A 72,089-nucleotide genomic window follows, 5' to 3' on the forward strand; every position below is an offset into this window, starting at 1 on the left:
TATAACTAAAAAGTCAACAACAAGTCTTTTTAACAAAAGTTCGGTTAGGTTCGGTTTCCATCTCACAGTGAGTTCATAGATGGTCTCCACATATCCAAGACTTGTATATGTGACTAACAAACTAAAATGAGCAGAAGTTAAGCATGGTTAGTAAGCAATAATAAAGTTAGATAAGTATATATATATATGTATATATATATATATATCAAGAACACGAAGTTTTCCATGAAGCCTTGCCTTACGAGGTCCGAAACCTCACTGACCGGAGCCAGAGAAGTAACTACCAAAGGTAACAAGGGGTATTATATTATATATATGTTGTGCCACCATAAACAAGTATTAATAAGGTTAGATAAACAAATTAGAATGAAAGATTTAACTCAGTTTGACTTTTAGAAGTCAAACACTCAAGAACAACTAATAAACAACCTTTGAATCTTTGATGTTTCGAGAGATAAATGAGAGATGTAGCAGGTAATTATGGATGAGAATAATGGTGTATATATAGGGGAAGGAGTTGGGTCAAATATGGGTGTTTATATCCAGTATTTGCATGAAAAATGGATCAAAACAAAGCATAAAACAACAAAATACGCAGTTGTGCAGACCTCCCTTAGTGCGGCGCTAAGGTCTCTGCCCCTTGATCTTAGCACGGTGCTAAGGTCACAAAGGGAAAAATCTGAACTTTCAAAATTGGCAGTTTTGGCCATTTTAGGGACCGAAAAGGGTGTTTTCAAGACCCAACAAATGTAAACAATATTGTAACATAAAATCCATCATTTTTATTATATCATAATCTGCGGTTTACAAAACGGGTCGGTTTACATAATAAAAGTTTACAAAAAGAATAAGAATCGAGACCCGAAATTGACAAATGTCACACTAGGGAAGTGGAGCTGAGCAAGGAAACGGTTTAGGCTTCGAGTAAGGATCATGCCAAGGCGAAGGAAGAAGACGGGGGCGAGGTGCAGGTGGAAGCTGTTAAGGATCCCGAGGTGGGGCGATGAAGGATGATAAAGACAAGGCCTGAGCCCCCTTGTTTTGTGTTTGTGTTTTTCGGTATGGTTGTAAAACAATTTACTTTTTAGTCTTTTGTGGTGATGTTTAAAACAATTTGCTATTTAGAACAATAGATAATCAAGGTGGAGGGATCATGAGTTTCAGGACGAAGCCTTTGATTATCAGTTTAAAAAAACTTTAAATATTCCTGATGGATGGATCCTGAGTTTCAAGACGAAGTCAAGGATATTATTTTGTTTAATATAATGATAATCATTTGCCTTATCTATGTCTATTTCATTTTATGCCAAAAATATTAATAAAAACTTTACTAGATTTTTAATTGGATAAAATCATAAGTTTGAAATTGATTTATCAGCCTAATACATCACAAAACACATCTAAATTAGTGGCTTAAATTTACTTTATTCATTTTAATGAGCTCTTTTTATTTTCATATATATATGAAACATAAACGAACGAAAATACATCAACGTAAATAATCGAACATAACCGGATGCTCACAAATATAAATGAATAAACAAAATGCATGTTCATGTTTGTTCGTTTTTTAAATAAATGAAGATGAACTTTCAGCCAAACAGTTCGTTAATGTTCGGTTCTTTTATAGGCTTAAATTAGCATGTTAGCTGATTGGAAATACATGTAGAAGTTATAATAAAATGGCATATATTTTTAGAGTAGTAACTATAGATATATTTATATAAACACTTTTAGAAAACTTTCTACATTTACAAGCTTTAACTAACAATACTTGAAAAAGAATAAAACATAATCCTAAAAGGGTCAAATGGGTCACACGGGTTAAAAGTCGTCTGAAATTTATTACATTGTGTTTTTGTAATCATGCTAACGGGTTCGCGTAGTCCGACCTAACCTTAACAGAATATTATGAATACATTGACAGAAGATGAATGATATTTTAGCTCTATTGTATCCTTAAAATATAATTCTTCTGATAAAGAAGATACAACATGTATACACAGTTTCTTTGTGATCATGCTTTGTAATGTACAGTTTATTAATGAGTCATAATATCAACTTCATATTTGGCAGGATGAGTCATCAAGGTTAAAGCTTGTATTATCATTTGCTTGATTGAAGTAACATGTGAACTCTAGAAGTTAAGTGACAGGATTTATATTAATAGTTTATCTTCTTTTTAAACATGTTGGCTTGACTTCAAAAGTCAAAATTCACACAATAAAACATATATAAAATATTTTAATACTTTTAGGAAACCGGTGGTGGTGGCGGTCGTGGTGGTGGCGGTCGTGGTGGTGGTGACTGCCATGGTGGTGGTGGCAGTGCAATATGTAACATAAGCATGTCACATATATGCCAAACAAGAATGTCACATCATGAAAACTAACGACGTTGGGATTTAGTTAGTCAGGGTTCATTGGTAGAAAAAAATGATAAAAGGTGGGACTATCATTAGTCATTTCGTTAGTTATGATCGGCAGTGGTCAAAAGGTGATAGTTGAGATTATTTAAAACCAATATATTATTTTAAAAGTGGTTGTAAATTGTTATTGACATAATTTTTTATTAAATAAACTAAGAACAAACACAAATCCATTCAACAACCTACAAAACTTCCACTTAACAACAAAATCCGTCCTAATTAAGGGGAATATTAACTTTGGGTTTATAATTGTTAGATGAAACGAAGGATTTGATAAAGAAAGCGAGAAAATAGTTATCAAGACGGTTTATTATCATTATAGCGTCACTTTCAAATGACGGCTTTCAATTTTTACCCATTTTAAAATATAAAAAAGAAATAAATCTACAAAAATTCATAATATAAAAATTTGTTTATAAAATATTAAAAATGTATACATTATTAATAAAAAAAATTAAAAACTTACTTTTTACATATGATCATAAAAATTTTCATTAATATAATTCATAAACTAATATCACTTCTGTTATATTTGATAAAAATAAAAAATAATTAACAAATTAAATGTTATTTTAATACACAATAATAACTAATCTGCAAAATCTATAAATGCAACAAATACATAAAAATAATAAGAAAATCACAAACTAAACATCATACTAGAAAAAATTGTAATAAATTATTAATTCACCCAAAAATGAAATGATAACACATGACGTACCCATTTCAGATAGACGTGAAACTAAAATTGGCATACAGAAATTCAAATACATCAATTTATTAAAAACTCAATTCACTATCAAGCATAAAATACATATTTTAAACAACAAAAAACAAAAATGTTGGGCTACATTAATTGACAGACACATGAGAGCACATTTTTTGTGATCCATTAAACAACATATACATTCTACATCACCAACGAACCGTAACAACTCAATACAAATAAAAATAAAATAAACCAAATAAATTTCTCTATGCATTCATGTATATTAAGACGAAAATTCACATCTTAAATAACAAAATGTTAGGTCACGTTAACAACTAGACCAATGAGATCCATTTGAGATATAAACAAAAACAAAACAAACTATACTTTAACTACAACTAATAAATATAACATATTTTATAAGTACATGTAACATTTAAATTTAATGCCTAAACACATCCTACTTGTAAAATATACATAAACGGTAATTAAAAAAAACTATATATAGGGAAATAATCAAGAGAGAACTTTTCCTTAGATAGAAAACTAGAGAACTAATAATGAAATATTTTTAATTTAATTAAAAAAATATTTATAAATTTTTTTTCTTTCATCCTTTTTATATGTTGTTAATATTCAACACAAAATAATATAAAAAAACTCGCTGTAATGCATGTATATAATACAACGACTTTTTATATTACATATGTGCAGTGTGCATTTTGATATTTGAAATAGTGTGAAATAGCGTATGTACAGTTGTTTGTATTGTATATTTGCAATAGTGTTATATTATATACAAAAAAAAAATCGATATAGTGCATTAGTGTTGTATTACATATATGCGATAGTGTGTTTTGCACACAATTATTAGTGTTGTATTTTCATATATTCAATAGTGTGTATTATAATAATGCATTTGTGTTGTATTATATGCAGTAAAACACTATATTATATATGCAATACACATTAATGCACATATCCATTACAATGACAGTTTTTTAGGAAAAATATCATCTTATTAGACGGAGAAAAGAAAAAAAATCGCAAATATTATTTTTTATAAAAGTTAAAAATAGTTCTTTAGTAGCTCTCTAATTCTCTCTTTAAAATGAGTTTTTTTCTAGATTTTACCCATATATATATATAGGGTTTTGATCAAATACAAATGAAATTAACGTGCTAAACGTGAGAATCAAGTAGAGTAATTATATATATAAGTAGAGTAATTATGTAATTACTCTATAATGTAATTACATAATTACTCTACTTGGTTCTCACGTTTAGCACGTTAATTTCATTTGTACGCTAACCTTCACCAATATATATATATATATATATATATATATATATATATATATATATATATAGAGAGAGAGAGAGAGAGAGAAAAGTTCAAATAAAAAGAAGTAGTTTCCTAAAAATGGTAAGAATCAATTAGATTTTGTCATTTGACATTAAAACTTATGGTGAAAGAATAATTCTAGGAAACTATGTCGGTTATAATGATTAAAGAGTAATTCTAGGAAACTATGATAGTTTTTGATAATTTTAAATCTCAACCATTGATTGATATGATCAAATGGCTATGATTTATTCTTAGTCTTCCTAGGAAACTACTTGTTTTTAGGATAACTCTTTCTCTCTCTCTCTTTCTCTCTCTCTCTCTTTATATATATATATATATATATATATAATATATAAACGAAAACATAATAATCCTATGTGTCGCGATGTGGTCGCTCCCCCCTTTTTTTTGAGTCACCGGATTTGCTTGATTTTTAAATGGAGGCTTCTCATGTATTTGACCCGAATTCATGGGTATGAGTCTCATCAAACCCAGATATTTCTTAAATGGGTTATAACATCTCATTAAATTAAAAACCAATCTCACCAATATATTTTATATAAAAATCCTATAAAGTTGGGATATACTAAAAATCAATATCTGATTTATTTAAAAAAGATATATATATATATATATATATATTATTAATAATTAAAAAACCAATTTTATAATAAAAAATAAACGGGTCTTGGGTCTCATCAAACCCATATAGCTTTTAAACCGGATTATAACATCTCATTTATATGTGAAACAATTTATCATCAAACCATAAGTATATTATTAACTTTTATACAATAAAAAATAAATACATTATGGAAACAAATAATATAAAACAACCCCCGTAATACGGGGGATAAAAACTAGTATATATATATATGTAGGGTAAGGATCTTAAGAGAACCCTTTGCAAATTGAGAACTTTGAGAACCATTTTGGACCACTAAAAGCACATTTGAAAAAAACTATTTAAAAAAATCATAAAACAAAAAATAACAAAAATTTTAAAAAAGTAAAAAAACCAAAATTCTTATATTTCATTCCGGTTTCATTAAAAAAATTAAAAAAAACAAAAAAAAAACGTCGTATTATACACATATGTATAATTTTATTTAATCTTTAGTTACGTAATATACACATATGTACAGTGTCATTTATCTTAAATTATACACATGTGTATAAAAAAACCATGCAAATGTACATATACGTATATATTATACATATGTGTGTATATAATTTGGCTAAACCGAGTTTTTTTTATGAAACCGGGATGTTAAAATAAGAATTTTGGTTTTTTTACTTTTTTCATTTTTGTGTTTTTTTATTTTTGAGTTTGTTGTGGTCTAAAATGGTCTCATGGTTCTCAATTTCAAAAAAATTCTCTCATAATGCTGATCCTATATATGTATATTAAAAGTTCAAAAGAATTCACTGAGAAATTTTGCTACTATTAAATATTTTTTTATTCAATTCAATTGTAAGATGACATTCCTTTTATATATTATATATTATATAAAATTTAAATATGAATATATTTGGTTTGAGAAATAATATATTTGGTAATTTTGGCTTTTATTAACCATGAAGCTAGTAAACCTAGACTAAAGCTTGATTTTTCTTTGTTAGGTTAACCAAATTTTAAAAATAATTAATAGAATGGTCCAGCGGGCCTAATTATCAACACGTGGTACTTTTAGAGTTTTAAAATTTATAAGCACATCTATGTATGGATATCATACTTTGAAAGTACGACATACACACTAAGTTAGACTGCTCGCTATGAGGTGTGGAGGGATGAAGTGGCAATGGGCGACGGGCGGGGAACACCGCCGTGGGGCGCGGTGGAAGGGAGGGCGCGGTGCATTTCGCCGTTCAAACGGCCGGCGCGGATGGAAAGGCTTTGGTGGGTCCCCCAACGTTCATTTGAACGGCTAGTTTTTTTTTTTAAAAAAAAAAAAACTAATTATTTTATTTATAAATACTAACTAATTTTATCATTCTATACACAAACAAATATCAAATACTACCAAATTTCAAAACAAAAACCTCTCAACTCTCTATCATGAATCCTTTCTCAAATTTCACCGGCTCGAGCTCAAACCCGAACCCAAACCAGAACACGAGCTCGAGCTCAAACCCTAACCAAAACCCGAACACCAACACAAACCCGTGGGATCCGTCTCAAAGGTGTTGGGCTAGTTTACTCGCAAACAATGACCATATTAACCCTTACTTTGCCAACCAGAATGTACCCGCAATGCCTCCACACGATATGTTTTATCGAATGCCAATCCCGATTTTCAATTTGATGAACCGGATGAGTTGCCACGTCCGATAGGAAGAGAAAGGGCCAAGGCGGCGGCTAGAGGTGGGGGGTCTTCGTCTAGAATGACATCCTCGATGAGTTCCGACGTGAGCGCGCGGTTTGACAACTTGGAGCTTGCACTTAAAGAGTTTCACGAGGAAAAAAACACTCGAAAGAGGAACTCAAGATAATACACGAAGAAAGAAAAGCGATGCATGCGGAATACAAAGCCATACATGAAGAAAGAAAGAAGGCTAAATCGGAACGACAACGAGAGAATGACTTCAAGCTCCTCGCAAAGGATCTCTCGCATCTAGATTCGGCCACGCGGGCGTTTTGGAGAAAAAGAAAGAGAGGATAATGGCAAAATACGCAAACGAGGACTCGGAGGCCGAAAATTAGTTGTATTTGTTTTTCTATTTGTACGTTTTTTTATGTATTTAAGTTTAATTAAGTTTGATTTTTATTATTTAGTTTATTATATTAAGTTTGTTAGTTTTATTAAATTAAAAAAGAAAAATAAATTAAGGGGCTTCGAAGCCCCGTCATCATTGAGGGGCATCTTTGGGGTGGGGCTTTGAAGCCCCCAGTGCACACGTGGCGCTGACGTGGCACTGGGGAGGGGCTTCGAAGCCCCTCACCATAGTGAGCAGTCATAGGAGTTAAGGCCTTAAGGGTGCCCATGTGATTTGTATAAGAAACTCTTCCACTAAAGTTATGTATGAAAACTAACATAATTAACACCACCTCCATTGTAATATCCTGGACGCTTATGAGGTTTTTTCCGCTTATGTGAACAAATGGCACCATTTGATGTAATTTGTGGATAATCGGGCCCTTCGCACAATCAACATTTTTAATGTATATTAGTTTAATACTTTCTAAAAGATGTTATAAAATTAAAGTGAACATAATATTGAGGAGGCTAACTGGTTTGAATTATCGGACCTGGAATCATATATATACATCATAAGATGTTTACAACTATCGAACTTTATGGAGTTTATGAATTTAAAGTTCTTGAACAGCTTATGCACCACTAATTCTATTCTTAAATCTATCATTATTAATAAATTCTCTAATCGGCTAGAAGTTCAACAAAAAATCTCTATAGTTCGGCGGATAGTTGCAAAGTTGTACTTAATTTTACAGCATGGGAAATCAGAATAACTCGTATGCTTGGAAAAAAACGATCACTTATATTACACTCTTTAATGCAATAAAACTTGGTTTCTTACTAAAAGTCCAATGCTATATGTTCATTGAAACCAAATAAATTGTTTACATCGGTTTTCTTTTAAATGTGAGTTATATCTCAAAGAATATATGTGTAATTCCATAGCTAAAATTGTGAACCAAAATACCAAATATTTATGATAAATATTATTGTAAATTCACTAAAACGTTAGACACCACATATTACTTGTTCATTTAATTTCGCAACAATATCAAACCTACATGGCCCACTTGCTGCCTCCAATCACAATCATCTCGTTTGCAGCTAACTTTCACCACAAGTTTTCAAGACCTCATACTATATGTTGGCTAATACGTTCATTGGCAAATGCAAGGTACTTGGTGATCACAACCCTTTATATAACACCTTCTCCTACAACACACTTTGCTCGATCTATACAAATACAACAAAACATGTCTCATTCTCCTGATGTTCAAAATCAAGAACCTTTGATCGATGAAACATCGAACGGTCAAAAAGAATACTCGAGCTTTCCGTCACAAACACCAAGCTCGAGTACTGATTTCATCCAGAAGATGGGAAAAGATGAAGTTGATGACATTGAAGATGATGAGAGTGAGTTCAAGATGGGAAGGTTGATTAGGCAAGCATCTCTCAACTCTTCACATATGTCTACTCCTCAACAAACCACTAAGGTAATATATAAGTACATATATATATATATATATATATATATATATATATATCATCTTGAAATATTTCCTATCTTTCTTGTAGTGTTATTCAAGTCAGTCTGATAAGTATATATTAGATTGGTGTGCATATATATACTCTACAAAAGTAGGATGTAATGTTGGAATCTTGTTCAAAATAATTCTTTCTAGAAACATAATAAAATAGAGATAATACAAGAAGATAATGTTACCAAATTCCCAACGATAAATAAAAACTTATATCACGTACAAACTCTATAATATATCATCAATTTATATCTAGAGATATATCGCTAATACGATCACTCAAGCTAAAGTTAAAATTTAAAGAAATTTGTTGCTTTGTTTTTAAAATTCTACAGTTGATGCGTAATATATATTCTGATGCTGTGTTAATTATAATATATGAAAAGATAATTAATACAAGAAGATAAATGCTAACAAACACGTACTCCATAGATGTTATAATCTTTATATGATAAACTCTTTTATAAATAAACTCCATAATATACGATCTTGATTAAAATTATTTCTTATGCAGATTATGAGAGGAAGCTCGTGTTTACCGCGATACTTGACGGAAGAAGCTGAAACAAATCAAGAAAATATTATGAACATGAGGAAAGTGGAAAGCATGAGCAAGAGGAACAGAAACAAAAGCTCCATGAAGATAGGAAAGAACATTAATGATGGCTCACCAACAATTCCAGGAGGATGGGCTGACAAGGGTTCATCAGAAGACATGAAGGCACAAATCAAGTTCTGGGCTAGAACAGTGGCTTTCAATCTTCATCAAGAGTGTTAATTAAAAATCAAAAGGCAGATAATAAACCAACATTAGGGCTGTCAAAACAAGTCTTATCGTGTTAAACAGGTTAGAGGCGATGCGCTTAACACATGTATCAAACATGAATACTACTTGTATAACTATTTTATATCTCATGTTTATAATATAATATAGTTTTAAGGTTAGTGTATCAATAAGGAGAAATGATGGAGTCTAGCCTACCAATTTTAATTATTTAAAAAAAAACACATAGTGTACATTTTTCATTTACATGGTTTAATCGTGTTTTAAATATGTGCCCAATCACGAGCGGGCAACATGTTAATAACCATAAGGTGCGCGCTAGTTTGTATGATCCAGTTAATGCATAAATACGACACTAACTAAATCTTTTTGTCGTGAATTTTCGAATTTAAACTTTTAATAAACTAGTCTGAAGAATATTAGTGGTAATTAGTTTGTTTGAACTACGTCTGTTCTTTTTTTTATTGTTGTAAAATTATACCTTTTCGGTTTCTTTATAAACATAGTTTTAAATGGTAACAAACATAACAAATGGTGGGAGAATTAAAATATGAGGCATTTACATATATCCCCTCCGTAACTTCTCTTATTACATATTTCCTCAATGTTAAAAGTTTAATTACATATTTCCCCTCCCTAAACCACATAATTTATATATCTCTCCATTTCATTAAAATTAGCTAACTAAATGATAATTTTACCCTTAATAAACTAATTTATATAAATCTGAGTGAAATCAAAATAAAAAAACAATTGAAAATCAAAAAAAAAAAAAAAGTTGCAGCACATTTTATGAATGGATAAGGGTGTAAAATAAGATTGAGTATATACAAACATATATATAGACATAAATATCCAAATTATGCATATTATATATTATAAAATTAGTTTTGGGCTCACTCTATATATAAAGCCATAAAAGGAACGAGTATGACTGAACTTACTGAAAGCCTGAAAGGAACGATCGTTGCTGTGTTCGTCGGAGGAAGCGACAAATGCCGAAAGAAGCCCGAACGCGGGAGGAAGCGCGAACGCTGGAGGAAGCCGCCTGTTAGCCGGAGGTAGTGTGACGTTGTGAATGATGGAACCGGAACCGGCTATTGTTGACGGCGTGAATGATGGAACCGGCGTTTGAGTTTTTTTTACTTGTGTACTGTTAGTTTTAAAAGGATAGGTATTTTAAACTGTAAAGGGTAATATGGTAATTGTATACTAAAAGAGGAAATATGTAATTAAAAATTTAAGATTGGAAAAATATGTAATAAGCTAAGTTAGAAAGGAAATATATGTAAAAATCTCTTAAAATATACTTGCAACATGGGCCATGCCACAATAAAATTAACGAAATGTCGAAATACCATTCTACCTTTTGGCCGTACTCTACGTAATACTATATACTTGAATGGCGAGTCTCACTCATTTTAATCATCTTTTTATTATTTAAAACCTATATATTACTTAACATCGAACGTATTACGATTTACGAAGTATATTGTGGTTTATTGGTTTTGGCTTTATGTTTTGGTTGTGGTATTATTAATGCCGCTACTTGTACCAATTTGGAGATCGGTATCCAGGCCGATTTCAGCTTATTTGTAACTCGTATCGGTAAGATCGTTAGAGATTTTTTTTTTTTTTGGGGTGGGGAGCAAAGTGGTATAATCGGGTACAACTACAAATACATATCACCGACCACATCTCTAATGGCTAGTCTCTTGGTGTTAATCTCTCACAAGCCTGGGGTTATGAAAGAATATTTATTTGAGGATCGAGCCACCAGTTTTAACAACAAAATATATTAGGTTAAGTTGCATGAGTAAAGGTATTGCCTCCGAAAGAATTTGGAGGCCTTAGGATCAATTAGATTGAGCAACTATCTTAGCTGCCAAATGGTGGTGAAGATTCATGAAAGTTTGTCATTTATTAACTTGATTCCCGTATATTGGTGCTGAAAGTAATTTATTGACTAATCAACCATTAAAATATATTAAATAATATATGATATACTAGTTTGATCCTCTCGTGCTACGAGAGTTTATTTAAGTTTTTGTTTTTAATCGTTATGCTATTTTATGATGATTTAATTATTTTTTAACATACTTTGGTTTAATTTAATACATATATATATATATATATTAGTTTATTATTATATTTTTTTGCGTTTGGGTATTTTCAATTGAAATTTGTAGGTTTTTTAGATTTTTAATGAACAAAAATACACGAACACGAACATCTTGATTTTTTTAAATGAACAAACATGAACACAAATATTTGTCTAATGAAAAGGGGACGTTGATGTAGTTGACGATGACGGGTAGTATCGGAAGTTAATCGAGATGATAGACCAGCAATAGAGAACATGTAAAGAGATAAACTAAATTAGGGTTTGAGGATGAAAGTATTTACAGATAAATAAGATTTTATAAGCCATTTGAGAGCTATTAGGGTTTGGTAAGACCCGTGTGGAAATTATTTTTTGATGATTAAGGAGTTATTTCACAAATAAATGAGATGTTATAACCCGTTTAAGGGTTATCCGGGTTTGGTAAGACCCATGACCAGCGAAAATTATGGTTTGATTATGAAAGAGTTTAATAAAAAAATGAGATGTTATAACTCATTTAAAGACTATCTGGGTTTGGTAAGACCCATACCCGCGATTTTGGGTCAAATGTATAAGAAGCCTCTATTTAGAAATCAATCAATCTGATGACTCTAGAAAATATGAGAAACAACCTGAGAGTGACACGTAGAATTTCATGTTAGACCATCATATAGATAGTTAGATCTAACCCATACGACCTTTTGAAGTCAAGCAGTGTTTAGCATTTTGGTTATATAATATTGATTGATGACCCACTAGACAGATAATACATTCTTTTTTTTACAAGATATCAACTTAATTCTCCAACCTAGGATATAAATTTTAAAGATTTTTTTTTTTCTAAAATAAAATTCAACATCGGTTTTATGACAATTTCAACCTAGGATACATTCTTTCTCCCTCTTGAATTATGCTTGTTAGTTGTTACCACCCTTCTAGATCCATAAACTTTCATCCAGGTCCCTCAACTTCCAACATGATCATTGTAAACCTGAAAATCACTAATCATATACTAAGGACATATTCATAACTAAAATAACCATTTGCATTGTCATAACCATAATTTCAACAAACATGTCGAACCGACATAAACCTTAATATTTCACAAATATCAAACATATAACAGTTCTCAAAAACTATGCATGTCACACGAACTCAAAATCCATTTACTTATTGCTTCTCTATAACCAAATTAAATGTCTATAAACAATCTGTTTGAGGTTTAAGCCTTGAATATAGAGCTAGTCAGCGAGATACCCATTTTTATTTAACTCAAAGTTTGGATATGAATAACGTGAGAGTTTAGTTACTGCATAACTTGGCCATTTACTTAAAGTTGCATACGTTACCTTTAAACTTTCACTTTTTACAATAATGTCGTCTGTGGCGAAGCTTGGACGAAAACGAAAAGGATGTAAAAATTTTCGGACGAAAACTAGTAAACTTACTACATACAAAAATTTTCGGATAAAACGGATAAATTGATGCAACATGAAAGACTATAAAATAAGCTCTTTCGTACAATTCAATCAAGTTACATATATACATGGTTTACAATAATATATATGAACATTATCCACTAAAATTGTTAGGAAATTCAATACAGCATGAAGGATGGGTTAAACAAGAAAAAGGGAAACATAAGCATTGACATAAGAAACATAGAAGATAAAGATGGGTTAGAAATAACAAAAGATAAAAGTTCCATATCTCTATTTCCTTCCATTGTGTTCAAAACCTCCAACTACAGAATTTACATCCTGCTGAATCTTCTTCAGAACCCCATTGCCACTCTTACTTCCATACCCAATCATAGGTTCCTTATTAATATCCAGAAAATGCAAGATCATCACCAAAGCCACCGCGCCAATAAACATAGGAATCGGGCCGAAAATCCATAGTAGCAAAGTGGTTGCGAAATAGAGTGCGCCCAATCCAGCCGCCCAGAAATTGCTTCCTCGGATTACTGCCTTTTGGATGCACTCAACTGGAACATCACCGGCTGGCATGCTTATAAGGAAACCAGCATGCACAAAGTGTCTTGTAGTTTGTACAAAACAAACAAAGGCTAGCAGAAAGCAGGATATGATCATGATGTATTTAATGGAACTGGTGGATTGACTTGTGTCCCCTAATATAAATCTGTCTGTAAAAAAGTTACCAGATGAATTACTGAGGACAGCTCCAATTAGAGAACATAGAACTAAAGATATTGAACTCAAGGAAGTTGAGGCTGATAATTGACCACTAAGAACAGATAGAGCTAACCCTCTTTCTTTGGGTTCAATCTGCATCAATACAAGAAAACCGAATAAATATTAACAAGATCTATGAATGTTATTATTTAATGACTTAGTTTTGCTATCCAAAAAGGGTTGGCGGCGTAGATTTTGCCATTTGCCTTCTATTTTGATTTTGATGTAAACACTAATCTTTAATGAATGAAAACTCTACTTATAATTAAAGAAAGAAAAATCACAAACAAAATCTAGGATAGAAGAAGACAAGATAAGTGGTTGAGGATATACCAGAAGCATTTTTCGGACCCAACCGTTCTTGTTATTATTCTCATAGCCGATTGCGGTGAGTTGGGGGTGTCTAAGGTATCTATAGAGAAGGAAGAGATGATAAGTGCACATGATGGACAATCCTGATGGTACCAGGATTAAATCCAAGTGTTCTTCCTTCCATGTCCACCCCATCTTTCTATTTTGTTCTTTTTGGTTTTTTGCAAGTGTGTTTTTTTCTTGGTTATGATCTACTTATTAAAGGTTGAGTTGACTTTGTAATTAGCTAGCTTTGCTAGTAAATTACTTCAATTGGTTGCATATGCGCTCATTCACATGGAATCATATTCACAACTTGCATATGTTTATTCTTCCTGCAGGCTACATTTATGAACTTATAATAACTTAAAACTTTGAAGTTTGAACTAACAATACGTTGAGAATTGTTTGAACCTTTTTAATCATTGTATTATTAATTATATAAGTTGACTATATATATTTGTAGTGATTTTAATATGTTTGAGATTTATTTAAAAAAAAATACTAGAATGATAACATTCTCTCTATACATATAGACTACATGATATGCACACACTGTTATGTTTTTTTTTTCTTTTCAAATGTTTCAGATAAAAAACATGAGATAAAACCAAAGGAAGAGTGGCGAGAGAGAAAATCAATTTGTTTTTCTTTAGTTTTAGTATTTTTATAAAAGCGTACGTATATATAATTGTGTGGTTTTTATAGTACTCGTTCTGAAATGAAAATGCTATATACTGTTTCAATTGAATGTTGAGTAGAAATATATGTTAACATAGGTTTTCAATTGCAGCCTCGTTACACTATAAATGTTGAATGCTTCATTTAATAAGTATGAACTAAAGAAAAGTTTAATATATTTTATACAGCTTCAATTATTAAAATACAGGTGTTAATAAATATTGTTGTAATAATGGGTTTATACAATTATACAAGTGATTGTATTTTGACAAACGCCAAGTAGATCGAAGTTGATATCACATCCAAGGTAGGAAATAATGTGAGAGAAAATGACGCTTTAGGATCCCCGATATAAGTATAATATTTTAAGGTCGTTGGGTGAATGAAGAATAATGAAGAAATGGAAAATGAGATGGATTAATTTGAGATTTTCGTAACATTTTACTTTTGGATTAATCAGTAGGATCGAGTTTGTCATACAAAAGGAGATGGCGACACAGCTTATTGTTCGTTTATCCACATCTTTATTGTAATTGGATCATTTTATTTAATATATGTGTAACATTCATCAATTTTCGGACCCGAAAACCCGACTCGTTTAATTTTATTTATTTATTTATTTATTTGATTATAGTTGTAAGATTGTACAAAAACAACCCTTAGCCAACTTTGATTAACTCTTGTACCCCAACTAAAGATAAAGGACCTAATTGCAAATTAACAAAAAAAAAAAAACTTTTCCCTCCTCTTTCTCTCACACCGTCGGCAGCCATACCCCCCCCCCCACCATTTCTTAGACCTTAATTTACGAACTAATTGGCGAAATTAATGTTACCATATCACTAACATACCTTAATCGCTTCCTACAGACACGCTATACATGGTAAATAACAACGAATTGGCAGCTCATTTGAATAATAACGGACCGCGGCTATCCTAGGTCGTTTACACTATAAATACACGCATATAATGCAATTAAACCTTACCACACCATCTCTACAGCCTCACGAACCAAAGCCCTAACTCAATATTATCATACGAAGTCGTCTATATCGGATTTGATATCAAGCTTGAGCCGTAAAACCCAATTGGCCGATCACCCTCAATCCACTATTGTTTTAGGTAATTATTACATGCTTTTGGTTCGCTTTCAATCGAATAACATAAACCCTGTTTCAATTTTAACGAACATAAACCCATTAATCGAATTGGGATTCTAGGGCTTGGTTGGGAAGAAGATGAACTGATTTAAAACTGATATATATTAAATGTTTCAGAGTTGTAAATGAGGTAGGCGCTCGCCTGATGGCAAACACATGTTACCCTAAAGTCCAAACCAGCCTGAGGAGCGGGTTCAAATCCCCCAGGCTCGGTTTTGATGTTTTTTTAATTGTTATTATTATTTTTATTTACTTTTAATCAAAGATTTTGATATTAATACATGCATATATACTTAAATACACATTTTCTTCATAAAACGAACTCGGGATTTAATGTTTCCTTTTGTAATATACATATATATATATATATGTATATATATGTCGTACATATAACAAAGATAATAACAATAATTTCTTTTCTTTTTACTAATCGTTTAAATGAGACGTATTGTTATTCTATTAAAGACCAAACTAAATTATCTCGTATCTTTCCGTCAATATCTTATTGTATATAATATTTATTTTATCTATTAAAATCAACAACAACAATACTAATAATAAGAATAAGAATAATAATAATAATAATGATGATGATGACGTAAATGATAATAATCACAACAACCATAATAAATATGACACTAAGACTAAAAACCCTATCAAATCCCATATTCGTCGTACGCCTTTTTATTATTTCTTTAATCTTAATTAATGATACTAATATTAACTAGGAATATTTGTCGGTGAACCTCGAGGAGCTTGACTAATATATCAAATCCCATATTCGTCGTACGCCTTTTTATTATTTCTTTAATCTTAATTAATGATACTAATATTAACTAGGAATATTTGTCGGTAAATGAGGTAGGCGCTCGCCTGATGGCAAACACATGTTACCCTAAAGTCCAAACCAGCCTGAGGAGCGGGTTCAAATCCCCCAGGCTCGGTTTTGATGTTTTTTTAATTGTTATTATTATTTTTATTTACTTTTAATCAAAGATTTTGATATTAATACATGCATATATACTTAAATACACATTTTCTTCATAAAACGAACTCGGGATTTAATGTTTCCTTTTGTAATATACATATATATATATATATATATATATATGTATATATATGTCGTACATATAACAAAGATAATAACAATAATTTCTTTTCTTTTTACTAATCGCTTAAATGAGACGTATTGTTATTCTATTAAAGACCAAACTAAATTATCTCGTATCTTTCCGTCAATATCTTATTGTATATAATATTTATTTTATCTATTAAAATCAACAACAACAATACTAATAATAAGAATAAGAATAATAATAATAATGATGATGATGACGTAAATGATAATAATCACAACAACCATAATAAATATGACACTAAGACTAAAAACCCTATCAAATCCCATATTCGTCGTACGCCTTTTTATTATTTCTTTAATCTTAATTAATGATACTAATATTAACTAGGAATATTTGTCGGTGAACCTCGAGGAGCTTGACTGTTTTCCAACATAGCCTTTTCTTTTATTATCTCGTCCTCGTGTTTATCCTACGCTATAAGGTGAGTTTACATATCCCCCCCCCCCTTTCCATCTTTTATATTTTGGGGGTAGCATGTATACTTTATTTTACTCATTTTATTTCACATCTATTCAAAACACAATTCAATATATGTTTATGTGTGATCTTTGCATGCTCTATGATGATGTTCTATGTACTTAATTGTTTATTTTATGTTTGGTGGTTGGTATCTCATCCTCATCTATCTTCATCTAGTATGATCATACATTTATTCAAGTACGTTGATTTCGTATCAATAAGAACAGGTCCACATCTATTTATTTGTTTACATTTTCATAATAATCGCAATACTCATCATTTACATATGAATTGTGATTTATCTCTCTCTCTATATATAAAACTAAAACTTATGTATTCTCACCAATATTCGTGTTGACAAACTCTATTTTTATACATGCTACAGGTACAAGTAATTTACATTGATCAAGATTGAAGATATTAGTTTTTACCTTAGGATATTTATCCAAACAATAAATATGATGTAATTGTTTTGATTATTATTATTGTGTACTTGTTTTGATATTAATGAATTAAATAATTATTGTCACTTTAATTAGTGTCTTTTGAACTACTGTCCAATCAATACGTTACGCCCCGGCATGTTCCGCCTTTGGTCGGGGTGTGACAGATTGGTATCAGAGCCGAAGGCTATAAGATAGGTGGTTAGATATAACGGCCTAGTAGCATGCTTATGGTCCCTATACGTGATATGCCTTTACGTGTTTGCACCCTGAATTATATTATTGACTGCAGTAGCTTAAATAGTATTTGATGATTTAATATTATTCTTGTACACAAAATCACACACTTAATCCGAGGCTATGCCTCACTCTCAAATTGTTTTCAAAACTTTAGGACGATTTAAAAAAATAGGAAATTCCTTAAGAAATCCCGCCTTTTCATTCCCCTCTCCTTGAGGATGATTCGTGGGACGAATATGTAGTAACTGTAAGAGGGACACACTTGTTTACCGAACCCTTGACACCAAGGCTTGCGAGCCTAAGGAAGTGCAATGCGCATAAATCTCAATCAACCACGAGACCTGGTTGCCTTTCTGGAGTGTTCGGTAAGGGTGTTGAACTTATTAGGCCAAAACATATCACACCAAACGTACCCGAATCTGCTACCCTCATTGTATCAAACGTGGTCATGTGACGATCACACTCTTAAATCAACGATGTTTGTTTAAATTTTCTTTTTATTTCGTTAAGAATGAATTTTTTTTTCAAATTATCAATTTCATCAATACTCTAAGTTAAAGTTATTAAAAGTTTATCTTGTATTCTCATGAATTTTCACAAAACTCGAAATTTCACATAGTTATACAACTTTTTTTTTTTTTTCAAAAACATAATAAACTTTTCACGTGCCGTCATTGTAGCATGTCTTCTTCCCGCCTTATCAACCGTAACCGTCGCACCAGCAACTTGGGCTGTAGCATGTCATCCCGCATCGCCAAGGGAATCGTGGAAGCCCTCCCAACAATTATCTGTCAATTGCAAACTATGAATGCTTCTTCATCATCCACAACTCCGAACCCAATTGCTTACCCCCTCAAACAATTCAAGAGTGCCAACCTGCCTGAATACTTCGGTATCGACGGTGCTACCATTCTCCTCCAATGGTTCGAAGAAATGGATAGCATATTCCTCCACTGTGAATGTCCTGAGGACAAGAAAACCACTTACGCCTCGAGCATGCTCAAGAGGAATGCCCTTAATTGGTGGAACGGTGAGAAGCGCACGCTTGGCGCTGAGGTTGCCATGGCCTTGCCATGGGATGACCTCAAGAAACTCATGCTCAAGAAGTTTTTCCCGAAACATGTGCTTCGGAAAGAGGAGTTTTGGAATTTGAAACAAGAAAGTGGAAATGACGCCATCTACAACAATCGTTTCCATGAACTGAGCATTCTCATCCCTCACATGGTCACTCCCCTTGAACGTTCCATCGACAAGTACATCCCGGCTTTGCCTATGCAAATCCAAGATTCTGTCCTAAGTCGTGACCCTCAAACCCTCCATGATGCCATCACCTTAGCCGGTACCCTCACCGAAAACCACGTTAAGGCCGGGACCTTGACGCAGAAAAATTCCAAGAAGCCTAATGATAAGTCTGCATCTGAGCCCACCCAAGCCTGAATCACCCAAACCCGAGTCTTCTAAGCCCGAATCCTTCAAAGCACAACAACTCTCCTCATTACCGCAACAATAAAAGAAAGTCCAATTCCCAAAACTATGTATTGGCCCAATCACAAGCCCAACCCACCAAGAAACCCTACACAGGACCCCACCCATTATGTGATACGTGTAACTTTCACCATTCGCCTAACCTCAAGTGTCGACAATGCACCCATTGCAATCGATTTGGTCACCTTTTTACCACATGCCGTGAACGCAACCAACTTTTGATACAACCATTTACCTCACCTCTTACCCAACCCTTACCTTATGCTCAACCGTTTACTCAATCCCCCTCAACTATTAGAGCTTGTTACAATTGTGGAGACCCTAACCATTATCGTAATGCATGCCCAAGACTCGCACACATGAACCAAATCCAATCCTACCCAACCCAAACCACTAAATATCAAGCTTACCAAGACCAAGTAAATCAACATCAACCAATCCAAGCTCAACCCATCCAAGCAATTCAAACCCAACCCATTCAACCAATTCAATTCAACCAAATCCCAATCAACCAACCAACCACAAGTAACCAAGCTACTCAAGGACAAGTGTGTTACATCAACGGTTCCCAAGTCTAAACCTAACCCTTTATGAAGACATGCTACGCAATGGACGTTTCTTTTATTTAGTTCTTTTCATTTAAATATATTGTGCTGACTTCATTAAAATTCCAATTTTGTTATGAATGAGAATTATGGTTATTATTAATGGTGTTTCATTCACTCATTTATTCATATTTTGTCGTTTAGTGCACTATCTATTATTACACAATTTATTATCATGATTTAAGTGGTCTATGACCGGTTATTTATCGGGACTATGTGTGTGGCGATGTGTATAGTTATCTAATAGTACCGTATTTGTATCATAAACTATCTATGACCGATTTCCTACAAACGTTTTGGAAATTGGAACTATGAACATGTGTTGTACATAGTTATCTAACAGGAGTCACATGTACAAATTTTATTTCGATATTTTAATACATGGCTACCCAAACCCTCCAAACTCATCTCATTCTCGCCGTACTCTTTCCTCATTCGATTTTATAATCTTGATTTCGAGCCTCATATGTTATTATATTTCTCTAATTATGTGATTCGTTTGAAATGTGAACCTGACTATGTGAATACTTATTCGTAAACTTTGTTGTCATCCTAAGTATTTCTATTTCAAAAAAAAAATTTCCCTCTATCTAATTATTTAATTTAGTTACTATTACTTTTGACGATTAACTTAGTAATTTCGTTTAATTTTGCAAAATTTTTACTAGCTATTTATGCTACACTAATTTATTTATTTGTTAAGTACTCATTTATTTATTTATTTTTTTGCTCTTGCTCTGATAGTTCCATTTATTTATCGAGTCAAAAAGTTTTTCATTTACCTTGTTTTTCAAACCCGCACAACGGGACGAACCATGTGCATCATGCGACGATCTAAATAAATATGAGTGCACGCATAATTATCGAAATCCTCGCATGGAACTCATGGTGAAAACGGCTGTGTGTCATGACTCGGAACCCGGGGTGATTTTGGCTAACGGTACAAATATCGATGTGATAAGGGCATGGTGGATACGCCGCTGATACATCCTATTTATAAGTGTCCTAATCATGTCTTCCGTTGTAGCGTTATTTGGGTCACATGAAGATATGTGTTATTCTTTTTTAAATAAAAAAATCATTTCTTTCTTAGTCCCTCACTTTCTTTCTTTATGTTATGGTTTTTCTATAATTTCGGAAAGAAATTTTCAAAAAGTTGTAAATACTGTAACATTCGTCAATTTTCGGACCCGAAAACCCGACTCGTTTAATTTTATTTATTTATTTATTTATTTATTTGATTATAGTTGTAAGATTGTACAAAAACAACCCTTAGCCAACTTTGATTAACTCTTGTACCCCCAACTAAAGATAAAGGACCTAATTGCAAATTAACAAAAAAATATAAACTTTTCCCTCCTCTTTCTCTCCCATCGTCGGCATCCATACCCCCCCCCCCCCCTCACACACCATTTCTTGGACCTTAATTTACGGACTAATTGGTGAAATTAATGTTACCATATCACTAACATACCTTAATCATTTCCTACATACACGCTATACACGGTAAATAACAACGAATTGACAACTAATTTGAATAATAACGAACCGCGGCTATCCTATGTCGTTTACACTATAAATGCACGCATATAATGCAATTAAACCTTACCACACCATCTCTACAGCCTCACGAACCAAAGCCCTAACTCAATTTTATCATACGAAGTCGTCTATATCAGATTTAATATCAAGCTTGAGCCGTAAAACCCACTTGGCCGATCACCCTCAATCGTCTATTGTTTTAGGTAATTATTACATGTTTTTGGTTCGCTTTCAATCGAATAACATAAACCCTGTTTCAATTTTAACGAACATAAACCCATTAATTGAATTGGGATTCTAGGGCTTGGTTGGGTAGAAGATGAACTGATTTAAAACTGATATATATTAAATGTTTCAGAGTTGTAAATGAGTTAGGCGCTGGCCTGATGGCCAACGCATGTTACCCTAAAGTCCAAACCAGCCTGAGGCGCGGGTTCGAATCCCCCAGGCCCGGTTTTGATGTTTTTTTAATTGTTATTATTATTTTTATTTACTTTTAATCAAAGATTTTGATATTAATACATGCATATATACTTAAATACACATTTTCTTCATAAAACGAACTCGGGATTTAATGTTTCCTTTTGTAATATACATATATATATATATGTATATATATATATATATATGTATATATATATATATATATGTATATATATATATATATATATATATATATATATATATATATATATGTATATATATGTCGTACATATAACAAAGATATGTTTATGTGTAATATACATATATATATATATATATATATATATATATGTATATATATGTCGTACATATAACAAAGATAATAACAATAATTTCTTTTCTTTTTACTATTAACGCCCAAACTAAATTATCTCGTATCTTTCCGTCAATATCTTATTGTATATAATATTTATTTTATCTATTAAAATCAACAACAACAACAATACTAATAATAAGAATAAGAATAATAATAATAATGATAATGACGTAAATGATAATAATCACAACAACCATAATAAATATGACACTAAGACTAAAAACCCTATCAAATCCCATATTCGTCGTACGCCTTTTTATTATTTCTTTAATCTTAATTAATGATACTAATATTAACTAGGAATATTTGTCGGTGAACCACGAGGAGCTTGACTGTTTTCCAACCTAGCCTTTTCTTTTATTATCTCGTCCTCGTGTTTATCCTACGCTATAAGGTGAGTTTACATATCCCCCCCCCCCTTCCATCTTTTATATTTTGGGGGTAGCATGTATACTTTATTTTACTCATTTTATTTCACATCTATTCAAAACACAATTCAATATATGTTTATGTGTGATCTTTGCATGCTCTATGATGATGCTCTATGTGCTTAATTGTTTATTTTATGTTTGGTGGTTGGTATCTCATCCTCATCCATCCTCATCTAGTATGATCATACATTTATTCAAGTACGTTGATTTCGTATCAATAAGAACAGGTCCACATCTATTTATTTGTTTACATTTTCATAATAATCGCAATACTCATCATTTACATATGAATTGTGATTTATCTCTCTCTCTATATATAAAACTAAAACTTATGTATTCTCACCAATATTCGTGTTGACAAACTCTATTTTTATACATGCTACAGGTACAAGTAATTTACATTGATCAAGATTGAAGATATTAGTTTTTACCTTATGATATTTATCCAAACAATAAATATGATGTAATTGTTTTGATTATTATAATTGTGTACTTGTTTTGATATTAATGAATTAAATAATTATTGTCACTTTGGTTAGTGTATTTTGAGCTATTGTCCAATCAATACGTTACGGCCCGGCAAGTTCCTCCTTTGGTCGGGGTGTGACAATATGGAATTTAAATTTAAATTTAATAATAATAATAATAATAATAATAATAACAATAATAATAATATAAAAGCATTTTTTTTACTTAATTTTGTGTTATTATTTAATTATGTTAATTAATAATAATAGAGTGTGAGCTTGAAAATAAAAGATGGAATAAGTGATGATAATGGGCCTTAGTTCATTGGCTTATGGGTATTTAAACACCCTTAAGCCTCCCTAAAACCCTAAAAACCCTCATTCCATCACCAACCTCCATACACACACTCAAAAACACACACAAACACTCCTTCTTCTATTTACGGATTCTAATCTAAGCTAAAGGAGAGTAGGTTTCGATTCTTGCATCGTCGAGCAACAAGAATCATAGTCAGATTCAAGTGTTGAACCAGATCCGAAGCAAGAAACACGTTCAAATCTGCATCTAGGCTCGAACCCGAAACCAAAAGAGGTAAGTTTTAGCTTAAAGGCTGTGTATATCATATCGTTTGGCAAAACACTTTGGTAGATGAGAAATCGTACTGTAAGGTGCAAGAAAAACATAAACTTGATTTTAAACAAGGTGTTTGGAATGAATCAGGACAAACAAGTGACGTTTGGATCTTGTAAAATGAGTAGATGAAGTTGTTAAGGCCTAGAACTCGTTGTATCTGCAAAACGGCTGTAAGGGATGGAAGAAAACGATTAAAATGGAAGATATGAAAAAACAAGCTTTTGAATCTAATTTTTTAGAATTCGATCCGTTTGAAGAAAACTCGATTCGATTCGTTTGAAGAAAACTCGATTCATTTCATATGTTGATTCTAATATTTTCATAATTCGATTCAACAAGATTCGTTTCATAATTCAATTCAATTCGTTTCGTAATTCGATTCGATTCGTTTCAGGATTCGATTCGTTTAAAGAAAACTCGACTCGATTTGTTTCAGAATTCAATTTGATTCATTTAATGATGTATTTTTGTAGGTCCCCCCGGGGACGTCACCGATCGATACGAGATCCGCACGAGGTCTAGGAGTGCGGAATCCTCCTAGACTCGTTTATTGGTGTAAAGACAAAGAACACAAACACGTACACGATCAAATACACAAACAAATACTAGAACGGGATAAACAAATCTACAGATTCATATAATAATAAAACACGTTACATACCGTAACATAAACAGAAACACGACTGACCCGAGGTGAGCTCTACCTCGGGTCGTCTCACACGACTCTCACTCTCTTGCTCTCTCTTGACACTCAAACTGTAACACACACTCTCTGAATTACTGGATTCACTCTGCATAACCTAACACGACACATGTATATATAGACAATCTTCACGGGCTTGGGCTTCAGTAGGCGAAGTTGTTCATAACTTCGCCTAGGGCGAAGTTGTGATAACTTCGCCTAAGGCAGAAGTTGTTACAACTTCGCCGTTGGCGAAGTTGTTATAACTTCGCCTAGGCGAAGTTGTGCTAACTTCGCCTGTGACGATCCGCTGGTCAGAATTGCATAGCGACGGTCACAGAATGCACCAACAGTCTCCCCTTTGACCGTTGCTCTCAATTCTAACAAACACGAAAGATCATCTGTTACAAAACATGCACTAACAGACTCCCTCTTAACTGATGATCTTCTGTTTTGTTCATCAACCAGCCGTGTCTGAATCTGTCCTGTAGCTTCACAAATCTACCAATCACCCAGCGTCTTCCATATCAGATCTCCCCTTCAGTGTAAGCTTCTCCGACTATAACGATTGAGGTCTTTGAAATGCATGCATCCTCGTGCCAATAGATCATCTCAACCAATCACGTGAGTCCATCTGACTTCACCAACACATGAAGTTGGGCTTCCTCCACAACTTCACCAACTCGTCGGCATACGATAAGGTTTAATCTTCAACTACTCAACATCAGGTGATCAATTTCATCACAAAACCACCTTGACAGAATCTAACACATGACCATTAATTAATCCGAAGCATCTTCAATCACCAGGGATAACAATCAAGAACATAGACACTTTAATTCCCGGTTAAATCCAACTTGTTCCAGAATCTTCACTCGTATAAATAAGCATCACGTTTCAGGATCCAATTCTCGAACGCCTTGAAAATAACATAAATAATATGCTCTGACCGCAATCCAGTAATGACGAAAACCTTCAGTTCAATTTGACTTTCTTCGGTTGGTCAACCACGAACAACAACAATTTCATTGCCCACAAACACCCGAATATGTGTCAATATCCAGTTTCAAACAATATCCCATTCACAACCTCAACTCCAAATCCAGAGTTGACACGTATTTGTTCACACGTAAGATCAAGAGATAACAAGATCACTCGTTGACGGAACAACATCTTCGGTCTCACAATAATCGTGTACACCTGGCCATACAGACGAAAACTCCAAACAAATTTTTTTTTTTTTTTTTTTTTTTTTTTTTTTTTTTTTAACTTCACCTGGCCATAACTTCGCCTGGCTGCTAACTTCGCCTGGCCATAACTTCGCCTGGCCTGTTCATAACTTCGCCTGGCCTGTTCATAACTTCGCCTGTTCATAACTTCGCCTGTTCATAACTTCGCCTGGCCTGTTCATAACTTCGCCTGTTCATAACTTCGCCTGGCTATAACTTCGCCGAGAAGTCAACTTCGCCTAAAGTCAACTTCGCCTGTTCATAACTTCGCCAGACCTTATATCTTCGCTGAAACCCTACGAACAGTGACGGCAACTTCGCCTGATGAACAATAACTTCGCCTGAAGAACTGTTCGGCCAGAAACGCACAGAAACGTGCCAGAAACACCAAAACGCAGATCTCGAACCATAGCGTAAGAGCCTAAGGCTCTGATACCACATGTAGGTCCCCCCGGGGACGTCACCGATCGATACGAGATCCGCACGAGGTCTAGGAGTGCGGAATCCTCCTAGACTCGTTTATTGGTGTAAAGACAAAGAACACAAACACGTACACGATCAAATACACAAACAAATACTAGAACGGGATAAACAAATCTACAGATTCATATAATAATAAAACACGTTACATACCGTAACATAAACAGAAACACGACTGACCCGAGGTGAGCTCTACCTCGGGTCGTCTCACACGACTCTCACTCTCTTGCTCTCTCTTGACACTCAAACTGTAACACACACTCTCTGAATTACTGGATTCACTCTGCATAACCTAACACGACACATGTATATATAGACAATCTTCACGGGCTTGGGCTTCAGTAGGCGAAGTTGTTCATAACTTCGCCTAGGGCGAAGTTGTGATAACTTCGCCTAAGGCAGAAGTTGTTACAACTTCGCCGTTGGCGAAGTTGTTATAACTTCGCCTAGGCGAAGTTGTGCTAACTTCGCCTGTGACGATCCGCTGGTCAGAATTGCATAGCGACGGTCACAGAATGCACCAACAGTCTCCCCTTTGACCGTTGCTCTCAATTCTAACAAACACGAAAGATCATCTGTTACAAAACATGCACTAACAGACTCCCTCTTAACTGATGATCTTCTGTTTTGTTCATCAACCAGCCGTGTCTGAATCTGTCCTGTAGCTTCACAAATCTACCAATCACCCAGCGTCTTCCATATCAGATCTCCCCTTCAGTGTAAGCTTCTCCGACTATAACGATTGAGGTCTTTGAAATGCATGCATCCTCGTGCCAATAGATCATCTCAACCAATCACGTGAGTCCATCTGACTTCACCAACACATGAAGTTGGGCTTCCTCCACAACTTCACCAACTCGTCGGCATACGATAAGGTTTAATCTTCAACTACTCAACATCAGGTGATCAATTTCATCACAAAACCACCTTGACAGAATCTAACACATGACCATTAATTAATCCGAAGCATCTTCAATCACCAGGGATAACAATCAAGAACATAGACACTTTAATTCCCGGTTAAATCCAACTTGTTCCAGAATCTTCACTCGTATAAATAAGCATCACGTTTCAGGATCCAATTCTCGAACGCCTTGAAAATAACATAAATAATATGCTCTGACCGCAATCCAGTAATGACGAAAACCTTCAGTTCAATTTGACTTTCTTCGGTTGGTCAACCACGAACAACAACAATTTCATTGCCCACAAACACCCGAATATGTGTCAATATCCAGTTTCAAACAATATCCCATTCACAACCTCAACTCCAAATCCAGAGTTGACACGTATTTGTTCACACGTAAGATCAAGAGATAACAAGATCACTCGTTGACGGAACAACATCTTCGGTCTCACAATAATCGTGTACACCTGGCCATACAGACGAAAACTCCAAACAAATTTTTTTTTTTTTTTTTTTTTTTTTTTTTTTTTTTTTAACTTCACCTGGCCATAACTTCGCCTGGCTGCTAACTTCGCCTGGCCATAACTTCGCCTGGCCTGTTCATAACTTCGCCTGGCCTGTTCATAACTTCGCCTGTTCATAACTTCGCCTGTTCATAACTTCGCCTGGCCTGTTCATAACTTCGCCTGTTCATAACTTCGCCTGGCTATAACTTCGCCGAGAAGTCAACTTCGCCTAAAGTCAACTTCGCCTGTTCATAACTTCGCCAGACCTTATATCTTCGCTGAAACCCTACGAACAGTGACGGCAACTTCGCCTGATGAACAATAACTTCGCCTGAAGAACTGTTCGGCCAGAAACGCACAGAAACGTGCCAGAAACACCAAAACGCAGATCTCGAACCATAGCGTAAGAGCCTAAGGCTCTGATACCACATGTAGGTCCCCCCGGGGACGTCACCGATCGATACGAGATCCGCACGAGGTCTAGGAGTGCGGAATCCTCCTAGACTCGTTTATTGGTGTAAAGACAAAGAACACAAACACGTACACGATCAAATACACAAACAAATACTAGAACGGGATAAACAAATCTACAGATTCATATAATAATAAAACACGTTACATACCGTAACATAAACAGAAACACGACTGACCCGAGGTGAGCTCTACCTCGGGTCGTCTCACACGACTCTCACTCTCTTGCTCTCTCTTGACACTCAAACTGTAACACACACTCTCTGAATTACTGGATTCACTCTGCATAACCTAACACGACACATGTATATATAGACAATCTTCACGGGCTTGGGCTTCAGTAGGCGAAGTTGTTCATAACTTCGCCTAGGGCGAAGTTGTGATAACTTCGCCTAAGGCAGAAGTTGTTACAACTTCGCCGTTGGCGAAGTTGTTATAACTTCGCCTAGGCGAAGTTGTGCTAACTTCGCCTGTGACGATCCGCTGGTCAGAATTGCATAGCGACGGTCACAGAATGCACCAACAATAAGGGTAAGTCAAAGGCATCATCTTCAAGTGGGCGAGCAGCCCAATTAAAGAGACAGAGGATGCAGGAAGAGCAAGCATACGTGCAAGTACAAACGGTAAAACCCACGTGGAAAGGTGGGGGATTGTCAAAGTACCCATTGGAATGGCAAGCGGAGCTATTTGTTGACAAAATGGCTACGTTGAATAAACGAATTGATGGATATATGTGTGAGAAGGAGGTAAACGATCCAGGTTTTGAGTTGTTTGGGATAGTTGACAAGTTTGAAGCTTTGGGTTGGGAAGCAGTGTTAAAGTGTTATGATAACGAGATTAACACGTTGTATGATAGAGAAATTGAAGAATGGGTGTCCACATTGAGATGTCCTCCCTTCAAGAAGGGGCACGATATGAAGTTAATTGGGACGGTAGGAGGTCAAGAAGTGGTGATGTCATTTGACTCATTTAATCAGATCGCGCTTTTCGACACTAAGCCAAGCAACTCATACGTATACCCCTCTGCCAAAGATTTATTTGATTGCCCCGACAAGCACCCCCAATGGTACAACATGTTAGAAAAGGTGATTAAAACAAGATCAGGTTTTGGTGATCAGATTTTGAGGAAAGATTTGAAGATCGAGGCAAAATTATTGATGTCTATCTGCTTGCACAACGTGATGCCTCGTCGGGGGGACATTTCGGTAGTAAGGAACAGTGATATTCCTGTTTTGTATGCATTGATGTGTGGAAAGCCCCTTATTTCTTACCGATATCTTGTCATGCAAAATATTTGGATCAGCCGAGAAAGCAATAAGCGGAAGTTAATTCCGCATTTTCGACTGATCACAGCATTGTTAAAGAATCACGGTGTGATAACTGATGATTCGGTGGGAATGACCAAAGTGTTGAAAGAGTTTACGTTGTCGGATTTGCCGGGTTGTGAGTACACGCAAACTGATAGGCACCATGTTCTTGTGTGTGATAAGGTGAGATGGAGAGTAGTAAGAGAGGATATTGAAGAGGAGGAGAATGAGGAGAGAGAACAGGTGGAAGAGATAGGTGAGCCCGATTACATGGATGTGGGTGGTGGTAGTAGTTCCCAACACGGGGGTTGGGATTATTCGGAAGGTTATAATTCTTATGGTAGCAATTGGGCCCATGAGGGGTCCATGAATTTGGTGGTGGAGAAGCATAGGCCATCCACGTATAAGAATTGGTCTGATGAGTCACGTTCACTATTCAATCATCAGACTTTTATGGGGGCCTACGCTGAACAGGCCGCAAAAGAGAGGCACGGCCGGTTGGAAATGTGGAACCGTGCCAATGCATATGGGCGGGAACATGAGGTATTTGGATGATCGTAATCGGAGGATGCATGATCAGTGGCACGCAGGTGAACCGATCGTGTCGGATCCACAAATGGTAGATTACACGACTCTACCCCCGTATGATGGTTCGGTACGATATCCCGAACCACCACTTCATCATTCAATGTGGGTCAACCCGATGCAATCAATGGCACCACCACCACCACCAGAAGAAGGAAGCAGCGGCGGCGATGGGGCGTTTAACTTCGGCCAGTTCTCAGAGTTTATGACATCTATCTTCGGGCCGGCCCACCCGCCTTACAACTGATTGAGCCGCTTGATGCCAGGTGAACACTGTTCTGTATACTATTGTATAGTTGTTATTTTGTTTGTGTGTCTTTTTGTGTTTTTGGGTGGATGGGTGGCAGTTAAAATACTTTTGATTAAGTATTATGGGAATATGTTGGAATGAAGGTGGTGTTTAGCAAGTGGGTTGTTTTATTTTTCTTAAAACTGTACATTGGGGACAATGTATCCCAAGTGTGGGGATGAGGAAAAAATTTTCGTTTGTTTTGAAAAAATAAAAAAAAAATCAGAAAAAATTAAAAGAAAATCAGAAAAATAAACAAAAATTTTAAAAATGTTTTAATGAAACTGGAAAGCGGTAAGATGGCGGGGTGAAGTTTTGAGTCCCTTTTCATGGTCACAATTCCTTAAGTAACATGTGCCTAGTTGTTTAAAAAATAGGGAAAATTAAAATGGACCGTTTAGATGGGGATAACGAGTCATGGGGACGGGTACACATGTTTCATATCGGCAGCCTAATTTCTCCGGTATGTGTGTGAGATTTGCTTTATATATAATACACATATAATATATAGTATATACACATGTCATATGAGTGCCATTATAGAGAGTAACCGGTATGCACATGATATCTAGAACTTGGTTGTCTCATGCATTTCGAGATCTTAATACCACCACCTGTATGGAGAAATAGGACTTTAGAACACCCATTTTATATTGGCCTTACAAAAAAAAAATACTCCCTACCCTACATTATCCTTAGGAGCCAATTGTTGCCTATCCCATTTTTCTTTGTTCTTTTTAACCCACATTACAAGCCATGTTAGCCTTGACCTTTTGTTTTAACCCTGTGGATGAAACCTGGTATGTTAAGAGTTGTATATAAGTTGTTTGTCGAGCATAGTACACAATTTACGTATGTCTCGGGTCAGTTGTTTGTATATATTAATGTTAGTATTTGTGCAAAAATAAAAATAAAAATAAAAGTTGGAAAATCACAGAAAAGCTCAAAAAGAGTCGATGTTTAAGTAGTATCGCTTGTAAATAATTGTGAGTGAGTTGTTTGTTTTTTGAATAAATTGGGTTTCATCCACCATAAGTCACTATATAAATCCGCTTCCACACCCTAACCTAAGCCACAACAAAACCCTTAGTTCTATTCTCTATGCAACCGGTGGGTAATGGGTGGATATATTACTTGCTTCCAAGCTTATTACATTGTGTTCATACATGCTATTGAGGGCAGAGAGATAATAGCACATTTTAAGCTGGTCCAGATATTAAACCGAGAGGAGAGATGTTATATTATGAGGGGTGTGATCATGTGTGCCCTAACCGGAAACAAAGTACACTCGTTTGGGCGGTTCCATAGTTTTAAATTATAACATCAAATTATTTGGTAGGTTATCAACTTTGAACTAGTGCACCCGATAAAAATAAGGAAATAGGGTATGACTTGGGACCTTAATTGAACCGGTTTTGTGGTAAGATTGGTGGATACAAGTTGAAAATAATAAAGAGTTTGTGTTGAGATGTTGCTTGAGGGCAAGAAACGTGTAAGTGTGGGAATGTGACGGGTGGTCCATGGGACAACCCTTAATTGATTTAAAGACGTAATTATCATGTTTTGTATTGGTTTATTTGGTGGAATTAGATGACTACGGTGTGTTCGGTAAATTGTAGGTACAAAGGAGGTTCCGACGCTATTATGGTGTATAATGAAGAAACCAAAGGAACCGACGAGTTGAGAAGACCAAACAAGTGAAGAAATTGAAGTTTCGGGGCTGAAGTCCACCGTGACCCACGGTGTAGACCGTGGGCCACGGTCCAAGATTGACAAAATGGCAGAGGGCACCGTACCGTGGCAGGTACAAGCACCGTGAGGACCACCGTGACCCACGGTGTAGACCGTGGGCCACGGTCCAGCATTTCCAGAAGTTCACCGTGCCCCACGGTGTAGACCGTGGGCCACGGTTAATGTCGTAACTGCCGAATTTTTTTGCTCTATTACTCGTTTTTTGGCTAGACTTTTCATTATCTTTTCATTCTAAACAACCTAGGGACGGATTTTTGAGTGCAAGAACAAGACTTTGGTGATTGTAATCATTCGTTTGGGTTTGTGATTCGTACGATTAACCTAATTGATGTGATGATAAATCAAACTATGTGTGGCTAGCACTCTTTGTGTTCTCTCCCGAATTGTAAGGTTTTCACTTGATTACTTGTTATTCGTTTATGTTATTTGTGGGATAGTCTTTTGATCCTATGATTAGATTGCTATGGTGATTATGAGTTTGATTAGTAATTGTTAGTATAGCGTAAATCCGTGTTCTTGATTATCAGTTCTTGGTGCCATAGGCAATCGAGATTTATTAAAAGAGAATTAGGGTTAACTATATAAAACTGATTATTGAGTGACAACCTTGCGTTTTTATAATCCAAGTACTTAGTCCTCTTTTATCACATTCAATCGCATTTTCACGAACTATGTTTATGTAGTTCATCCCAAAAGTAAATGTTAACTTTATCAATATTGAAAACCTGAAATCGGGGGAGAGCATTGATTCTCGTATTGTTTAAAACTCGTTTATTGCTTTAGTTCTTTTTGTTAATCAAAACCAAAAAAACCAAGTCTTTGAATTACTTTTTGCACTTAGTTTAATTTAGATAAATAACAAAACTACTTGCTAACACATTTTCCACAAACTCCCTGCGTTCGATACCCGCTTATCGCTATCTAATAGTTGTACGAGTGAGTCTTCGACCTCACGTCAGTCTGGTCCAAAGGTAAATCACCGTTTTTGAGGAACTTTTCTATGGGAGTAATCCAACTTGGACCTTCTTCAGTGATTACATCTTGGACCTCCAATTCTCGGATTGAAGGAGTCTTCAACACTTCAACCAAAACTTTCTTGGTGAGGTGTGCAAATGTGAGGGATGCTAGCTTGCTTAGGGCATCAGCTCTCTTGTTTTGTGATCTTGGCACTTGCTTGATAGTGCACCCTTGAAATATGGTCATCAACCCTTTTTCCTTTTCACGGTACTTCTTCATGTTGGGCTCTTTTGCTATATAGCTATCATTGACTTGACTTGAAACAAGCAACGAGTCTGTGAATACTTGTAGCTTTTGGATCTTCATCTCTTTGGCAATATTCAAACCAGCGATCAATATTTCGTATTCAGCTTCGTTGTTGGTGGTCTGAAATTCAAGTTGAAGAGCATATGTAAATTCTAACCCTTCAGGGTTGATTAAAACGAGCCCGGCTTCTGACCCTTCGATGCTGGAAGCCCCATCGGTAAAAAGCTTCCAGGCTTCGGGGTCAGAAGGTTCAGTGGCAGTTGTGTGTACTTCAGGAATGACTTGCTTTGGGATTTCTACAATGAAGTCCGCCAAGACTTGGGCTATTATAGCTTTTCTTAGGACATAGGTGATGTTATGTTCACCTAGTTCCATAGCCCATTTGGCCAATCGGCCTGAATTTTCAGGTTTTTCAAGCACACTTTTGATAGGTTGGTCAGTGACTACTTGTATAGGGTGTGCTTGAAAGTACCTTCGAAGCCTTCTGGCCGTTTGAATTAAGGCCAGAGCAAGCTTGTCCAAAGGAGGGTATTTGATCTCTGCTAGTTTTAGTGTTTTACTAAAGAAATAAACGGGTACCTGAACTTTGTCTCGTTCGATGGTTAGAACCGCGCTTAATGCTTCTTCGGCGACTGATAGATAGACAGAGATCAATTCTCCCGTTTCAGGGGCTGCAATAGCTGGAAGTGAAGCCAAGTGTTGCTTCATTTGATTGAAGGCTTCTTCTGCTTCTTCCGTCCACCTGAAATCTTTCTTGTCTGTGCAACCCTTTAACGTTTTGAAAAAGGGTAGGGATTTCTCAGCAAGCTTGAAGGTAAAACGCTTCAAGGCTGCAAGCCTTCCGTTCAGGCTTTCCACTTCTTTTTTGCTTTGTGGAGATTTAGTTTCAAGAACAGCCCTGACTTTGTTGGGATTGGCTTTTATGCTTAGTTTACCTACAATGTGTCCCAAAAACTTGCCTTCTTCGAAACCAAATGAGCATTTTCCAGGGTTGAGCTTCATATTGATCTTCCTCAAGTTCTGGAAGGTTTCTTTTATGTCTTCAAGCATTTGATGCTCAGTTTTGCTTTTGATTACCAGATCATCGACATAAGCTTCCAAGTTTCTGCTAATTTGGCTAGCGAAAGCTTTGTCGATCAAACGTTGGTAGGTTGCACTGGCATTTCGCAGGCCAAAAGGCATCTTTTGATAACAGAAAATGCCCTTGTCCGTGTGAAATGCGGTTTTTTCTTCATCCTCCACCTTCATGAGGATTTGATGATAACCCTTGTAAGCATCCAGAAAACACTTGAAGGGATGGCCGGTTAAGGAGTCAACCTTGAGGTCCATTTCGGGTAAAGGATAGCAATCCTTTGGACATGCTTTGTTCAAGTCCTTGAAGTCGATGCACATCCTCCAAGACTTGTCAGGCTTTCGAACCATGACTGGATTAGCCACCCAAGATTGATATTTGACCTCCCGTAGGATCCCAGCTTGTACAAGCTTTTCAACCTCTTGGCATGCTGCCAAGCTTCGTTCAGGATCCAGGCTCCGTTTCTTTTGGAAAACCGGCTTGACATCAGGTGGTATCTTTAGCTCATGCTCTGCAATGCTTCGAGGGATGCCGGTCATGTCTTCCGGGCACCAAGCAAAGACATCGTTGTAACATATCAGCAACTTCTCAAGGTGTGAGAGAGTTTCTTTAGAGAGCCTTGTGTTTACCCATACCTTTTGTTCAGGATACTTTGGGTTTATGATCAAGCTTTGTTCTTCGTTTTCCCCTTCAACCATGTAAACCTCTTGAGTAGGTTGAAGGGTTGCAATCCCCCTGTCGGTTGGGAACTTTACAGCACCTTAACCAACTGAGACAGCCATGTTGAACGCACACTGTCCTGGCCTTCCTATGATCACATCATAGTTGGAAGGTATGTTGATAACCACAAAAGTGAGTGGTTTGGTTTTCTTCATCCTGCCTTCACTAAAACAGACATCAAGGGTTAGTTGGCCCAAAGGCTTCAAGGGTACATCGGTGATACCTTTTATAGAAGAACCAGAGGGTTGAAGCCTTGAACGTTCTTCCTTGCTTAGTTTATTGAAGAACCTTTCATACATGATCTCTGTGGCCGCCCCTGTGTCGATGTAGGCTTTGTTTTTTTTGAGTGTTGATGTGTAGTGAAACACACTTACTTTCCGTATCATTTTTATCATGTTTTAATTACTTTTTAGTTTAATTATTAAGTTTTATGGTTTGTTTATGCTTGATATTACAAAGATCATTGTTTTCTTGTAGGTTATGAAGTTTGGTGAAAAAAGAGTTAAATTGAAGAGTTTAGGGGCTTAATTGTTCAACTTTCAAACTTATAAGTCAAGGCCCGACCCAAGCCCACATCTTAAAGGCCTTATATAATATTATATTAAGTTGATTAATGAAGTTTCCAGCCATTCATTCCATCATAATCCCGAAATACAAAAGAAAAAAAAACCTTAAAACCCTAGATTTCTTCCTGTCCGATCGGAGCTACAGTAGCAGCAAGAAAAAGAAGTCCTCTAGCAATACCCTTGATGATGTGAAACCGCGTAGGCCAGTCGAGTACTCTACTTTGATATTCATCTACAGGCAGTTTAATATTTATACGTCTAAGGTTTTTTTTTATAACATAATATTTGGTTTTCAAAGAATATTACACCGAATATAAACATGTCGAGGCTTTTGCTTGGCATGTATTCATACACCAACATTTTTTCAGCTCCCTTAATGCAGCAGCCTAAAAGTCTTACAAGGTTTCGGTGTTGTAGTTTGGAAATGGTGATGACTTCATTCTTGAACTCTCTAAGTCCCTGTGTTGAAGTTTTTGATAATCGCTTCACTGCTATTTCCTGCCCGTTTTCCATCACACCCTGAAAACGATCCTTAGAGGTAAGTCTAAACGGATTCAGGTCAGTTTCATGTCAAATCACATACATACTTAGATAAATGGGACGTGTGGGGGTCCACCTAACGGGATCACGGGTTGACCCTTTATGTTTTACTTAAATTGGTTGGGTATTTTATGACCACATTTAAAATTGTTGAGAAATAGAAATAAAACAACTATTTTGGGTTAAATGGGCTGTGTTCGGTTTCATTTTAAATTTTCAGGTTCGTGACGAATTCAAGCCACCAACCTACGAACATGACTCATTTGACACCCCTATTAAGAACTTAACGGGTAAAATCATAAACAACGAAAGCAGCATAAGTAAATAAATAATAGGTGATGCATGTGTTTTTACCTTGTACACAGGTCCAAAACCACCCTCTCCGAGCTTATTGTTGTCTGAAAAATTGTCGGTGGCTTTGCGTAGTATAGAGAAGTCTATGAGTGGTAGTTCTAGATTATCCTTCGAGTTTATATCGCCAGCATCAAGATGGTCCTCTTCTTGTGTCCCTAATATGTCAACTTAACAATATAAACTTGCTTCTAAAATTAAATTGATATATGAAAAAAGCACCAAGTTGGCAAATCACCAAAAGATAGAGACACATGTTGACCATCCAACAATAAACATTGACCTCTTCATCCACTAAAAAAATTACACTTGTACCAGATTTAAATCGTGTGCGGGTAGTGGTATGTAATTTATATCTAAAGACCCCAAGTAAATTGCACACTTTTGAAGGGTGCACAATTAGAGTCTCACATGGCCACTTGTGACCTAGAGTACGAAAAAAAATTATGAGCGTAAGACACGTGTCACTCTTTGATGCTTTCACCCGATGAGCATAAATCTCACCATTATTGTCCAACGATTTTGTTTTATGTTTTGAACGGCTCAATATTATAAAAGGAAAAAAGAGGCAACTTACAAGCCACAGGAAGCTAGGTCCAATGACACTAATGTTCAATGGTTCTATCGATAACATTTTTGAAAATATTTTGTTTATTTAACGTTCATTTTGGTGATATTCTTTTTCAACTTCCATTTTGATGATTTTTCCCAAAATAATTACCTTCTTGCATCGGCTTCCTCTTGTTAAATAGACAAAATATGCACAATGAAACCAGTATGAACAGTAATACCAACACTATAGGAACAATAATCTTTAGTTTCTTCCCACCCGAGCTTTTATCTTTTGCTGCAAAATCAAGTTAAGGCTTTATAAATATAGTACCGTTCAATTTCACAGAATAAATTAACTAGAACCCGATTTACCTAACTCGGATGCGGCCATTCTTATGTAAAGATCCTGCCCATTTTCTGCAAACGTCCTAATATCTAGCAACTCACCCAACCACACCAGGCACCCGCTTCCACCCCCGGTTATATTCTGGCTCGCATAAGCCGTACACGAGCAGTTCCTCTTGCAAAACCGCTCACATTCATCAAGACTCATGGTCTGGTCAAACCAAGAGTGTTGCGTGTCAGGCAACTTTACACCCGAATACCTCCTGAACCCCTCGTCGGGCCCACAATCCAAAGGGGTCAACCGTTTACACCCTTGAGACCAATCCGCCACGTCCCATTGGTCCAGTGATGTCGGCTCGAACCCTTTCAAACACCCGCAAGCCGGAGAGTTGTTAATATTACAACTCCCATTCGAACCACAAAGCTTATAACGGTCACAATTATCATTCTGAGTAGAAAGATACAATAACCATTCTTGCCGACTCTCGATCCACAACAACCGCTCGAAACTACCTGTGGGGCGGATAACAACCCGGGTAATTACCGAACCATTCAAAAGATCATCAAAATAATAATACATTTCTTTTTCATTTAGACTAAACCCAAACCTGTAAACCGAGTTTGACCTCAAACTCGGTTCACCAGAGAACCTAACTCCGTTCCAAGGACCCCCCTGAAACCTAATATCCGACCTGTCCCGAACAATCAATTGCGGGTACCCTTGAGTATCCACCCACGCCGTATACTCACCCGAGGACGGGTCGGTATCGTCCTTCCACGATGTAAAATGCGTTTCCCGCCCCGTTACCAAATCTTTCCCTAACTTCATCCCGGGTACAAAAGTATCCGTTGGATGATCAAAACTTTGCCATATTGGACCATAATGATCACCCCGAACAACTAAATTACCGGTATCAAGAAGTTGACCCACCGGGGTATTAACTAACACTGCTGACGTGTTCGCTGACGACCATATGACGTCACCAGGGGCGTTATGGATGATTAAAACTCCTTGTGGAGTGAGTGTGAGTTCGCCTGAGGAGAAAACAAGTGGCGTGTTCCGGTTGGCTACCCATATAACAGTTACGGGTGATATATGTTTGTACCAAATTCCAACGTATCGGTTTGTGGAGTTTGCCGGGCTAAAGAAACCGAGCTCGAATGTTTTTTTAGCTGAAATTAAGGTTTGTCCATCTTTAATTGTTTGGTTTGCTGAGATGGTGTCTGCGGCCGACGTACAAGTTGTTAATGCATGGATTACAACAAGGATGCATAATCCAAATCGTAGTTGTTCCGCCATTCTTATTGTCGTCGTCATCTGCCACGGCCACTTTTTGAGTGTCTGGTTTTCTTGTGGTTGATTTATTGCTTAATAATTCATGTTTGAATTATTCTATAAGGGATTATTGGTGCATTATGCATATGGAGTTATGGACTCATTAGTTGCATATTTGCATTTTCCTTGAAATGAAGAATGGATTTTGTTGAATTGTGGAGTCAAATTTTTTAGAAGTCTTCTTATTATATAAAAATGGTGTTTTCGTTTGGATATGTTGAATAAATTATTTTTTTCCTTAACAAATCAAACATATTCATAATAATAAGAAAAAAACATCTGAACGATTTACAATGAAGTGGCAGGTAAGCGAGCAACAAGCTACGCCGCAACCCTGTTTTAGATATCAAACTCAATCCTACTAAAAACAAAGTTTCGGTTCTTATGGGCCGATACATTACTATGTGTAACAACCCATATTTTATGGCCTATTTTTTATTTTTATTTATTTCTTTATTTACTTTTTTACAAAAGGTCACCATCACAAGAGTACTAGGCATGAGTTAGCTTAGGACAATTCGCTATGACACCCGATACAACACCGTCGTTAGCCGACATACCATGAACACTCGGGCCATACCCAATGGGATGGGCCAGATCACTTGTATATACCTGCTAGGCTCAACCCAACATCGATCATTGAAACCGAATCCAAATAATACATATCGTACAAATCCATATAGTAACCGTTTAACTTAAGGAACGATTAACCATTATTATGTAAAATCCATAACTACATAAAGGAAGCTACGGTTTAGTCGTCAGATTACCCATAAAATGAAGTTTCAGTATTTATTATTTATGATACTTATTATTATTAGATATAAAACACCATGTCAGATATCTATATCAAGAATTGGTTACACATGAAAATTAATAAATAGATAAGTAACAATTCAAATTTAAAATCAAGATTTTACATTCCAGAGTAGACCATTTTCTATTCATTTTTTAACTAAATGAGAAAATCTTCACAATATCTTTGAAAATCTTACTAAATCTTCTCCACGCAAATCGACCAACCTCTGCTTCAATAAACAATCATCTGATTTCTCTATAAATCAAGAACTCCACAAGGTTTGATTTCCCACAACACTCTAATCATAAAACTCCCTCGTTACCAAATCCCAGAAGTGTTCCCTTTTTGTCACGAATAATCTGCCCTGACCTCTTCTATTCAAAGATTGATTATTAACATCAACAACTCCAGGATTCAAATGGAAACAAATTATCATGTAAGTACCATCATTCTTTGTTCGGCCCCTGATTTAATAATCCAGCCCTAGACTTCTCTTATTCACGGATATATCCGTGTTCTAACCGTCAAACTTATTTTCACAGAAACTTAACAGCCCTTGTAAGTCCCGTACTTGGTCTACATCAGTCCCAAATCAGACCCATTGCTGTCTCAATCAAGGTAACTCTAAACCCGTTGTCGCAATCACCATTCCAGGTTGGAATATTCGTCTTTCGCAAGGATTTGCTCTATAACCTCTCTACCATGTTATGACCACGTCTTCCACAAAAGTTTGGGCCTTGTTGAAGTCCCTTATAACCTTCTTACTTATTTATTTTGCTTAAAATCATGATTTTATACACCCACTATAGGCACCCATGACACATATCATACAATGCATCAAAAATAATTATTCTCAATTTATGATACCTATATAACCTGTCCAAAAAGATACATGTTTTAGAAACCTGCACACAGATTAGACCATACAAACCATTAAAATACAGATATAAGAAAACCCAAGGCCAAAAACTAAGCAATATTAAGAAACACATAACTTTGTCAGAAAATCTAACTAAAATTTTGATTTCAAGAACAAGAATCACATTGTTTTGAGTTACGGACTAAACACATGGCTAAACCGAATATCAACACTATAAAACCTGAAACCAGCCGTAAATACATTACTATCAGTTTTGACTTTTATTATATAAACTACTTTTGCAGCATGTAAACCATAAACAAAATAAAATTCATTCATAAGGTTACATGGTACTTAGTATAGTTGTCATAACATATAACAGGGATTTAAAATGCAAAAATACTGAATATAGATAATTTAATAATAAGAAAAGAACCCTCAAGTTTCTTAATAGATATTTGTTACAGATTATTCAATCCAAAAGTGCACACTTCTTAATTCTACATTTTATAATTCGGAATATGATTAACATTATCAAAAACCCCATGAATTTTATTGTAATTTAAGCCTAACATCGTAATTCCGTCAAAACTGACTAGACCGAGGTGGCAATTTTGATTATATTATTACTAAAACTCATTTTTATAACCCAGGATGTAATTACTAACACTTTATATACTATGAAAATGGTTATTTTATTATTAACTAAGCTAACAAGAATTATGATTACAATTTTTATTATATGTTTTTGTAAACGAGATATTCAAGTTGCCAAAATGACCCTACTTAAGTTTTGGGGATTGATTTGATGCTAACTTATCTTTTCGTAATATTAATAAATATAAAACCTTATTAAATAAGACTTATTAACACATTGTTTGGAGGAAACCATAAACAAGAAACGAATGCTGCTAACGAAACTAACTAATCTTGAATTTATAACTATTATAACTATAACAAAACCTTATACTTACTTTCGATAACTAAGCCGAATGTATTATCGAACCATCCTACTTTTAGAAACTTTAACTCAATGAGGGTAAAATGTACATAACTTTTTAATAGTCTCTTTACATGACTAATAATATGTAGTATTATAATCTTAGCCTAAAAACACAAAGTTCTAATTAAGGAAACTTTTCTACGCTTAATGTCACAATATGCAACAAAAACCTCAAATAACAAAAGTATACATAACCTTAATCGACTTAGGTCACGAGCACACTTGTTATTTCGATCATTACTTTTAGTGACAATTTATATGGATTTAGGGATGTATATTATTTGGAGCCGTATTTGGCATAGCATACAAGATTTGTTAGTATTTGTGTCTTCACGCATAGACCCAGGTGAGTTCATGCACTACCCTTTTTCTTAAATTTTTGGGTGGATACATGCTTCTATATGTTTTAAACTTATTGGTGTATTATTAATCAAGACCAATTTAGCTGCCAAAACAATCCTCGACTTTTTAGCACAATCATTAACTCCGAAAGGAGCCACGAGATATATGGATAGTACTATCTGGGAGACCCCCGCACACAGTGGGTCTACATCATGGGACGACCACCCGTTGAATGATTAATTGTATATCTTGTGACATATATTCGCGCATTTTGTAACTTATGTTGGGCAGACATAAGTGTAATTTGACCCATAACAATAAGGGGTATGGGTAAGGGGTATTTATTTTAGATGTTCACGGGTCGTGGACACAGGTTTGATTGTGAACTTGCTTAATGTGCACCATACTATTTAGATCATTTTTATATAAATGTTTTTATAACTTAAACTCATGAACTCACCAACTTTTTAGTTGACCCAAATTATTTTAAGCATGTGTTCAGGTACTTCTTATTCGGATATGGAGATTTAGAGTCTTAGACAAGAGCTCGCTTGGAGATAGAAGATCCTTTTAGAAGACTTATGTCGAACCGTAGAACTTAACCCAAAGAAGCCATGATGGATATTAGGACATTTTCACCTAATTAGATGGTAGTTGAATTTCTAGCTTTGTAGTTGTATTAGACGTTTAATTGTAACTTTGACCTAGTGTCTTAATATAAATTTGTTACCTTATTTTCCGCTGTGTTTTTGTTGGTATTCAGTCGTCATGTCCAGCCCCCTAGTCGGGGTGTGACTTATTGAGTTTTAATAACCGAGCATGGATTCCTGTACATGGCAACCTACGTATGGTAATCATGGATGAAGCCCACAAATCTAGGTACTCAATTCACCCGGTAAATGATAAGATGTATATGAGTCTTAAGGAGAAATATTGGTGGCCTAAAATGAAGAAGGACATTGCCATCTATATTGGAAATTGCTTGACTTGTTCAAGAGTGAAAGCCGAGCACCAAAAGCCCTCTGGTCTACTTCAACAACCCGAGATTCCTGAATGGAATTGGGAAGGAATCGCCATGGATTTCATCACAAAGTTACCAAGAACGTCAAAAGGGCATGATGCCATTTGGGTAATAGTCAATCGCTTGACAAAGTCTGCTCACTTGTTAGCTATTCGAGAGGATTACACCATGGAACGATTAGCTAAGCTTTATGTGGATGAAATTGTGACGAGACATGGAGTACCCATGTCAATAATATCCGATCGTGATAGTCGATTTACATCACGATTTTGGAAAACATTCCAGCAAGCTTCAGGAACCCGTTTAGATCTAAGTACCGCATATCACCCTCAGACCGACGGTTAAAGTGAACGAACAATTCAGACATTAGAAGATATGTTGAGAGCATGCGTATTGGACTTTGGTGGAAGCTGGGATACCCACCTTCCTTTAGCTGAGTTTTCCTATAACAATAGCTATCACACGAGCATCGAAGCCGCCCCATTTGAGGCTTTGTATGGAAGAAAATGTAGATCTCCCGTGTGTTAGGAAGAGGTTGGTGATAATCAGCTAACAGGCCCAGAATTAATTCAAGAAACAACCGATTAAATCATAAAAATATAAGAAAGGCTCGTAGCTGCTAGGGATCGTCAAAAGAGTTACGCTGATACTAGACGGAAACCATTGGAATTTGAGGTCAGAGATAAAGTACTGCTAAAAGTTTCGCCCTGGAAAGGCATAATTCGCTTAGGAAAGAAGGGTAAGTTAAGCCCTAGGTTTATTGGGCCATTCAAAATTGTAGAGCGAATTGGTCCAGTGGCCTATCGACTTGAGTTACCTGAAGAACTGAGTGGTATTCATGACACTTTTCATGTATCAAACTTGAAGAAATGTTTGGTGGATGATTCCCTGATAATACCTCATGAGGAGGTACGTGTAGATGAAAAGCTTCACTTCATCGAAGAACCCCTGGAAATAATGGACCGTCAAGAAAAGAAGCTTAGACGAAGCCGTATTCCGATCGTCAAAGTTAAGTGGAATTCAAGACGAGGACCTGAATTCACGTGGGAACGTGATAGTGAGATGCTAAAGAAATATCCTCATTTGTTCAACCAGCCAGCTGCACCGACAGAACCAACGGAAGGATCAAGCTTAACCGACATCACTCATAATAATCCAATAAAAGGCCACCTCCATTAATCGAGGTATCCATTACATTTATTATTTGCTTAATTAAGAGATTGAATACTCTATTAGATTAGTGCAAAAAAAAAAAAAAATTCGAGGACGAAATTTATATAACTAGGGGAGGATGTAACAACTCCAATTTTAGGGCCAAATTTTTTTTATTTATGTGGCATATAGTTAAGAAACAACGTATCGTATACAAACATGATTTAGACAACTATAAGATGGTTACAGAAAAGGCTCAACGAGCCTGACTCTTCAATAGTTTATTAAGCTTGACCTCAACATGGCAAATACCATATCAATCAAACCCAAATCCAAATAATACAAACATACAATTCTAAATCGCTACCGTATAAATTAACAAGCGGTTTAGCCATCATAAGTGAACCCATGTTTCGGCTACTACTTTATAATAATAACATTTATTACTATATGAAACACATTTAAAATAACACCACAAGGTCTAAAAGATTACTACATATAAAACACTATAACTACCTTAGTGATTTTACACAAACTTAAAGTTTAAAAACCTAAATCTACACCATAAGAAACGTAAATCCATGTGGGAGTATGTACATACACATATATATTATTTTCTTTCCTTCTTAAGTATATATTCTATAAAACAAATGTTTACACATTTAAAAGCCAAATACTTATCTCAATAAAAACTAAATAAATAAATAAAACCACCACATGAATCCTACAAAATCTCTAATCTCTTGAAAACTCCTTGTAACATCCCGTTTCCTGATTTCAGTTAATAAACGAAAAATGAGCTGTTATGAGTTGGGCTAGTGTTAGGTAAATGGGTATGGGTTATGGACTTGGGTTATGAAAGAAGGAAGGAGAGTCCATGGGCTTGAGCCCATGATCCCTAAATATAAATACCATTAATCACCATTTAATCCACATTCTCACATATTCCATACACCACCAAAACAAACACTTAATATTTCTCTCTAGTTCTTCCTTATCTCTAGCCGAAATCAAGAAGGAAACCGAGCACCGACCCGAGGTAATGATAGTTTAATATTGTATGAGCTTAACCCGTTAGATATAGTTGCGAAACGACGAGCCGACACCGTTAAACCATTTAAATCATGAGATCCGGGTGGAATCGGGTATAAACTGAACCTATGATGAGCTTAGGGATCACCCAAGCTCAGATCTAGATCGAACGGGGCGAAAAACGGTGAAAAACGAGTTAAAACTCGTTTTTCCGGTGAGTTTGCGTATTTCCGGCGGCTTTCCGGCAATGAAGGCGTCGGAAAAGTTAATATGAGGATAGAGGTGTCAGGGAATGTTCTGACATTCCCTGACCTAACCCTAGTTCGCTACGGGGATTTAACGAATTAAAGGTGATTCGCTAGCTGGTTCGTCTATGGGAACATAACGAACTAGCTACAGTTCGTGTTCAATTTGTTAAGTTGATTCGCTGAGGAAAGAATAACGAACTGGCCTTAGTTCGCATCCAGATTCGTTAAGGAGAAGATAACGAATTAACCCCCAATTCGTTATAGTCATTCGTTAAGGAAACAACGAATTAGAAAGTCCAATTCGTTACCTGGACTGATTCGCTATGTGGACTGGTTCGCTATGGACTGATTCGTTATAGGATCCAATTCGCTTAATAACTTGTTGGTTAAAGGGTTCAATTCGCTGCATGGATCAGTTCGTTAAGATAACACAATTCGTTAAGAACCAAGTAACGAACCAGAAGTTTGATAGAATGACAGAACAACTTAACCCCAGCCAGGGGCTCTGCCCCTTGGACCCCGCTAGGGGCTGCCGCCCCTAGAACCCCGCTGCCAGGGGCGCTGCCCCCGGACCCCTGTTCGTTGAGGGTAATAATTAAACTAGAAAGGCGATATGTGTAGTGATAGTTTATTGAAACGTATAATTATTAATTAAGTGAGTCGTCGCGCGACGCGATGGCCTATCTTTTAAGCCATCACGATGTCCAATGAACTCCAATATCAACCTATAAAAGGGGGAGTCCGACTTTTCACACCACAACACACATTTCACACACACTTTACCTTGTAATTCGTGCCACGAACCCGAGCCCCGAAGCTCCGACGGTTTAAGCCCAGTACGCGACATAGAATAGAAGTGATACTTGATCAAACTTAAGCAATAAACTCAAAGTACCCGTGTAAGGTAGGGGTTCTGATTAAGTTATTTTATTCTAATGGTTTAGACCTAGTTAGGGGTGTAGCCCAAACCTTGAACAAATATAAGTATAAACATAGCTTTTCATATATAGAGGTTATAGTCAAAATAATGTTTTTTATGATTAAGGAACATAGAGTTTTAAAGAAGAAACCTAGTTTAGATGTTTCTTCATTAAGAAGAAACATAACATATAATTGGTAAATAAACAAAGAGATTAAAGTTCTAATGTTTTATACAAATTAAGGATTTATCAAGGTTTAAAGTTATACACATGATACTAAAGGTTTAAAGCTAGATCGTTGGATTTACATATTTATACAAGGTTATTCTCGTACTATAGGTCCGAGATAACAATTAAAAGCAGGAATCAGTAACATAAGTTGATTGTAAACGAAAAGATGAATATGCCCTAAACTTTTATAAACTCTTTAAGAGTCAGAATGTTTATATAGGATCAATAAATCCTTAAAACCTTGTGTTATAATAATAAAACACAGACAAAAGTCGACCATTAAACTAAACTCAACATTTGCATATGTGATAGGAGTTTATAAGAGAGTTTCCGCATTATACAATGATGAATGGATTTGCATACTACAGAAAAGTATTTTATCCTTTGCCCCCCATATATGAAGCATGATCAAATACATTTTATTTTTAACATGAAAACAATGAGAATCAATTTGCTGGTATTATTAGGTTATTTTTATAGGTGTTTGCTGTTATTTTTTGTTCGTATTTGCTAATTTTCGATTATGAGACGTTATATGTATTTGCTTATTTATATTTTGTTGTTATTATTAGATTTTTTCTTTTGCTGGTATTCGCTGTTATTATTTTATTCTCGATTTTGATTTTTTTGTTATAATTTTTAGGTTTTTTTCTTTGTTATTATAAATCATTGTTTATGTAGATTGGTATTGTGGGTGGTATTGTTTCTTACGTTTTCATTTTTTTTATAAATTATAATTATTTTCTACGTTTTCATGTTAAGACTAAAATTTACATGAACATTCCTCATATAATATATTATTAGGTAGTATTGTGTGTATTTATGATTGATGGTGTGGTAGGGAAGGTTGGTATGGTTATGACCTCGAAGTCAATGTGATCTTATTAGATGCATTATTATACAACGACTAACGTTACACACTATATTTATCTTCTAAATTCTGTCTAGAAAATGATGATACGTATTGATTAAATTTTAAAGTGCCTATAAATTGTTTTATTTGCCATCATCACCATTAATGTCATCACCTTCATAATGCCCCACCATACCTTCCTAATTCCGCTACCATGCTCCCCTATTATGGTGAGAGTATGAGGTAGTGAGAGTTGAGAGAGACTTTGACGATGAGCGGGTCGCAGATTTTAATTCCTTTTGTTGAATTGATTTACAATTTGGAAAGAAAGTTAAATTCATACGTGAAAGAATTTGAAGGCTGCAATCTATTAATTTCAATTCCGTTTGTATCTAAACTAGCAATCCAACATGTTATCATTGGAATCTAGACCCAACAAATTCCATGAACCAAGCACGTGTAGAGTGTGTTAGGCCATGCGTGGTGAGACGCTACCCACCCCATGACGCTATCCCAACATGTTTGTTTAGGGGTCATAACGAAGAAATATAAAAGAAAACAAACGAACTTTACATTTACTCATAATAACCACAAGCATATCAATCTTTTTATTTAGTTTATTGTTTTTCACTTTATTTATCGATATTAACTTCAAAGTTCAAACGTACAAACATACATGCATCTTTCTTACCCCGGCTATGAACACTAATTTTTCTATATGTAAGTTTGTAGGTTTCATAATTAAAAGTTATTTTTAACCAATTAGTAATTATCATTTTATAAGTTTTTACCATTAAATAACCAAGGATACAATTATTTTTTTTACTTATTGTACATAAAATCAAATGGTGTTCTTTTTTCAAAATGCTAGTCATTTTGGAAAATACTTTTATGTTGTAGTGGACCTTAAATTGACCCCACTGTAACGAACCAAAACAAGTCTCATGAACCTGCACGTAACTATAATAGCCGGTCTTCAATGGCAACTTTTTTTGACTAAACTAAAGCAACTTATAAACTGTCCATTTTACTATGTTAATTAGTACACATTGGGCGTCTATTTGAAATGGTTTCTTCCCATCCTCTCACTAGCAATGTTTATAAAGTGACAAAATCAACCAAGCCGCATAAACAAAGCAAACTAGGTGGCTCAGTCGACTTGAGATTTATGGTGCGCATTCCACGGTTTATGGTTTGAAAAATCAGATTAAACGGTCAACTGTCTAGTTTTGTCTTGGAGGCTTGGAGCTTGATTTGTAAACTGATCTAACCTAGTTTAACTTCTCTTATATATTACTTCTAAGTTTAAGATACCCATTTACATATTTATAATTTTCATAAGCCATCTAATAAACTTTAAAAAAATTAATGGCATATACTCGAAGAAAAACAAATAACCAAACCTAAAGTTTTCATATGATCCACTGGTCCAATCAATCCAACTGAATTGGTTTGAACGGGTTGCGTGTACACATTTTGATCTCACTATTTTTTTCTTATGAAACTAGAGTTGAAAAACATTAAAAGATTAGCTATGTTGTTTCATAATGATGGTACTTTCAGTTTACAATGCATGTATAGCTTAAATTAAAGCAAGATAAAAAAAATCATCAAAATGACCTTTTGTCCATAGTATTAATTATGCAGTAATTTTCTTTTAAATAAGCCCGAGATTGAATTGAACTTATAAAAGAGCCCTTTTAAAAAAGTGTTTGTGCTTGAGCTTTATGACACTTTTTTTTTTGTTTGAATGACACTTGTTCTACTTCTATAACTTGTCACTAACACTATTGAACCCCCATACTCTATAATTCGAACCCTTAAACCGTTAAGTTAAAGAATTGCCATTGTATTACCACTAGTATGTCCCCGTAACAAACTCTAGCTTCATATATCGATCAAGCTTCATTTAACAAACTTATTTATTAGAAAATACTACAAATATATATTGTAATAATATCATATTAACTATTCAACAGAGTTCAGAATGTCGTGCATAGTGTCACAACCCGACTAGGGGGTTAGTTGTGACGACCAGTATCAACCAAATGCAGCGGAAAATAATAAAATTATTACAATACTAAATGTCTTGGTCCCAAATACAACAAACAGAAAACGAAATATAAAGTTTACAACAAAACGAATTATTCATGAATCTAGTCTATTTATTCTTCTAGCTTCATTTCTAGTTGTAACTTCATTTTGCATCGTCCCTAAGTGCACACTCCTCAGTTATACCTGAAAATACATACTCAAAATACGTCAACAATATGTTGGTGAGAACATGAGTTTTAAGACACATGACACAAATAAATATGGTGCATATTAAACAAGTTCACAATCAAATCTGTGTCCACGACCCGTGAACATCTAAAATGAATACCCCTTACCCATACCCCTTGTTGTTATGGGTCAAATTACACTTATGTTTGCCCAACATAAGTTATACATGGCGCGGATATATGTCACAAGATATATATTTTATCATTCAGCGGGTGGTCGTTCCATGATGTAGGCCCACTGTGTGTGGAGGTCTCCCAGATAGTACTACCCATATATCCCGTGGCTCCTTTCGGAGTTAATGATTGTGCTAAAAAGTCGGGGATTGTTTAAGGCAGCTAAATCGGTCTTGATTAATAATACACCAAAATAATTTATGAAAATATTTAGGAGTATGTATTCCATGTCCCAAAAAGTTTTAAGTAAATAGTTGAAAAGGGGGATCACATGAACTCACCTCTTAAAGATTTTACCACAATGCGTGTCTTGTAAGCTTGAGAAATTACGACCCTATATTATATCATTGTGTTATAACATAACTTATATAAAAATCTACTCTATATGTGTTTGTGTCCTAACTTGGTGTCGGGTCACATGCCAAAGACCTTTTATCGTTCATATGTTATTTATTACTCTATATTTGTGTTTTTATAATATTGATAACTTTACAAATAATAAAAACTTCACTTTTAAGGTTTCAATATATATGCATATCTTAATTTTAAATTTTCAGGAATCAAATTTTAATAGTTCGTTTTAGTGGGTTTTAGCTCGTCGGTTTTTAACTATGTCACTTCTTAAGGGATTAATTGGTAAAATGAAAGTTATAATTATAACAAGACTATATTAACTTATTTTTTGTTTTATATTACTGTAAATATATGTATTTTTTATATTGTTTAATTAATTTTTATCATTTATCCTAAAATTCCTATTTTCAAATTTTAAATGGTGAATAAATGAAAAATTCTTAAGTTTAAGGTATATATTATAATATTTTGTTTTTATACAGTATATTATGCCAAATATATATTCATATATATTTTAAATATTTATTTTCTGTAATTTATAATTTTTATGTAATTTAGTCACTTTTTAAAGCCTATAATATGTAAATATATATAAAACGTATCCAATAAATATAAAATAATTTTTTATAGTTAATATACAGCATATATGTGTTATAAAAATTATTAGTTATATTATTTGGTCAATTTTTAATGGTAAGGTTATTTTAGTTATTTTTAGGGTTAGTTAGAGTAAATTTTTATAAACACTACAAGATTACGACCTGCACCTAATTAACTATTTTTTCCGTGTTTAGAATAATATATTTAGTGTTTCTGTAAAGTTTTATAATTTTTGGAGGTGTCTAACTATTTAATCCGTTTATTGGCATTAAAACTCATTTTAAATCGCATGGGTGTCTAGAAAAAGATTTTTGAGTGATTCTTTTTGTAAAAGTACTTAGTTTGGAACTAAGTTTACTGGAAAAATCGGGCTCTGCAATTTATTTGATAAAAATCCCGTTTTTGAATTATATTCTTTTGTGAGCTCGTTTTCAATGGTTTTTAGTTTAATTTGCGATTCAATCGAGTTTCCAGCCATGAGTTGACACAGGTAGGGTGAACAAGGTTTGGTTACTGTATTATTAGAGTTTTTAAGGCGTTGTTCATATGGGGTATAACCCGTGCCTAATTAGTGTGTAAAACTCGAAATTAACATTTTAAATATGAAGTTTCGGTATTGTTTTTGTGTACCTTTGAATTGGGGCTGATAATATGCACGAGTGGATGTCCTTAAGATTTCCAGAGACCTGACCCATAATGATGTTATCATAAAAATATAATTGGTTAGGATGGATAATTGTTAAGCTTGTTTGTTTTACATGTAAAATTAATGAAACATCTAGAGTTTGGGGTTACCGTTTGGGTGGAGTGATTGAAGAGGGCTGAAATCTAATGATTCTTAGCTTTGACTTATGACTTCAACCTTCTATGGATCATATTAAGAAATATTAGAATATAGAATAATATATGCGTGTGTCATCGCAAAGAGTTTAGAGGGTGTAGGTGATCACCGATTCATGATGGCTTCCTGTATTCTCCGTGGATTTGATCACCAAACAGAAAGTCTAGAGGGTTTCTTGGTGTTCCTGAAACATTTTCATGGCTGATTAATTATGATGAATTGATTAAGAATCAAAATTTTAAAACTGACATGAGGGATACTTACACCAAAGGGATGTTTGTTAGGGTTGATTCAAGGGGATTGAAGATGTTGGAGTTTCCTGATTGTTTTAGAAGAACACTGAGGGTTTCTTGGAAGGGGATGAATGATGTTTGCATCTGCAGGGGAATTATTTATAGAAGAAGAGAATCCATGGATGAAATCTTGAAAGTCTTTGCATGAGATTTGGTTGGTTGAAGGAGTAGGGGTTGACCTTGGAACCCTTAAGATTATGGAAGATACGATGGTTTTTGAGAGAATCCAGAGAACTTCTTGAAAAGATCAGGGATTTCTTGTTGAAGATCTTGGTGCAATCTTTTAGGTCAACTTCCATCTAGAAGGGGAATTTAATCGCAGGAGTGTAAGCCCCGTTACCGGTAGCCCTACTTTGTATGTTGGATTTACTCATGAACGCAGTTCTAAATATCAGAGTTAATAAAAACTTTCGCGGAATAATAAAACTTCAACCATAACATTTTACATAACCATCAAATCATGTCTTACAAAACATTCGTAGTCAATTAAAACAAAACATAGTCTTTAAAACATCACAACATTTCTCCGAGATGCCAGTATCTTTGATTCCATGCCATGTGTCTTCAGTCACGCGAACTGCCTCAACCTATTTGCCTGCGTGCATACTAAACGTCAGCTACGCTGAGTGAGTTCTAGTTAATCACATAACTTACTTTTCATACACATATACGTGCCCGAAGGTACGCATTACATACATATCAAGATCAGCATTCGTCCATACACATTCATATCTAACCATACATTATAAAGGGCGTTTCACCCTACATACCTCAGATATTATTAGGGTACGGTCACCCTTCATCCTCGGATATTATTAGGTTCCGGTCACCCTTCATCCACGGATATTATTAGGTTCCAGTACCCTTTCTTCCATAGCTTCATACTATACATGTCCTTAAATACTTTTCCTGACAATACGTGCAATCTCTGAAGAGCGTTCACGTACCATTAACATATCATACGTACATTATGCATACATCATAAATATTCATACATGCATCTTATCTTACATCATACATAGCAATCACGTCTTTAGCTACCACCTGATGGTACATGCAATATCCGAAGATCGTTCACGCACCGTCAAGCAATCGTCATACATAAATCGTACAAGGCATACACTTACTACTTAAGGTAAGTGTATTAACTATCACATCGAGTATGCACACAGCCCCGAAAACATAACAAGGAAGTGGGGCACTCACCTCAATGCGGTTGCGTTCACCGTTTACGGTTATTCCCTTCTTGAGCTTAAAAGAGGTTGCCATGTGCCCTCGGTTGCTTAACGGGGTCATTTGTATCAAGGTGGCCTAAAGGATTTGGTCATCACGTAGCGCGACACCACCCAAATGTTGAGTTCGGTGAGGCTCCATCGCCTATAACGATGGGTTCAGAAACTATCATTTCAGATCCAAGTATTGCATGAAAATTACGATTTGTACAAACTGAGAAATCTATTACGGACGTAAACAATTTCATTTCATACTTTAACGGAAATAGCAACCAACTATATTATATGGAAATTATTTTGTTTTAAAACTAAATAAAATTCATAACAACAAATTAAAAATATAGAAATAAAAAATCATGGTAACAAATTAACTTTTTTACCCTACCATGAAGGACAAAGGAGGAGTCAAGAGCCCAACTTTAATTAAATAATCAATGCCAACTATTTAGATTGATACTAAGCTGGTACAATAATAGCTTAGACCATGTGTAGTTAAAACTCCTTATGCTTCAAAACAATCTCTAAGTAACTTTCAAAACAATCCAACAAAAAGATCAAACTAAACAAGTTAGGGTTCTTGAACAAGAGATAAAGTTTATGAATGAATACTTATGATTTATGAGCTGAGTTTATGAGTTTAGATGATGCCTAGCAGCTGCACAAGACTCTCCTTGGTGTTCTTCTTCCTCTCCAGCCGTCACAACCACCAAACCCTAGCCGCCAACTCTTTTTCTTTCTCCCTTTGCTACTGCCGATCGCAAGTTGTGGGCAGAATTGGGGCTGCTGAATTTCGGGATTTAGGGCTGGTATATGGCAGAAAATTAAGTTAATTAACTTAATATAATATCATGTAAGGCTTCTAACTTGTGGGCTTGGGTCGGGCCTTGAGTTGTAGTTTTGAAACTTGACCAAAAAGGCCCCTAGAGTCTTCCAACTTAACTCTTTTTTCACCATATTTCATAAACCTACAATTAACATTTAAACTTTGTAAATTATTGCACTTAACCCCCAATACTTTCATAAAATAAACAATTAAGCATAAAAACCATGATAAAATCATAAGGAAAGTAAGTGTGTTTTACAACACATCAAACATCCCCACACTTAAGACTTTTTCGTCCCTGAAAAAGATTTGACTGCAGTTGGATCAGAATCGGAAAATCAAAGTCAAATCAAACATATAGGTTAGATTTTAAAGCTCAGACAAACGCAAAAACCGCGATCATCGATATTGTTGTCCACTTAAACCCATGCCTTAATCTTTACCGGAACAAATAAGATCCGACAATAATATTACTTAGTGGTTTACACAATTAAGACCCGCTTATTTTCAGCTTTAACCGAACCAGACCACCCCAACTTGACTTAAACCTCAAAATTAGCAGAATTAAAACTTTGTTGCTCAATATTTATGAATAGTTAAGACGATCAAGGGTATTGTTTATCCACCTAAGCTTAAGCATCAAAGTCTACCAAGCAGCCATTAGATACGATTAAGGTTCAATTAATTTATAACTAGTGTTCCCCACAACATGACATGCCCCCGTTATCAAGCAATACACCAAATCCATCACCATAGGTGAGTATGCAAAATTTCATATGTAGGGCTTACATGTAGCGTGTCCCTTGTGGTCCGTTTCTTAATGGTAATGAGACGCGAGCAAGGGGACCCCACATGGCTAACAGCGTGGATGATCAAGTCTGTAGTGTATTTGTACTTTTGTACTTTTGTGATCATGTTTATATACTTATAAGGGTTTGCTCTTTGGCTTTATTTTAAATATCCACAACCCCACTTAGGAATTGTGAATACCCAGATGAATAGATTGCATACAGACCCATGGTTTCCGGACCCGAAGCATCCCATCAATACAGGATTTAAGGTTACAAAACCATACGCCAATGAGGTGTAAAACACTAAACTAGCAGTTTAAGATTTATATCACAGGCTACACGACATACTCTAACGTTAAACCTACCCAAGCATCATATTATAACGTATTCAAATTTTTAAAACTCATGATACTTCCACTTTTTTCATACCAAAATTTGAGGCTTGAGTATGGCCCGACCTTTCATTGCTTATTTTCCACGGACAAAACGCTTTACCCACAAAAGATTTCCGTTTAGCCGTTTTATCAAATCTGCCCTTTCATTTTCAAGGCTGAGCCTACCGACACATCCCAAGTTAAGTGTGTTTTCTTTTATTTATCTCATATTATTAGTAGTTTGAAAAACCGATTTCCGATAAATATCATCATCTCCCACTTTAATGCAAAAGAAACTAAAAACAAGGGACATTTTTTTTAAATCATAAACAACGTACGAAAACGAAAAACAAGTGAAAACTTTTTATTTTTAAATTTTTTTTCTACAACTAAGTAAAATAAATTCCCATCCCCACACTTAGAACGAAATCGTCCTCGATGAGAACAAGGAAAAGAAATAAAATAAAAATAAAACGTAAAGCATAAAATTAAAACTTGAAAGAACAGAAATTAAAATAGAGAACGGGTTACTCCCCTGGTTTAGATGCAGATTCTTCATCAGCTGTGTATGACTCGAACGAATGACCGTATAGCATTTCATTCGCGGCCGCAACCTCGGGAGAACCAGTTTCAAAACGCCATCAGAGCTACCATGCACATAATAATACCTGTAAAAACTCAAACTCGCTTGCATGTAGCGGCCTACAAAACAGAAAACAAAAACATAAAAAAATAAACATATTTTTGTGTTTTTGATTTTTTTTTAATTTTTTTCTTTTTTATGTTTTTATAAATATAAATAAAAATAAAACAAATAAAAACATATAATAAAGAGAATCATAATACAAACTCTACAACTCGGGCTGTCTCCCGAGTGATGCGTCCATCACGTCTATTCCTCGGTGAATGAGTCAAGGTAGAACACCTCGACTGTCTGATCAGTTATCGGCTCTCCTATGTAGTGCTTCAATCTATGGCCGTTCACCTTAAACTTCCCGCTTCGATCTTGTATCTCAATCGTGCCATATGGGAAAACCTCAGTGACCGTGAACGGTCCCGACCATCGGGATTTCAACTTTCCCGGGAATAACCTCAACCGTGAGTTATACAGTAAAACCTTATCCCCACACTTGAACTACTTATTACCCTTCAATTTCCTGTCATGCAGTTCCTTCGTATGCTTCTTATACCGAAATGATTGTGCATATGCGTGATCCCGGAGCTCCTCTAATTCGTGTAATTGATGGAAACGATTACCCTCTGCGGCGGGTAAATCAAGATTAACCCTTTGAAGGGCCCATGACGCGCGGTGTTCCAATTCAACAGGAAGATGAAAGGCCTTCCCATAAATCATCCGAAATGGTGTGGAACCAGTCGGAGTCTTGTAGGCTGTACGGAAGGCCCACAGAGCGTCATCTAATTTGTCGGACCAATCCCGACGATTTGAACCAACCGTTTTCTCGAGAATACGTTTGATTCCCCGATTACTCACTTCTACTTGCCCACTAGTCTGTGGGTGGTAGGCGGTCGCAAGCCGATGGGTGACCCCATAACGCTTCAACGCCTTATCCATCTGCGAGTTGCAGAAGTGAGTACCTCGATCACTGATCAAGGCTTTCGGGACTCCAAAACGAGCAAATAGACTTTTTAGAAAACGAACTACCACTCGGGCATCATTGGTGGGTAGAGCTTTGGCCTCAACCCACTTAGACACGTAATCGACAGCCACGAGTATATATTTGTTTCCACGCGAAGATGGAAACGGTCCCATGAAATCAATACCCCAAATATCAAAAACCTCACAAACTTGAATGGCATTCTGGGCATTTCGTTTCGCGAAGAAATGTTGCCGACACGCTGGCAATGATCACAACTCTTAACGAACAGATGAGCATCCTTAAAGATAGACGGCCAGTAAAAACCAGAATAAAAGACTTTCTTTTCCGTAGAACTCACACCGTGGTGACCTCCAGTTGGTCCCACATGAGAATGGCTCAAAATTTGCCATCCTTCCTTGACATCTACACACCTTCTAATAAGCTGATCGTCACCAATGCGGAAAAGATATGGATCGTCCCAAAGCTAAAATTTGATGTCAGCAAAGAATTTCTTCTTTTGTTGGTAAGGCATCTTTGGGAGGTATCCGTCAGTGAGATAGTTCGCGAAATCAGCAAACCATGGAAAACCTTCCTCTTATGCAGTAACAAACATCAGACTCTCCGTCGGAAAACGATCATCGATCCTAACTCCCGAATCTCCTAAATCAACTCCCTCTAGACGTGAAAGATGATCAGCCGCCACATTCTCGGCCCCTTTTATCACGGATCTCTATATCGAACTCTTGAAGCAGCAGGATCCATCGGATAAGACGAGGCTTAGCATCCTGCTTGCTGAAAAGATATCTAATAGCGGCATGATCCGTATAAACAATCGTTTTGGACAAAACTAGATAGGACCTAAATTTGTCGAAAGCGAACACCACAGCTAAAAGCTCTTTTTCGGTGGTGGTATAGCTTTCCTGTGCGCCATGTAAGGTTCGGCTCGCGTAGTAGATCGGATGGAAATGTTTATCCTTCCGTTGTCCAAGAACTGCTCCGACTGCGAAGTCGCTCGCGTCATACATCAACTCGAATGGTAACGACCAGTCGGGAGCAACCATGATTGGGGCGTTAACGAGTTTGTCTTTTAGAAGATCAAACGCCTCGATACACTGCTCAGAAAAAACAAATGGAGCATCCTTCTCCAAAAGTTTGGTCATGGGTCTCGCGATTTTTGAAAAATCTTTGATGAACCGGCGGTAGAACCCGGCATGACCTAGAAAGCTACGAATTGATCTCACAGAAGTAGGCGGGGGAAGATTATAAATGGTCTCGACCTTTGCCCGGTTAACCTCTATCCTCGCACTTGAGATCCGATGACCTAGAACAATGCCCTCGCGAACCATGAAATGACACTTCTCCCAGTTAAGGACTAGGTTGGTGTCAACGCAGCAGGACATCATCCTCTCGAGATTTGATAAACAATGATCGAAGGAACTCCCAAATACGGAAAAATCATCCATGAACACCTCCATGGAGTCCTCGATCATATCATGGAAAATGGCCACCATACACCTCTGGAATGTGGCCGGAGCGTTACAAAGTCCGAACGGCATACGTTTGTAAGCAAACGTTCCGTAAGGACAGGTGAAAGTGGTTTTCTCCTGGTCGTCGGGAGCTATCGGAACCTGGAAGTACCAGGAGAAACCATCTAGGAAGCAGTAGTACTGCTGACCTGCTAAACGCTCTAACATCTGATCAATGAATGGGAGAAGAAAGTGGTCTTTCCTAGTGGCATCATTCAGTCGGCGATAGTCAATGCAGACTCGCCATCCCGTCACTGTCCTCGTGGGAATAAGCTCGTTCCTCTCGTTGGTGACGACAGTCTTGCCACCCTTTTTAGGAACCACTTGGACTGGACTCACCCAAGCACTATCAGAAATGGGGAAAATGATCCCCGCATCAAGGAGTTTAATGATCTCCTTCTTTACGACCTCTTGCATTTTCGGATTAAGCCGCCGTTGCGGCTGGATAACAGTTTTGAAATTTTCCTCCATGAGGATTTTATGAGTGCAAAACGAAGGGTTGATACCCTTGATGTCGATAATCTTCCATGCAATAGCCTCCTTGTGCTCTCGTAGCACCCTCAACAACTTCTCCTTCTCGACCTCGGTCAAAGCAGATGCAATGATAACCGGAAGCTTCCTCTCTTTATCTAAAAATGCATACTCAAGGTGGGAAGGTAAATCCTTAAGCTCTAAGGAAGAAGGAGGACTCTCGACCGAAGGTCGGTCTATCGGATCGTCTCGTACGATCTCAGCAGACATGCCAGATTCAGGGGTATGCGACTCGGTGTCGTCATTTAAGAACTGATTGGTTACGACAACCATTTCAATCTCTGGAATCTCCCTATTGAGAATCTGGGTGTCGGAGGCAGATCCTCCATAAATTTCGTTGAGAAACTCCCCAACATGCTCCATGATGGTATCAATGAAGTATAAGGAGTCATCAGCAGACTTGGGGTGTTTCAGAGACTGTCGAATGTCAAAGGTGACGTTCTCATCCCCAACTCTTAAGATTAATTTACCGTCGTAGACATCTATCAATGCCTGTGCAGTGGCAACGAATGGTTGGCCCAAGATGAGTGGGACACTATCGTCATCGTTCATGTCCAGGATGACAAAGTCCACTGGGAAGATGAACTTGTCGACACGAACAAGCATGTTCTCGACCACCCCTCGGGGGTATTTCACAGAATGATCAGCAAGCTGGATACTCATACGAGTAGGCCTCGGTTCGCCTAGACCCAACTTGCGATACACGGAATACGGCATGAGATTAATACTGGCACCAAGATTTGCCAGCTCATGGACGACCGTATTATCACTCAAGATGCAGGGAATTTTGAAACTCCCAAGATCGGATATCTTTTCTGGTAACTTTCTCTGCAAGACTGCAGAGCAACCAGCACTTAGAGGAATGGAAGAGACTTCGGCTAACTTCTCTTTGTTCGAAAGAATATCCTTAAGAAACTTTGCGTATTTGGGCATTTGCGTAAGTGCCTCAAGGAAAGGAATATTAAAATGAAGTTGCTTCAGAAGATCAAGAAATTTGGAGTTCTGCTCCTCGTCTCTATCCCTACGGACTCTCCCTGGATATGGGAGTCTAGGTTTGTAGACTCTCGGTGGTGTGCTGGGTAATGGTTGGTTCTCGGCCTGTGCTGAACTTCCGGGGATGTGCCTCTGATGCACCTTGGCCGGTGAAGACTCCAACTGAATCTCCTCGTCTACCTGCTCCTCTACATCTACCGCAGACTCGTTAACGACTCCTCTCGTCGCCTCTTGAATCACGGGCTCGCTACGTGCCCTTGCACCGCTCCTTGTCGCCACAGCCTTCGCGAACGCCTTCGGATTTTGTTCAGTGTTACTTAGAAGTGTACCTGGCGACCTCTCATTTAGACGACTTGCTATCTCTCCTATCTGACGCTCAAGATTTTGAATTGACGCTCCTTGATTTCTCATGAATGACTCGTGCTCCCGGAATTTCTCTTGAGTTTCTTTGTGACGGGAGTCCTCTCGAGTCATGAGTTGTGACAGCATCTGTGTCTGCTGTGCCATCATCTCCTCTAACGTGGGCTTCTTCTCCCCTCTACTCGTTCCCTCACCGGAATCCTGGAATAGGCTCTGACGTTGCTGGAAGCCGGACTGATTTCCATTCCTCCAGTTGGAATTTTGGTTACCTCTCCACCCCGAATTATAAGAATTGAAAGAATGTTGATTTCGGTTTGGATTATTAACGAAGTCGACTGCCTCCTCCTGGAAACCTACGGGACACTGAACAGTATCATGTCCCCCTCTACAGATCTCGCATAACTTACTTTTCACCTGCAAGTCCTTCACGATCTTTGCTAACGCTTCAACTTTTGCCGCAAGTGCGGTGCTCGTGTCGACCGAATGCATGCCGCGTGATAGAGAATCGACGGTATTGGTACTCTTAACTGGTGGTTGCTGGTATCCACTCATGGCTAAACCGTTAAACAAGGCAATGCACTCATCCGTATCCTTCGTTGTCAGTAGGTTACCTCCTGCAGCTGTGTCGAGCATACTCTGAGTTGCGTACGTCACTCCGTTGTAGAACTTCTCAACAACCGATCAGTCTTGTAGGCCGTGGTTTGGACATAACGCAAGTAGATTTTTGAACCTTTCCCACGCCTCGTAGAAGCTCTCGGTGTCCTCCATCTGGAAAGAATGAATTTGGTTACGCAAACGAGCGGCCTTAGCCGGAGGATTGTATTTTTCAAGAAATTGGGTCTTCATGGCAGCCCAAGTAGCAATGGATCCCTATGGGAGGGACTCAAGCCACAGACTCGCATGATCAACGAGTGAGAACGGAAAGATTCGGAGTTTGATGGCGTCTTCGGATACACCGACAAGATGAAACGTGTCACAAATTCGTGTGATGCGAGTGATATGAGCATGTGGGTTCTCATGGAGTAACCCGTGAAATTGAGTAGAATGAGCAATCGTGTTCAGAACATTAGATGGAATCTGCCAAGTCGTTTGAACTCCTATAGCTGGTGGAGCAATGCTGGATCTCGCGCCAGTATCGACCGAACGGGCCCGGTCTGCAACTGTCCTCCTCGGTAGTGGATTCGCGTCGCCCATAATCCTATCCCTAATGACGGGTTCAGAAAAAGTAGGAGAAGAGAACATATTACCGACGGATGTAGATGAACTGGAAGACGGTTTTGTACGACGTCTCTCAAAAAGCTCTCTCTCTGGTTCGGGAAATCCTTCAATTTCTGGTGGTCCTAGAGATCGAGTACGTCGCATACAACTATTAAAATAAATAAAAGAGACTATAATTAGCTAAACTATTTTAAACTAACAAACAAAACAAATAAGAAAGACAAGTAGTAAACAAGGCAAGTCCTAACTCGAGTCGTTCTTAATACGCCTCAAACCGTGTCCCCGACAACGGCGCCAAAAACTTGATGTGCGAAAATATATATATATATATATATATATATATATATATATATATATATAAATAAAACACAAGTCGCAACTAAGCTTTAAAAACCAAACAATCTATCCTAGTTCACACAAACGGCAAGTGTACCGATCGCGTATAGCACAGATGAGGAAAGTCCGGATATCGAACTCGAAGACACGTGAAAACGTTTATAATCACTAAACTCTAACCAAGACTCACCAAAATATTTAATTGATTTTTTTTAGATTTAATTTAACTACTTAACTTAACTAAATAAAAACTTTTGACAAAACTTCGGAAACTTTGACTGCAGTGATAAAAACGTCTAACTAGGTAAGAATCATATCGAAGGAGATGACAAGACAATGGATTGAAAACTCTCACGACACCGGTTCTAAAGGATGACACAACTAAGGTTCGCTCAAGAAGGTCAGATCACCTCTCGGTCTCACTAACAAACTCTAACTTATCTTAGTTGATTTTAAGAACAAACCGGGAAAACAAATTATTAACGTGTTCTAATGCCGACTCACCTCTCGGTCTCACCGACACACTAGCCTAATGGAAACGAATACTACGCAACCAAGGATAGAGGAACAATTCAACTTAACTTAAACTAGACCAACTAATCGCTCAAACACCCAAACCCGATAAGAACAAAACCCGCTCTCGCACGATCTTAATTCTAACAAGTAAAAGTAATGAGACGAGTTTACTTCTTATCACCTCTCAGTCTCTAAAAAGGTGTTTCACAACTGATTTTATCTAATTAATTTACCCACTTATCCCTACGGTTGTACTTCCCGCAAATAAACCCTAAACACAAAGTAAAGAGCCTTAAACATGCAACAACTAATCAAAACTGATCCAATTAATTATAGCATGAGGTTATTAGGTATAATCAAACAAAACACAGCCACTAAACACAATCTAATTTACTGTTAAATCAAACTTTACATTAACAATTTAAGCCATGATCATTAACAATCCATATTAATAGTCAAAACCTAACAATATTCATCAAACCTAGGTAGAACAAACAAGATTAGCTACTCATTAAGTTTGGACAGCAGCATACATTCGAATTAAACATCATATAACTCATCATAAACATAAGAAAACTCATTCAGTGATCAAGAACAGTCAAACACAAATCAATCTCTAAGTAACTTTCAAAACAATCCAACAAAAAGATCAAACTAAACAAGTTAGGGTTCTTGAACAAGAGATAAAGTTTATGAATGAATACTTGTGATTTATGAGCTGAGTTTATGAGTTTAGATGATGTCTAGCAGCTGCACAAGACCCTCCTTGGTGTTCTTCTTCCTTTCCAGCCGTCACAACCACCAAACCCTAGCCGCCAAACTCTTTTTCTTTCTCCCGTTGTTGCTGCTGATCGCAAGTTGTGGGCAGAATTGGGGCTGCTGAATTTCGGGATTTAGGGCTGGTATATGGCAGAAAATTAATTTAATTAACTTAATATAATATCATGTAAGGCTTCTAACTTGTGGGCTTGGGTCGGGCCTTGAGTTGTAGTTTTGACACTTGACCAAAAAGGCCCCTAGAGTCTTCCAACTTAACTCTTTTTTCACCATCTTTCATAAACCTACAATTAACATTTAAACTTTGTAAATTATTGCACTTAACCCCCAATACTTTCATAAAATAAACAATTAAGCATAATAACCATGATAAAATCATAAGGAAAGTAAGTGTGTTTTACAACACATCAGTCATCAATGGAGAGTTTTCCAAAAAGTGGCGTATTAATCAAAACGCCACAACTCTCCTACAATAATTACATATATTTCACTCTCTCTCCCCTCCCCACACACAATTTTATCAAAATCCGTGCCATGATAGCGTTTTGTGGGAAACGCTCGGCCAAAAACGCCAATCCAAAAAGCCCCGGGGTGGGGGGAGGGGTGTACACCCGACGATTCGAAGCCAAAATGCCACAACGAGGTGGCACAACAGATGGTCTTAGATGTAAAAATTTATTCATATGTATGTACGTGTAGCTTGGAAAAAAGTACAGTTATTTTTTTACCACCCATCTTTGTTAGTTCAATTCTAACTACAGGTGTGTTTTTTAACCATACTCGAACAACGAACCCGATCCAAAGCGACCCGAGACCTATATAACCCAACCCGAATTCACCTGAACTGATTAAACTCCAAATCCGAAACCGAGATAAAATATTTGGGTCGGTATTTGGATTGAAATACCCAAATTCGGGATGACCCGAATAACCCGAGTTATAGTACATCAATAACCATGTATTTGTTATTGGTAAGATTTACTGAGTACAATGATGATAATGATGATGATAGTATATCGGTGTATGTATCCCTAATTTTTATGCTCACCTTATTCAGAGGTTGCCATGTGCCCCCATTTGCTTAATGGGCTCATTTATATCGTTGTGGCCTATATGATTTGGTCATCACGTAGCGCGACACCACCCGAAAGTTGAGTTCTGTCAGGCTTCATTGCCTATAAAGATGGGTTCAAAAACTTTGATTTTTCACCTTTGATCCCTCATCTTTAGAAGTTGTCATTTCAGATCCTAGATTTGCATGAAAATTACGAGTTGTACAAACTGAGAAACCTATTACGGATGTAAACAATTTCATTTCATACTTTTACGAAAATAGCTACCAACTGTATTAAATGGAAATTATTTTGTTTTAAAACTAAATAAAATTCACAACAACAAATTAAAAATAAGGAAATAAAAAAACATGGTAACAAATTAACTTTTTTACCTTACCCTGAAGGACAAAAGAGGAGTCAACAACCCAACTTTAATTAAATCATCAATACTTACTATATAGACTGATACTAAGTTGGTACAATAATAGCTTAGACCATGTGTAGTTAAAAAAGTCTCATCCTACAGCATTTTACGCCATGTGGCATCCACGTCATTAATCGAGAGTTTTGTACAAAGTGGCTTACTGAGCAAAACGCTACAACTCTACTACAATAATTACATATATTTCACTATCTCTTCCCTCCTCGCACATAATTTTATCAAAATCTGTTCCATGATAGCGTTTTGTGGGAAATGGTTGGCCCAAAACGCCAAGCCAAAAAGCCGGGGGGGGGGGGGGGGCTACCTCCGGCGTTTCGAAGCCAAAATGCCACAACGAGGTGGTATTACGGATGGTCTTAGATGTAAAAATTTATTCATACGTATGTATGGGTAGCTTGGAAATAAGTACAGTTATTTTTTTACCACCCATCTTTGTTAGTTCAATTGTAACTAAGGGTGTGTTTTTTAATCGTACCCGAATAACGAACCCTATCCGAAGCGACCCGAAACCCAAATAACCCAACCCGAATTCACCTGAACCGATTAAACTCCTTATCCGAACCTGGGATAAACTATTTGGATCGGTATTTGGATTGAAATACCCAAATTGGGGTTGACCCGAATAACCCGAATTATAGTACATTTATAACCATATATTTGCTATTGGTGGGATTTACTGAGTACGATGATGATGATAGTAAATCGATGCATGTATCCCTAATTTTCATACTCACCTAATTAAGAGGTTTCCATGAGCCTGGTTGTTTAACGGGGTCATTTGTATCACGATGGCCTAAAGGATTTGGTCATCATGAAGAGTGACACCACTTTAAATGTTGAGTTATGTGAGGCTCCATCGCATATAACGATGGGTTCAGAAACTTTGGATTTTCACTTTTGATCACTCATCTTTCGCATTTCAGATCCTAGATTTGCATGAAAATTATGAGTTGTACAAACTAAGAAACCTATTACTGGCGTAAATAATTTAATTTCATACTTTAACGGAAATAGCTACCAACTGTATTAAATGGAAATTATTTTGTTTTGAAACTGAATAAAATTCCCAACAAATTAAAAATAAAGAAATAAAAAAACATAGTAACAAATTAACCTTTTTACCCTACCATAAAGGACAAAGGAGGAGTCAAGAGCCCAACTTTAATTAAATCATCAATACTGACTATTTAGAATGATACTAACTTGGTACAATAATAGCTTAGGAAATGTATAGTTAAAACGCCTCATCCTTCAGCATTTTACGCAATGTGACATCCCGTCATCAATGGAGAGTTTTGAAAAAAGTGTCATAGTGAGCAAAACGCCACAACTCTCCTACAATAATTACATATATTTCACTCTCTCCCCCCCCCCCACAACTTTATCAAAATCCGTTCCATGATAGCGTTTTGTGGGAAACGCTTGGCCCAAAATTCCAAGCCAAAAAGTTAGGGGGGGGGGGGGTTGTACTCCCGATGTTTCGGAGCCAAAATGCCACAACGAGGTGGCACTTCGGATGGTTTTAGATGTAAAAATTTATATTTAAGTATGTACGGGTAGCTTGGAAAAAAGTAAAGTTGTTTTTTTTACCACCCAACTTTGTTAGTTCAATTCTAACTAGGGGTGTGCTTTTTAATCGTACACGAATAACGAACCCGATCCAAAGCGACCCGAGACCCAAATAACCAAACCCGAATTCACCTGAACCGATTAAACTCCTAATCTGAACCCGAGATAAAATATTTGGGTCGGTATTTGGATTGAAATACCTAAATTCAGTTAGACCCCAATAACCCGAATTATAGTACATCGATAACCATATATTTGCAATTGATGGGATTTACTAAGTACGATATGATGATGATGATTATGTTGCTGCTGCTGATGATGATGATAGCACATCGATGCAAGTATCCCTAATTTTTATACTCACCTAATTCAGAGGTTGCCATGTGCCCCCGGTTGCTTAACAGAGTCATTTGTCCCGCGGTGGCCTAAAGGATTTGGTCATCACGTAGCGCGACACCACCCAAATGTTGAGTTCTGTGAGGCTCCATCGCCTATAACGATGGGTTCAGAAACTTTGATTTTTCACTTTTGATCCCTCATCTTTCGAAGTTATCATTTCAGATCCAATATTTGCATGAAAATTACGAGTTGTACATACTGAAAAACCTATTCCAGACGTATACAATTTCATTTCATACTTTAACAAAAATAGTTACCAATTGTATTAAATGGATATAATTTTGTTTTAAAACTAAATAAAATTCACAACGAAAAATTAAAAATATAGAAATAAAAAAAAACATGGTAACAAATTAACCTTTTAACCTACCATGAAGGACAAAGGAGGAGCCAAGAGCCCAACGTTAATTAAATTATCAATACTGACTATTTAGACTGATACTAAATTTCTACAATAATAGCCTAGACCATGTGTAGTTAAAACGCCTAATCCTTCAGCTTTTTACGCCATGTGGCATCCCCGTCATCAACGAAAAAGTTTTGAAAAAAGTGGTGTAGTGAGCAAGATGCCACAACTCTCCTATAATAATTACATATATTTTAGACTCCCCATCCACAATTTTATCAAAATCCGTGCCATGATAGCGTTTTGTGGGAAACGCTTGGCCATAAACGCCAAGCCAAAAAAGTTGGGGTGGGGAGTGTCCCCCCGGCGTTCGGAGCCAAAATGCCACAACGAGGTGGCACTTCGGATGGTCTTAGATGTAAAGATATTTTCTTAAGTATGTACGGGTAGCTTGGAAAAAAGTAAAGTTGTTTTTTTACCACCCATCTTTGTTTGTTCAATTCTATCTAGAGGTGTGTTTTTTAATCATACCCGAATAACGAACTCGATCCAAAGCGACCCGAGACCCAAATAACCCAACCCGAATTCACCGGAACCGATTAAACTGCTAATCCGAACCAAAGCTAAAATATTCGGGTCGGTATTTGGATTGAAATATCTAAATTCGGGTTGACCCGAATAACCCGAATTATAGTATATCGATAACCATATATTTGCTATTGATGGGATTTACTGAGTAAGATTATGATGATGATGATGATGATGATAGTACATCGATTCAAGTATTCCTAATTTTTATACTCACCTAATTCAGAGGTTGTCATGTGCCCCCGGTTGCTTAACAGGGTCATTTGTCTTGCGGTGGCCTAAAGGATTTGGTCATCACATAGCGCGACACCATCCAGATGTTGAGTTATGTGAGGCTTCATCGCCTATAACGATGGGTTCAGAAACCTTTATTTTTCACTTTTGATCCCTCATCTTTCGAAGTTATCATTTCAGTTCCAAGATTTGCATGAAAATTATGAGTTGTACAAACTGAGAAACCTATTATGGATGTATACAATTTCATTTCATACTTTAATGAAAATAGTTACCAATTGTATTAAATGGATATAATTTTGTTTTAAAACTAAATAAAATTCACAACGACAAATTAAAAAATAAAGAAATAAAAAAACATGGTAACAAATTATCCTTTTAACCTACCATGAAGGACAAAGGAGGAAGAGACCAACTTTAATTAAATTATCAATTCTGATTATTTGGACTGATACTAAGTTGGTACAATAATAGCTTAGACCATGTGTAATTAAATCACCAAATCCTTCAACATTTTACGCCATGTGGCATCTCCGTCATCTATGGAGAGTTTCACAAAAAGTGGCCTAGTGAGGAAAATGCTAGAACTCTCCAACAATAATTACATATATTTTACTCTCTCTCCCTTCCCACACACAATTTTATCAAAATCCGTGCCATGATAGGGTTTTGTGGGAAACGCTTGGCACAAAAAGATAGGCCAAAAAGCCGCGCACGGGGGGTGGGGGTGGGGTGGTACTCCCAGCGTTTCGAAGCCAAAATGCCACAACGAGGTGGCACTACGAACGGTCTTAGTTGTAAAAGTTTATTCATACGTATGTACGGGTAGCTTGGAAAAAAGTAAATTATTTTTTTTTATCACCCATATTTGTTAGTTCAATTCTAACTAAGGGTGTGTTTTTAACCGTACCTGAATAACGAACCCGATCTGTAGCGACCTGAGACCCAAATAACCCAACCCGAATTCACCTAAACCGATTGAACTCCTAATTCGAACCCGAGATAAAATATTCGGGTTGGTATTTGGATTAAAATACCAAAATTCGGGTTGACCCGAATTATATTACATCGATAACCATATATTTGCTATTGGTGAGATTTACTGATTACGATGATGATGATAGTACATCGATGTATGTATCCCTAATTTTATACTCACCTAATTCAGAGGTTGCATAATGGGGTCATTTGTATCGCGGTGGACTAAAGGATTTGGTCATCACGTAGCGCGACACCACCCAAATGTTGAGTTTTGTAAGGCTCCATCACCTATAAAGATGGGTTCAGAAACTTTGATTTTTCACTTTTGATCCCTCATCTTTTGAAGTTGTCATTACAGATGCAAGATTTGCAGGAAAATTACGAGTTGTACAAACTGAGAAACCTATTATGGACGTAAACAATTTCATTTTATACTTAAACGGAAATTGCTACCAACTGTATTATATGGAAATTATTTTTTTTTAAACTAAATAAAATTCACAATAATAAATTAAAAATAAAGAAATAAAAAAACATGATAACAAATTAACTTTTTTACCCTACTATGAAGGACAAAGGAGGAGTCAACAGTCCAACTTTAATTAAATCATAAATATTGAATATTTAAACTGATACTAAGTTGGTACAATAATAGCTTAGACCATGTGTAGTTAAAACATCTATCCTTCAGCATTTTATGCCATGTGGCATCCCTAAACCCTAAACCCGGGCGTTTTTTTGTGTGTTAAAACCAAGGTGTTTTCTCTCTAGAAAGGCGATTTTCTTCCTTCATCAGTATCCTCTTCTGGCCGTCCTCTTTCACATCCTTGTGATGGAGCCTGATCATTCTTTGGTTATCCATGGTAATGATCGATCATTCCCTACGTGAATTGATGTCAATCGATCCACCTTTGGATTGTTACCAAGGAATTCTTCGGTATTTATGGAGCTACACATGTCGGCCTGGTTTTGGGTTCCATGTTTCTTGGCAACCAATCTAGTTTGGAGATGATTTATTGTTCAATCAAAGTGGTGGTTGTTCAATCATGTTAGTACCATAACATGATGTCAATCGGTTAGGGTTTATCCTTAGCTGTTACCCAAATACCTTGGTATTTGGTGCTAGACATCCAGGAAACTAATGGAGTTGACGATGGTTATGGGATCCCTTGATAGTTTGAAACGTATTGTTGTGTTTCATGGTGATCCCTTCCAACTGCCGGCTTCTTCTCTCTGATCGGAAGGTCCCCTGGTTGGATTTGGGAAGGGGTTTGGAACTTGTTTCAGCAGCCGGCCTGTGAAGGTCCACTTTGAAGGTCCCCGTTGAAGATTGGGGGTGGGCGTGGACATGGAGCATCATGTTTCTTGTTTCCATATGCTTAAGATGCTATGTTTATTCCTTCCGGCTTCATGATTATGAAGATGCTTATGTTTGGAAGTCGTGATCCTATGTTACATGGTATGCCACTAGTCCCTGATTCATTTGTTTCCTGGTTACTTTCGTTGTTCTTCTATTTTTTGGTTTCTTGGAACTGGAGACATCACGCATGTGTGGGTCGGATCCGGGTGTTGGTGTATCAACACTAAGTTGTTCTAGCTTGTGGTTTGTAATGTTGAAGTGACAGGAAGGGATCCTGGGGAGCTTGTTTGTGTTGTGTTCTAGTTTTGCATGTTGGTAGTCTGGGGCTATTATGATTTTGATCATCTTAAACTTTTTGATGGTTTGGTTGAGATCATTTTTTTCTTTATCAAATCCAACCTTCGCTCGGCATTCGATCATATTTGGTTACTATATGCCATTAATTGGTTTGTTCTGGGATGATATTTTTTTAAGTTGTTCCGGGCTTGATTTGAAGTATGCATTTCTTGGTTTTAGTTGTGGTGGTCCATGATTGAAGATGTTTTTGTGTTTGAACTTCATTGTCTTGTCATCACTAATTTTATGGTGGATTTGCTGAAGATCAATATGTTTATTAATCAAACTCCAACCTGGTTCGGCATTCGGCCAGGTTTTTGTTGCTTATTTCCACTATGAATTTGGTTGTTGATGATTTGTTAGATGTTTTGGCAAGGTTATGGAACCTAATGTGCTTGTGATGTTACTGATTGGTGATTAACTGGGATGTGTGTTTGATTAACCTGGTTGACCCGGATTCTTTCTGGGTTCGGTTTATTGTATTAGTGTCCAAACTATGCCTAGGCTATTTGGTGAGAACTGGACTGGACGGACAGTGGGCTAGCTCTAGCAAGGGGCAAGATTTAAGTGTTGCTTCAAATGGTGTGTTTTTTGGGTCTGTCATGCTTGATGAACGTTACATATAATGCCCAAGTAAGTAACATATTTCAGTTTTCTCTAGAAATGGGGTGAAATATATTTGGGAGTGGGACCAAATTAACTTCTAGTACCGTTGAGGAACGAGTTAGTTTACTGCTTGGTATAATTATTCTATCCCGTTTATGTGCCGTAGAAATGGGACCGGGCTTGGTTCCATTTATGGGAATGGATTGGTAACAAGTAATTGGGTGAGGCTCATTTACATCCATTTTCCTTGCCGGGGTGGGCCGTTTGTGTGTTCTGGCCAGCTTCTACACTTGTCGGGCGGCTGATTTGTAGATTGTTGGGCTTGGTCAGTTATGTTTCTATAATGTATGAGTTTTAGTTTGATATGAAAGGTGATTTTGACTTGGATATGGAATTGGTTTGGGCTAGAGAGTTTGCATGGGATATTTTGTTGGGCTTCTGGCTGACAGGACTTCGCTCCACTTGTTTTTGGGCTGCATGTTAAATTATTGGGCTGTGGGGCGTGGCCCCGTGCAACGTTTTATCTAGCCGATATGCAACACTCTTGGTTTTGGGCCTTTGTTTTGGTTCAAGATGGGCTGAGCTTATCTGTTGGAGGGGGATCCGGATGCTTCTCCGATTAGTTTAGGCCTAGTCAAATGTTTGGTTTAGCATTATGTCCCAAATTGTACGCCTTCAGGCCGAGTAGTATGTTTTCATTTGTGGTCTGCCCCATCCATGGTGTAATGTCTAGGAGGGGGGAGATGCACTTGTTTGTAATCTTTTTTTGTTTTAATAAATTTACCAAGGGCAATGCCTTTTTACCAAAAATAAGACCTTAAACCAGAGACCCAAATAACCCAACCCGAATTCACCTGAACCGATTAAACTCCTAATCCGAACCAGAGATAAAATATT

The 72,089-nt window shown here is 36.4% G+C and overlaps 3 protein-coding genes across 3 annotated transcripts; 1 reads left to right on the top strand and 2 right to left on the bottom strand.

Annotated features, from left to right (window-relative positions):
• The first annotated feature begins 8,428 nt into the window (after positions 1–8,428).
• LOC143603863 (uncharacterized) lies at positions 8,429–9,655 on the top strand. The gene is made up of 2 exons (XM_077080535.1): positions 8,429–8,680; positions 9,240–9,655. The coding sequence occupies exons 1-2, from the start codon at positions 8,438–8,440 to the stop codon at positions 9,501–9,503; spliced, it is 507 nt and encodes a 168-aa protein (XP_076936650.1). The 5' UTR covers positions 8,429–8,437; the 3' UTR covers positions 9,504–9,655.
• A 3,670-nt stretch (positions 9,656–13,325) lies between these two features.
• On the bottom strand, positions 13,326–14,468 carry LOC143603860 (uncharacterized). Its single transcript, XM_077080533.1, has 2 exons — positions 14,142–14,468; positions 13,326–13,901 (listed from the first exon to the last, which is right to left on the bottom strand). Exons 1-2 carry the CDS (start codon positions 14,313–14,315, stop codon positions 13,326–13,328), a joined length of 750 nt encoding a protein of 249 aa, XP_076936648.1. The 5' UTR covers positions 14,316–14,468.
• A 21,718-nt stretch (positions 14,469–36,186) lies between these two features.
• On the bottom strand, positions 36,187–39,185 carry LOC143603862 (G-type lectin S-receptor-like serine/threonine-protein kinase At4g27290). The gene is made up of 5 exons (XM_077080534.1): positions 37,889–39,185; positions 37,686–37,811; positions 36,968–37,122; positions 36,382–36,592; positions 36,187–36,305 (listed from the first exon to the last, which is right to left on the bottom strand). Exons 1-5 carry the CDS (start codon positions 39,177–39,179, stop codon positions 36,187–36,189), a joined length of 1,902 nt encoding a protein of 633 aa, XP_076936649.1. The 5' UTR covers positions 39,180–39,185.
• Positions 39,186–72,089: the final 32,904 nt, after the last annotated feature.

Source organism: Bidens hawaiensis, unplaced genomic scaffold (assembly GCF_021521415.1).
Source record: "Bidens hawaiensis isolate Kalapana, Puna unplaced genomic scaffold, B.hawaiensis_p1.1 tig00063229_1, whole genome shotgun sequence".
Classification (NCBI taxonomy): Eukaryota; Viridiplantae; Streptophyta; class Magnoliopsida; order Asterales; family Asteraceae; genus Bidens; species Bidens hawaiensis.

Coding starts and splice junctions, on each gene's coding strand:
- LOC143603860 (XM_077080533.1), bottom strand. CDS start 14,315: ATGGGGTGGACATGGAAGGAAGAACACTTGGATTTAATCCTGGTACCA. Junction 13,902..14,141: donor GGGTCCGAAAAATGCTTCTG/GTATATCCTCAA, acceptor GTATTGATGCAG/ATTGAACCCAAAGAAAGAGG.
- LOC143603862 (XM_077080534.1), bottom strand. CDS start 39,179: ATGACGACGACAATAAGAATGGCGGAACAACTACGATTTGGATTATGC. Junction 36,593..36,967: donor GTTTTGGACCTGTGTACAAG/GTAAAAACACAT, acceptor GATCGTTTTCAG/GGTGTGATGGAAAACGGGCA. Junction 36,306..36,381: donor CCTCGACATGTTTATATTCG/GTGTAATATTCT, acceptor AACTGCCTGTAG/ATGAATATCAAAGTAGAGTA.
- LOC143603863 (XM_077080535.1), top strand. CDS start 8,438: ATGTCTCATTCTCCTGATGTTCAAAATCAAGAACCTTTGATCGATGAA. Junction 8,681..9,239: donor CTCCTCAACAAACCACTAAG/GTAATATATAAG, acceptor TTTCTTATGCAG/ATTATGAGAGGAAGCTCGTG.